This window comes from Eptesicus fuscus, chromosome 10, assembly GCF_027574615.1.
Source record: "Eptesicus fuscus isolate TK198812 chromosome 10, DD_ASM_mEF_20220401, whole genome shotgun sequence".
In the NCBI taxonomy this organism is placed as follows: domain Eukaryota; kingdom Metazoa; phylum Chordata; class Mammalia; order Chiroptera; family Vespertilionidae; genus Eptesicus; species Eptesicus fuscus.
The window spans coordinates 57,498,960-57,571,048 of NC_072482.1; the positions used below are offsets into that span (position 1 = coordinate 57,498,960).

The window sequence follows — 72,089 nt, forward strand, 5'->3', positions numbered from 1 at the left end:
GTTTGGTCATGAGTGTGGGTGCGGGCGGCATCTGGGGACGGGCGGCGGCGGTCGCTCACCCCCCCTGGGATACCTCGAGCAGCAGAGTCCCCGCAGGGAGAGAAGAGAGGAGAAGAAATGAGAACTAGAATCTCCATTTCCCCTGCAAAGTCGAACGACCCCCGCGCCCAAGTCCCGTCTGGGACAGTCGCCCGCTGCTCAGCCCGGGCAGCGAGGGGCCGGAGAGCGCGCTGCGCGCGTCTGAACCCGGCGGCGGAGGCTGGCCGTTGGGCTCACAGGGACTCAGGACACCGCCCTCGGGGACCCGCCAGGGGCCCGACCACGCCAGCCCTGCTGCTGCGGGTGCCAAGAGGGAGAGACTTTTGAGGAGACCCACTGTGTTGTTTGCAAAGGAGAGCATTTATCCGAAATGTGCATCCCCTTGGCGGTGCAGGGCCCTCTCTTTGGAAGCGAAGCTCCACCGAATAGGCCAACGTAAATTTGGCCGAGTTGGGACCTTACATTGGAAAACAAGATGTGAAAGTGCGCTCCAATCAATCTTTACTGTTTGTTAGAGGACAGCTGTGTGGGTAAGAAATGCAGGGCAAATTAATGAAAAGTTGGCATGAGGGGGAGGGCTGGATGACTAAAGAGGAAGGTGAGATGGGCATTTCACAGTTTCCACCCAAGTGTCCCATTATGGGATGGAATTTGTGCCTATTCCTAGAGTCTGGGGTCCCTCACGGGTGCCAAACGTGATCTAAATATACAAAACACTACAGTTACATGATAAAGGGAGTACCTCGGAGTGCCACGTCTCACCAGTGAAGGGGCAGTTCAGCATTCTAGATCATAGGTGGTAGTGCTAGACAGACCAGGTGTGACTCCTGCCTCTGCTACAGCCAACTGTGACCTTGGGGGAGTCACTTAGCTTTTTTGTGCCTCAGTTTCTTCTTCTGTACTATGGGGCTGGTAATGATGGTGATGATGATGATAATTGCACTTGTACCTCCTAGGATTGTTTTGAGGACTAAATAATTATATATATATATATATATATATATATATATATATATATATATATACATACATACATATATACACTGAGTGGCCAGATTATTATGATCTCTGAACGCATAATAATCTGGCCACTCAGTGTATATCCTATATAATAAAAGACTAATATGCAAATTGTCCCCTCGACCAGGAGTTCGACCAGCAGTCAGGCCGGCCAACTGCCCATGTCTCCCCCCACCCCCCAGGCCAGGCTTGCGGGACCCCACCCATGCATGAATTCATGCACCGGGCCTCTAATATATGTATATACACTGAGTGGCCAGATTATTATGTGTTCAGAGATCATAATAATCTGGCCACTCAGTATACACACACACACACACACACACACACACACAGCTTAGAGTGGTATGTGGTACATAGTTCTATGTACATGAATATATACTTATAAAGCTCCTTCTCTAACATGTTTGAAATTTGCTATAACTATATAAGATTAATTTTCAAGGCTACTTCTTCAGTCTATTTCTTTCTAGATGCTCTGCCAGCCATTTTAGTTGCTACCAATAGACACACTTTAGGATGTGGATGTAATAATAAATGTGCCCAAAGATTTTGCATGGATATTCATTGGAGGGTGACATACAATGAGTACTGGTAACAACCTAAATTCTAACCGTAGGGGACGAAGTAAATGATAGGACATCCAAACAATCTTGTTATAAGCAGCCATTTAAAATAATTTATAGTAAGATAATAAAGACATGATAATGTCTATTAATTAGATAGAAGACAGATCAGCAACTATGGCCCTAAAACCCAGCCTACTGCCCACGTTTGTACAAACTCTGAGCTAAAAGTGTTTACATTTTTTTAATGGTTGAAAAAATCAAAAGACGAATAATATTTCATGACATGTGAAAATTATATGAAATTCAAATTCAGTGACCGTAAAGTTTAATTGGAACCAGCCACCTCATTCAAAGGCATCATTGAGGGGTTGCAACAGAAACCATATGACCCTGCAAAGCCTTAACTATTTATTTGACCCTTCACGGAATAATTTTACTGACCCTGATATAGAGTGCCCGGCGCTGTTGTAAGCGATTAAGATCTGATTAAGCCATTGAACCTTCACCATGGGCCCTAAGAAGAAGCAGTTACTGTTTTGACCTCCGTTTTATAGATGGGAAACTGGAATCGCAGAGAGGTTGAGCAGCCTGCTCAGGATCACACAGCTGAGCCAGGACGTGAACCAGATAGTTTCAAAGCTTGGACTCTCCTTCACTACACAGTTTCTGCCACCTTCTAACTCCAGCTATATACTGTCTCCTGTGGAAAGATGTTAAACAGAAAAAGGAAGTTTCAAGAGTGTGTAGAATATTACAAACCATCCAGGATGGAAATATTCTCAGCACTATTTGAAAACGAATATGATGCAAGGAGGTAACTTGCACAGAAGGACAGAATGAAAAGGACAGAATATAGGGCAGCCTGTCTTCTCTGCATGACTCTGGCTAGCACATCTTAGATGGACATAAACCATTATTTCTGCCTTTATTTCTTGATGGGGCATCCTAGTGTGCTTTTACTATTTGACGAGATTTCAGAATTCAGATAGAATAAATGTGAGAATAAAACAAGACTGGGGGGGGGGGGGTCATTGACTTTAAAAGTAGGTAGCATTGTCTTTCTTATCTATATCTGCCCCTGGTTTATGTCAGTGTAGCCTTTCTTTCAATGGTTACTCCTAATTGCATGGAGACCATAGCTTCTTCTGATAGGGTCTCATGACAGACAGTTCTGATAAAACATGGACTATTAACCAAGGATTTAACTAGATTCTTTCTGTACTAAATTCCTCTTAGTAAATGTTATGTTATTGTTTTCACTGACCAGTTTGACAGCCAACCTCATTGACTATTCAATTTTTTTCTTTTTAAAAATAATTAATATACTTTGTTTTGTTGGAGCAGTTTCAGGTTTGCAGATTATTAAGCAGTTAGTGTAGAACGTTCCCTCTCTCCCCTGCTTACAGTTTCCCTTTGCATTAGTGTGACGCATTTGTCACATTGTTGAACAAATAGTCAATGCATTATTATTAACAAGAGTTTACATTAGGGTTTATCTTTGTGTTGTACAGTTCTATGGCTTTTGCCAAATATATAATGTCATATATCCACCTATCTATACTAATAAAAGGGTAATATGCTAATTAGACCGGGAGACCTTCTGGATATCCTTCCGGACAAAGCCATGGTGGTTGTGGCCGAGGCGGAGGTGGTTAGGGGTGATCAGGCTGGCAAGGGAGGGCAGTTGGGGGCGATCAGGCTGGCAAGGGAGGGCAGTTGGGGGCGATCAGGCCGGCAGGGGTGGGCAGTTGGGGGCAATCAGGCCAGCAGGGGGGCAGTTGGGGGCGACCAGGCCAGTAGAGGGTGGTAGTTGTGAGTGAGTAGGCTGGCGGGGGGGGGCAGTTGGGGCAATCAGGCCAGCAGGGCGGGGGGCAGTTTGGGGTGATCAGGCCGGCAGGCAGGTTAGCAGTTAGGAACCAGTGGTCCCAGATTGTGAGAGGGATGTCCAACTGCTGGTTTAGACCCGATCCCAGTCGGACATCCCCTGAGCGGTCCCAGATTGGAGAGGTGCAAGCCGGGCTGAGGGACACCCCCCTCCCATGCATGAAATTCATGCACCAGGCCTCTAGTAGATAATAAGTGTTTCCCTGAGTTCTCTGAGTTTTTCCATGTCAAATCTGAGGACAAGGTCATGGGAACCCTGATTGGACATTAAGTGTGAACCTGGGGACCCACTACTTGTGATTGGCATCTGAAGTGGGGGGCAGGCTTGTGGAACTGAGTCCTCAGCCTGTGGGATCTGCACTAACTCTGGGTATTATTGTCAGAATTGAATCGTGGGACACCCATTTGGTGTCTGGAGAGATGGAGAATTGGTTGGTGTGGGGAAAACACACATTTGATGTCTGAAGTATTGTGAGCAGAGGAAACAGTTTTCCTTTGGTAATGCCATGCAGCCACCATTACAGTATCATTCCAAATGGTTTCACTGCCCTAAAAATCCCCTGTGCTTTACCTACTCATCCCTCTCCTTCCTCCTCTCCTTAACCCCTGGTAACTACTGCTTTTATTTATTTACTTATTTACTACATCAATAGTTTTGTCTTCTCCAAAATCACCCAAAGTTGGCATCAGATAGAATATTGTCTTTTCAGACTGGCTTCTTTCAGTCAGCAATATGCATTTAAGGATACTCCATGTCTCTTTGTGTCTTGATAGCGCATAATATTTCATAGTATGAATGTACCACCGTTTGTTCATCCCTTCACCACTTTTAAAGAACTTATTGGTTTCTTCCAGGTTTGGGCAATTATGAATACAGCTTCTATAAACATTTATGTTCAGGTTTTTGTGTGGACATGTTCAGGTTTTTGTGTGGACATGTTTTCAACTCATTTGAGTAAATGTTCAGGTTTTTGTGTGGACATGTTTTCAACTCATTTGAGTAAATGTTCAGGTTTTTGTGTGGACATGTTTTCAACTCATTTGAGTAAATGCCAAAAAGTGCAATTGCTTGATAGTGCGGTCAAACTGTGTTAGCTTCATAGGAAACTGCCAAACTGTCTTCCAAAGTGGCTGTGCCGTTTTCCATTCCCACCAGCGATGAATCACAGTTCCTGTGGCTCCACATTCTTGCTAGCATTTGCTATTATCATTTTTTTGAATGTTAGCCATTCTAATAGGTGACTTTTGCTTTTTAAACTGACTCAGTTGGTTTGTTCAAAATAATCAAACAGGTTATTTACAGTTTGGCTAAATTAAAAACAGGGAACAGCACCTCAAAGCACATCTTAATGTGCAAGCTTTCATATTATTGTTGCATCCCAAGTCCCAGAGCCTAAAAAAAAAGGAATGCTTTAAAGAATGTCTAACTAGTTTTTTAAAAAAATATATTTGCATTGATTTTTAGAGAGGGAGGGATAGAGAGATAGAAACATCGGTGAAAGAGAAACATCGATTAGCTGCCTCCTGCATGCCCCCTGCAGGGGATCAGACCCTCAACTTGGGCATGTGCCCTGACTGGGAATCGAACCAGCAACTTATTGATTCATAGGTGGGCACTCAACTGCTGAGCCATACCGGTTGAGCATATCTACCAAGTTTTAATACTAACTTCAGGGAGAAGTGCTTTAAAAAAGTTGAATTACATTTGATTCATGGAGCTCTTACCCAAATGGTTCATTCAACAACTCTTAAGAGAAACAAAACACAACTAAAATTTTAAAAAGCGACCCAGAGCTTTAAGAGGACAGTGAATTATGAAGGCAATTGAAAAAATCCAGGCTTTAGAATTAGTATCTAGGTTTGAACCACAGTTTTACTTTTAATAAGCTCAGTGAGTTCAAATCATTTATCAAACTTTTCTGAGCCTCAATTACTTGTATGTTAAATTGGGAAAATAATTTGTAGTTGACAGGGTTATTTTAACCTTTAGCGACTATGTCATCTAAAATGCCTGGCATCCAGCTTTTGGTAGCTTAATTGCACATCTGTTCTAGCCCCCTTACAGTGCCCTGCACATGGTACACAATCAATAAAAATTGTCAGAACTTCAATCATCAGAATTCCCTAGTCTGATGAAATAGTTGAAATAGTCTATGAATACATATAATAGCTAAGATGTAGTTTCATCTTCTGTGTATTTGCTTGTTTTAAATAGGTGGAATATAATATACACATGACTGTTGTTTCAAAGAAAATTTGCACATCATAAGACTTTGGCACATGCTAAAATTTCCCGTGGTTTGGGATTTCCCTGGAGTAGCCAGAAATGAGATATTGGCTTCAAAAGCAAACTCATGAAATATGCAATAGTACAGATTCTAGAAACCGACCACTTGGCAGAGCTAAGTTACAGTAATTCATCATTTTGGGGTTGGCAGAAGTGTGTATATAGTGACTATAATGTCAAAAACTAACAGCCTGCTATTCGCTCTGTCTATTCTCCCTCATACAGCTTTTCCTCTAAAACAGAAGATTGCATTTGTGAATTGTTTTAAATACTGACAGTAACAAATGAAGGCCATAGGTGAAGCATTTAATAAACTTTCCCAGTTTTTTAGGAAGCTACTATTTGAAAGAGGAGAAATTCACTGTAAGTAACTACATACAGTAGAATCTCTGTCTTAAGTGTCAAAAGAGGATCAGAGAAGCAGCTCTGAATTCACAATCAATCCCAAAGAAGCTGCAGAGCTGGAGGCAGCTTGGGTCCGCAAAACAAACTGGATCCTGGGTCCAGGCAGGTCCCCCTGGAATAGCAGGTTCAAAAGTCTGGCACCAACCACTGTGACAACCTGCCTTGTGCTTTGCTTTTTCCATTTCTAGAAACTCACAGACGCTTGAATCCCGTCTACGAACCCCAAGATAAGCACCTCTACTCTTAGAGGCAAGAAATGCAACTCCGAGGATGGTACCTTTAAAGGTATGGTTTTCTAAGTGTGTAAATAACTTATTTATATGAAATATTTGGTGGTTAGAAAGGAGAAGTTGTTAATGATAAAAAAAAAAGTAACTTTTGGCAATTCTAAATAACGTGTGATCTGATGGTTTAAATAAGATTTTGATTGAAAGTGAAGCCATGGGCCTGACCCGTGTGGCTCAGCGGTTGTGTCAATCCAGGAATCAAGAGGTCACTGGTTGATTCCCAGTCTGGGGACATGTCCTGGTTGTGGGCTTGATCCCCAGTAGGGGGAGTGCAGGGAACAACTGATCAATGATTCTCTCTCATCATTGATGTTTCTATCTCCCTCTCCCTTCCTCTCTCTGTAAAAATCAATTTTAAAAAATTTTTAAAAAACAAAGAAAGTGAAGCCATGGAATGACTTTTACTCTATATCTGGTCAAAGCAGAACTTTCAATCAGAGTTTCCACTGAGCAATATCATTCTCTTATGTAATTAATTCTCAAAAAGGGGTGGTTTTGGAGGCAAATGTGAAACCCGATAATAGCCAGCCTGGTAATTAACATCAGCTAGAAACAAAAACCCAAAGCAACACATTATAAAGATGGAATAATAAAAAGAAGTTGGGAATAATGAGGCTGCCATCCAGCATTAATTGATGTTAAAAAGCACTCAGAGTTCCCAGGAGAAAAGAATTATTTAAATGCAAATTTTTATTATTAACATTACTTAAATTGTTGTAATGAGTTTATGAAAATAAGACACCTTGCTAGTTTCATGCATATATAAAACCTAATGAAATTTATGAGCCACATACCAGCAGTGTTATCTTTTGGCATAAAAAGTGGTAAACAAGAGGAAACTTTTTTTTTTAGTCCAAGATCAAATATATTTGGAACAATTTAAAACCACACAAACTGATTATGATGATATTGGGTTTGAAAACTACAGAAACCCTCACATACTTTCATGCAAGAAAAAAAGGTCGTGTTTTGAAGAGATGTGGATTTTATAGTCATTGAGTCTCTGTAGAGCGTGGGAAGAATGGAAGTACCTTGGGTAGCACATTTTCTGACAGAACACCATGTTGGTTTGCATGCCATATACAAAATGATTCTTTGCAGTTTTACTGCATACTACAACTTAGGGATTTCTTAATATTTTTTTACACCCACTGCACCACTTTAAGTTATCCGAAGAGAAGTGTAATGAATATATTATAAGCTTAGAAAATGGCATCTAAAAGCAACAGAGTGTTCCAATGTGAGTCAAGAAGTCTTGCAGATGATCCCGTATGACTGCTTAATGAATAAATAAAACTTCTAATACTTAGGAAATTGATGTCAAGTGGGAAAAGTTCTAGGAGAAAATATTACTATTAATGATCATTATAAGATGCCATATGATGAAATCATTAACAATGCTTTGGCATTTATTACTTACATTATTAATGACTTAACTTGCTGGCATGGGTTTTAAAGTGATATTACCGAAATATGATCCCCCAGAGCAGTAAGTTTCTATCTATATTATGGCATTTGTCACTTGCTACCTTTTATATGTTTATGTACAAGTCTTAGTTCTCCCTCTAGGCCATAATTTTTTGGAGGGTAGGCAGTGTGTTCAATTTATCTTTCATATATCCTTGGTACCCAGCATGTGATTCACATATACTTGGAGCTCAGTAAATATTAATTGATGGAATAATCGAGTGCATTTGTTTTCAAGTATAATTCTCAAATAGAATAAATAGTAAATATTTTTTAAAATTGTGTTTTACTACTTAAATTATCATGAATGGGGAAAATAACAGAAGAAATATATACCAACATGTTAATAGAAATTGTGCTAGAATAGTAGAACTCATCATTTTTTTTCCTATTCCAACTTGTTTATAATATGGTTATATTATCTAATAGAAGGAATAAATAACAACAAAATGACACTTAATATTCTACTAGATTAAAAATCACTTTATTAGAATTATGGTGACCGCTCTACCATAATAGTGACACCCTTCTTCCCGGCCCACCCTCACACTCCCCTGCACCACCTGCCTCTCCTTCCCCTTCCTGCCTAGCTGATTGATCATGGAACAGAAAAAAGATGGAAAAAATAAAATTGGAAGGAGTGGGAAGAGATGATGGTTTAACCCTGAGTGCGTTGATTCATTCATTTAGAAACACTGAGTGGTCTGACGGGTGGGAAATGCTGGGTCAGGATGCACTTGTGGGGCAGAGCCCAGAGACCCCAGTGTCAGAGGCAAAGGTGGGACCAGCCACACTCTAGGGCCATCAGCTCAGATGCCCAGAGACCAAGTGGTCAAGCAGCATTGCAGTGGACCCAGGGAGGACTCAGAGGTCAGAGAGAGGTCAACACACTTCTGCTACTCCGCCATGCATCCCCAGAGCAAGGAGAGAAGTAGAAAGCCTGAGGGGTTCATATTAAATGCTGTTTAAAATGGAAAGAAATCACTTTTCAGTTCTAGGATCTCACGTATTTTCTGCTATTATGGGGCAGAGAGTGTGAAAGCAGGATGAGATCAATGACCGGTTAAAGAAAAGTGTGTGTAGCAGGTGTCTGATCAATCTTTTCTCAATTTATACCAGCTGCCTATCTTATTCATTTAAAAAAGTAATTTAACAAACAATTGCTACATACCAGGCACTAGACCAGGGGCAATTTTTGCACAGAAAAATATAATAGAAGTGTGGAGACTGGCTTTAAATGAGGTCAGAAGAGCTCCCAAACCATACATTTTTTGAGAAAAATGAAATATAAACATCAGTCTAAGCTAAATCAGCTTGCAGATTTTCAGCTCCAAGAATGACCTTGGAACCTGAAAACTAATAACTGTGCATTCTGAGCAAGTGCTGTTCAAACTCACTTCAATAATATCAGGAAGAAAAATGTGGCTTTGAAAATCATTTAAAGAAATAATGGTCCTGCGTCATGCAGAAAAAATGACATTATTACAGGTCTTACATTTTATTTCATGATAAAACTGCTGATGGCATTGCGTCATTGAAGTCAAATCGGGAGAGGGATTCAGTGTTAAAATTCAGGTGCAGATTTAAGAACAGATGCAATTACTTTCTTTTTACTCAACAAATATTTACAAAGCAGCTACTTTTCCAAACGGCGAATAAGATGTAGACCAGTGTGGGAAGCCCTTTTCTCAGAAAAATAGATACTGTGCTGATGCACTGACTAAACTTTTATCTCAGCTGAATCAATTTATATCCCACAGCAATACCCTGTTCTTCAGAAACCCCTGCTTATATCACATTAAAAATATGTCTGTCTTGGAGATCTTACTGGCTGCTATTTGAAAAGCTTCAGTTTACAAAGTTCCACTGTACATAAAACTTTATTCTGTCCTAAAAGAGAGAGATAAACAGCACTACAAGGGGTACTGGGTTAATTTCCCTATCAGTTCGGGAGGTGCCACCCAAAGCTTGGTGACCCCAGATAAGGAAGGCTTCTCAGTAAAATTCCTGGGACAATCTCAAATGAGCCATGGGAATATCTGAAAGGAAACGGGACAGATCCAACATTTGAAGACCTTATTTAGACTGCATCAAGAAGCTTGGGCATGCTCTTTCATGATATAAGTTTATAACCATTTTTTAAAAAATATATTTTATTGATTTTCCACAGAGAGGAAGGGAGAGGGATAGAGAGCTAGAAACATCGATGAGAGAGAAACATCGACCAGCTGCCTCCTGCACACCCCCCACCGGGGATGTGCCCACAACCAATGTACATGCCCTTGACCGGAATCGAACCTGGGACCTTTCAGTCCACAGACCGACGCTCTATCCACTGAGCCAAACCGGTTTCGGCAGTTTATAACCATTTTTAATAGCTACATTTAACTTCACTTGTAAACCACATTTGAGCTTAAGCTAGTTGCTGAGGAAAGAAGTTTCATTTTTTGAACCCATACGGTCATTAACAAATCCAGCAGATGTGCAACTAGTATTTTGCTTTGAGCTTTCTTTCATTTCAAATTGGGGACATTTTAGTCCTCTTCAAGTCACGGAGGAACACCGTGGTCAGTGTAGCGTGAAAAATCCAAGGACGCTGATTTGGAAGAACTGGCTTAAGTGGAGTGTCACCATTTACTATGATTCAAACTCTCTAATCTTTATCCATAGAATGGAATTCTTCCAAGGAACAAGTAAATGAAATCATGTGTAGGCACATACTTTGTAAATGATAAAGTATTAAATAGATGTAAGATACTGTCTTGTAATTATATAACTTGGGAGATAATTTTATGTTTCATAAGAATAGTAATCTCATATTAGATGATAAAACATTTGGCATGATAGTAACTGGAGCTAAAATTTTACTGTAAAATTATGTAAAAACATTTATAAAATTATGACACTTTTGGAATCCTATAAATAAAATAAAATTACATTTATAAAGATAATCAGAGTTTGAATTAAATTAGAGTAAAGGTGCTAAGTGAAATGAGCCAGTCCGGGAAAGACAAATAACATATGGCTTCACTTAAATATGGAATCTAATGAACAAAATGAACTAACAAAATAGAAACAGACACACAGATACAGAGAACAGACTGACAGCTGTCAGAGGGGAAGGGAGTTGAGGGGCTGGGTGAAAAAGGTCAAGAGATTAAGCAAAGAAGAAAAATCTCATAGACACAGACAGCACTATGGTGATTACTAGAGGGAAAGCGGGGGGGCGGGGGGTAAGGGGGTGGCTAGGCAGAGTAGGGTAAAAGGGGGAAAAATAGTGATGGAAGGAGACTTGACTTGGGGGGGTGAACACACAATACAATATATAGATGATGTATTTATAGAATTGTACACCTGAAACCTATATAATTTTATTAACCAATGTCACCCAAATAAATTCAGTAAAAAAATAAAAAATGATAAAAATAGCCGAAACTGGTTTGGCTCAGTGGATGGAGAGTCGGTCTGCGGACTGGAAGGTCCCAGGTTCGATTCCGGTCAGGGGCATGTACATTGGTTGTGGGCACATCCCCTGGTGGGGGGTGTGCAGGAGGCAGCTGGTCGATGTCTCTCTCTCATTGATGTTTCTGGCTCTCTATCCCTCTCCCTTTCTCTCTGTGAAAAATCAATAAAATATATCTTTAAAAAATGATAAAAATAAAAGAAATAGAGTAACAGGAAAAATTATAATTCAAGATATAAATATTCAGTTCTTAAGGGGAAAGGGAAAGTTCCCTGTCAATCTTTAATAGCTAGCAGTTTTAAAAACTACTCAAATTTAGCATAACAATAAAACTTCAAATTATGTTCAAATCATGCTGATATTATATGCAAATGTACAACCCAGCATTAAATGATGGTAATATTCATGGTGAGATAACTAAGAGCTAAAACAACTATTATTTTAATCTTGCCACATCTTTTCATTATTGTAAGATTTTTGGTCTTGAAGTAACAAAGTTCTATAAAATTAAACCTGTATTTTCTTATAATTGGTCTATATGATACTTATTTGTATTTGATATTTATTTGTATCTTTTATTGATATGTGTTAAATTTTAGTAGAATGAAGAAAAATAATGGAATTAATTGGGTCCATTGATTTCTCTAGTTTGTGTAAAAACTGTCTTTTACTAAGAAAATTTTAATTTGGGACCACCATTTTTGAAGGTTAATTTCTTCTATAATCATGTGCAATGTAACAAAACATGAAACCCAGTTAGAAAGTGTACTCCAAGGCCACTTATGGTCAAACCAGGAGTCTCAAGTACATAATGTTGTATAATGTGTTGCTCTAAAATAATCCTATTTAATAAAAGTGTAATATGCAAATCGACCTAAGGCTGGAACGACCAGTTGATGGTGTGGTGGGCTGGCGAGCAGGCGGTGCCTGGAGCCAAGGCCTGTGCCAGCGGGCAGAGGGAGGGGACGGTGATAGGGAGGGGTGGTGGAGCAGGCCTAAGCCATCAGTCGGACATCCCTTGAGGGCTCCCAGACTGTGAGAGGGCACAGGCCTGGCTGAGGGATGCCCCCGAGTGCACAAATTTTCATGCACTGGGCCTCTAGTATGAACTATCTGCCTGGTATGTTTTTCTTATGGCTTTTGACAGGTTGGCTGAGGGATTTCACTTTGTAATGCTCTGCCAAGTCAATTCTGTGTAGTGTAACAATATGACACTCACCCAGAGCTTACCCAGATGAGCAGAGAGCAAATGAATTTCCTTCTGCTCCTGTGTTGAAGAGAGAAAATTCTTCACCCCATAAATGTTCAGAGAGCATCATACTGTTTTTTTATGGTAATCTCAGTACCCTGTGTTCCTAGGAGTGCAGAGTCCAGGGCAAATCATGTGGCTCCCTTCTCAGATTTAGACAAAGGTCAAATCAGGTTCAAAGGACCAGCCCCCTGTGGGGATATGAAGCCTTCAAATATCCAGGTGAAGTAAAGAATGTGCAAGAAGCCCCTGGGAACTTGCCTATGGAGGTGTTTATGGGCTCTTTTTAAGCCACTTCTTTACCCCTCAGTCTACTTCTTAGTCTTTCCTGACCATGCAATTTAGGGCAGAAAAGCACACAGCGATCACCCTAATTACTTCAAGTCCTAGGGACAAGTCTTGGCCAGGGCTGGCTTCATGGGCCTGCAACCTGTACAGTTGCAAAGAGCCTTGAGCTTACAAGAGCTCTGCCCTTGGTTTAATGCTCTATTGTCTTGGCCTTGAATCGTAATACCTTTTGAACAAGGTGCTCCATTTATTTATGCATATACAGATCTTGTGTACAAAGCCATGAAGCATTTTTTAAGGCAAGAAAACAACCAGTTCCTCATCTTACTGCATTTTTATCCAGAATAAATGAATCACAGGAATTTAGGACTGGAAAAAATAGGCTGAGATGAAAATGAGCCCAATTTTTAATAGAAATGAAAATTTAAGTACACTGTGATGTTGCACTTGAGGGGTACTTTTCCAGGATATAAGTATTTTTTTCTTTCCATCTGGGTTGATTATTTTGAGATAATGAAATGTGATTTGCTAGACATTTCAAACCAAAGATATAGAGTACATACATAGAGGTTATTACAGGGTTTTTATTTTTATTTTTTTTATAAAAACTGGGTGCAAACAGATAATAGCATATCTATACTAATAAAAGGGTAATATGCTAATTAGACTGGATGTCTTCTGGACATCCATTCGGATGTCCTTTTGGACAAAGCCACAGTGGCGGGGGTTGAGGCAGAGGTGGTTAGGGGCGACCAGGTTGGCAGGGGAAGGCAGTTAGGGGTGATCAGGCTGGCAGGCAGAGGTGGTTAGGGGCTATCAGGCAGGCAGGGGCAGAGGCGGTTAGGGGCAATCAGGCAGGCAGGCAGGTGAGCGGTTAGGAGCCAGCGGTCCCAGATTGCGAGAGGGTCCCAGATTGGAGAGGGTGCAGACTGGGCTGAGGGACCTACCCCCCTCCCCATGCACGAATTTCATGCACCGTGCCTCTATTCTGTTAATACGGAGGGATGGCGCCAGCCCCACACAGAAGTGTGAAGGTTTCACAGCATCTCTTTACTGCCTCTTCCAGCATGAATATATCCTGTCATGATAGCACTCCTCCCTCATCTTAAAAGTGGTTAGATTTCTGGAAAACTTATAAAGTCTTCACTGTCTGCCACATGAATTGAGCCAAAAACCTGCACCCCATTTCTGTATGGCTTTGTTCTCAGTTGACTTTCATGGTTAGAAAGTGATCTCATAGTTAACTCCTGTTAAACTATTAGGTGGTACTAACTTAAGGTGTGACTTCTACTTAGGGAGCTTTATTTTAATATTTAGTATCACAAAGTCTTAAAGACTCCAAGGAATGAATTCCCCCAGAGCCACTGACAAGCCAGCATGCGCTTCCTGAAGGCCTTCAATTGCACCAGGCAGACAGCTGCCCTTGATGGCCATGGTGTCCCGGAGACAGAAAACCCCTCCAATATTTCCTCTGTTCATGCCAAACCTGGGTAGCTCAGTAGCTCATCCAGACTAATGACTTAGCCCTTGTCACATTGTATGACTTATGGCAGATGCTAACATACAGAAAAAGTAATTGTACTTTGCATAATCCCAGTACTTCCCCATTGTCCTTGCTGACTTCTTTCTTAGGTCACTGAGAAAATAGAAGGGATTATGACAGAACTTTTACAAGTTTCTACAACATCTCTCACTTGCCAGCAACTGTCTTCCCATGTATTCTGCCTTCTCTCCTTACTAATAATTAATTGTCCATGTTCCTGTTTAAGGTCACGGGGTCCCATCATCACTCAACAATTCACCCCTTTCTTCTGAATCATTCCCATCAGCCATTGTTTCTCTTATCTTCAAAACAACACCAAAAACATTCTCTCCCTTGACCTTATTTCCTGTGCAGGCTGCTGTCCATTTCTATTTCTCTTCACATCAAAACTCCTTGCAAACCTTACTCATACTTGCTCTTTCAAACTCTTTCCTTTCCCCTACACCTACTTCAGTCAAGGTTTTGTCCCCAATGATTCCACTAAAACTGCTCCCACAAGTTCACCAAAGACCTCCATGCTGCTCCACCCAATGGCTTATCCCAGACCTCCTATCACTTGTCAGCCACATTTCAGATAGTCCATCACTCCCTTCTCTTTGAAACACTTTCTTCACCTGGCTTCCAGGACTCCACACTTCTGATTTTCTTCCTGCCTCACTAGCCTTCTCATGTTTTGCCTGATTTCCCCCATTTTAATAACAGGGGACCCCAAGGAAAGGTCCTTGGACCATTTTTCTTCTGAATCTGCACTCACTCCCTTGGCTATCTCGTGGCTTTAAATATCATCTCTATCTGAAATACTCCCAAGCTTTTCTCTCTAGCCCAGATCTTTCTCTTGAACTGTAGACTCATCTATGTACTTCAGGGTCTAGTGGCGTATCACACCGTGACGTATTAGACCCCACCCAGTCACTCTTTGCCTTCTCTCCCTAGCACTGGTTCTGCTCTAGCCATGTTGGCCTTCCAGCTGCTCCTGCTCAGACCTAACGGCCTTCTCAGGGGCTCCCCTCTCTGCCCAGATTGCTCTTTCCCCAGATATCTGCAGGGATTGTTCCTTTGCCTCTTCCAGGTTTTGTTCAAACATTACTGTCTCACTCAGGCCTTCCTTGACCACCCTATTAAATTGCACTGTACTTTCCTATCCACCTTCCCTGATTTACCTTTCAATGGCACTCTCTCTTTCTAACTCCAGTGTTTTGTTTTTTTTTAAATTATTACTAATTTTATTATCTGTCTTCCATGCCCAGAATGTAAACTCTGTGAGGAATGGGACCTTTGTTAGTTACCTGATGTATTCCCACTGCCCAGTTCAGCACCTGGAGCCACGGTCGGTGCTCAATACACATTTATTAAATTTATGATGATATATCTTTCCCCCAAAGGACATCGCTTGCATGTGATGTTAAAAAAACAACAACTGTTGCCGAAACCGGTTTGGCTCAGTGGATAGAGCGTCGGCCTGCGGACTCAAGCGTTCCAGGTTCGATTCCGGTCAAGGGCATGTACCTTGGTTGTGGGCACATCCCCAGTAGGGGGTGTGCAGGAGGCACCTGATTGATGTTTCTCTCTCATCGATGTTTCTAACTCTCTATCCCTCTCTCTTCCTCTCTGTAAAAAATCAATAAAATATATATTAAAAAAAAAACAAAAAAACAACTGTTTTCTAAAAATTGGGATCGGATTTGTGACTGAGGACCTGTCCTTCCTTAAGCTCTTCTTTATCAAGCCGGCTCCCTTATTTGTTTGGTGGGTGGAGCATTCACTATGAGTCCCTCAGGGTCCCATCAAAACACTCACACTTGCCCTTTCAGCTGAATGTATGACATAAAAGTGCGGTGCAACATTTTTACTATTTGTTCACGGGTATTCTTTTTACTCAGTAATTACTATGCATTTTTGTTTTCCATGAAATGCCTCGTTTAAACTGTTATTGTAAAGATTAAGATGATGAATGATGTGTAGCAACAGAATAGCCTTCAAGATGGGAATATTATCCTCTCTCACATTTGTTCTACTTCCTTGGCATATTAAATAGTTTCCCATTTAAAAGAAATAATTGCTGCCTACCACAATGATGCATCTTGCTTTCATCAGGGGTTGTAGCAAAAAGTGAATTCCGGGAACACTCATATGTTTCCACTTGAACCCTCCTCCTGCTGAGACTACTTACCGACTGCTCCTAGAGAAGCAACGCTGAACTCCATAGGCAAGGCCACTGATTTGAATCGATCGGAGGAAATATTGGAGAAAGCAGGATTTCATTCTCCCAGTTCTGATGCAGGAAAGGACAAACTTCCCATATTCATCTCCCCCCCCCCCCCCCATTTGTTCAAATAAGAAATACAGAAAAACTGGTAAAATTTATTCACAATGCAGAAGTTGAGATGAATAAAGCAGCTGGCAATGGCATCTTGCCTCTGAGTTTGATTTATAAAAAATATTAATGATCTCAATTTTCTGTATTTTGCTATTTCATTTGGGGAATGATGAAGAGAGTCTTTTTTTTTAAATGTAATTATAAAACTTTAGACTTCAATGTCATTTATCACAGTGTTGTCTGGAATTTCGAAAATGTCCTATCAGGGGTGATCTGGGCTTTTCAGGACCTGCAAGTTGATAGAAGTTAGGTAACCGTATATCGTAGTGGTATCTTCTTCCTATATATACCCTGTCATTCAAGGCATAGAGTTTATCTGCAATGTCACTGCCAATTAAAACTGAAAACAGGCGGGAGATGTAACGATACTGAGCGAAGAGCAAATATAATTTCTTTCTCCTCCATGACACATACCGACAATCAGTTTCTGCTGTGAGGGTTACCTAAAAACAATAAAACCATGTAGAAACAAAGATTAGGGAGCAAGAAAAGTTCTGTCACATTTTTTGTGCCCCACATTTTAAATGAATGTCCATTCTGGTTTTTTTAGGTTAAAAAAGCCCACCAACCCAAAACATACTGTAAAAATAGAAGAAGAGATCAGAAAATGTATTACTATATATAATTTATAACACGAATAGTCACAATATTGTGCCCATCTCCAATTTATCTGTTTTCTAAGTTCAGATATCTATGTTTTGCTTTTTATTGAAGCGAGAGCTACTTATACTAAAAATTAATAAAGTCGGCTAATGTTAGGGAAGTATCTCCAGTCAGTCCTGAAGACTGTGGACATTTAACCCTAATCCAGTTTCAATAGTACAAAGTAGAATTTATTTACCTATCCTGCATATGCATATGGATTTGTATTTGTAGACACACATGTGTGTTACCTGTATTAATTATAGGAAAACAGTATATACTATGATAGATAGAACCTCCTGAACCGATTATCTTTCAAAACTCCCAGACCTGGCAGCAGAGCAGGGACAGGAAGTTTAGCACTTTGTTGCTAGAAACAACTGCAATCCATCAGCATCTTAAATTTCAAAAATAACTTATTTTGTAATAAGGGCAGATTTTTTTTGTTCTTGGTGTTTTTCTAAATGGTCACAGTGGCAGTGTGTAGTGTACTGTCAAATCTCAAATAATTTTCATTCCCATATATGCAGTTCAGCAAAGAAAAATGTAAGACTAATTCTCACAGACTCCTTTCTGCCATATGAAATACTCATTGTTCTCCTTGTTGCTGGACCCCTATAAAGTGACATTAATCGTCAAGAGTCAAACAGCTTTAGAAAGTCATGCATGCTGCATAGTACGTTCCAAAGTGACATATAAATTATTCCTCTGCCACCTGCTGTTGTGTTTATCTGTGTGTGGAAGAGGCCGTGTTCACTGCGTGCGCTCGTTATCCCTTACCTGAAAAGTGCCTTCCTCGGTGGGCCTCAGTGAGTCCCATTCAGGAGAATCCAGGAACTGGAAGGGGAAAATGTAATGCAGAAATTCGCCATCAACTGTCACTCTGATCCTACCCAGACACAAAGAACAGCATTTATGAGGAAGGAGAAAGCCAGTACATAATTGGGGTGAGGGGAGGGTTCAGGTCTCTGAGGACCTTTTTGGCTATTAAAATTTTGAAGGGCAAAGATTAAATTCCTGCAATACAATACGTGGCAAGTCTCCTGTAAGATTCATGTACTGATGTTCCTCACTCACACAGTTAGGATTCTGGAATATTGAGCAAAATTCATCAAACAACTCATGAAACTGTACATTTATGATATGTGCCCATCTCTGCATGAATATTATACTTCCATAAAAAGTTTCAGTGCACTCAGTCAGATTTTAAATGAAATAGAACACTGAAGAACATGAAGGGGTACCACTGTAAATGCCTCTGAAAATTACTTAACCTTTAAAGAAAACATAATCATACTGTTTCCTCCCCCAAACTTTCTGTTTTCAAAGTATATATTGACCCTTGAACAATATGAGTTTGAACTATGCAGATCCACTTACATGTGATTTTTTTCAATAAATACTGTTAAATGTGTTTTCTCTTTCTTATAGCTTTCTTAATAGCATTTTCTTTTCTCTAGCTTACTTTATGGTAAGAATACAATATATAATATGCAAAATATGTATTAACTGACTGTTTAGGACTCAAGGGTGGGGAACCCTTTTTCTGCCAAGGGCTATTTGGATATTTATATCATCATTCATGGGCCATACAAAAGTATCAACTTAAAAATTAGCCTTCTATATTTGGTCAAACATTTAATTAACTCACTCCTTATGCCTTGGCAGGGCCAGACCAAATGATTTCGAGGGCCTTATATGGCCCGGGGGCCGGACGTTCCCCACCCCTGGTTTAAGAGATGGGTAAGGCTTCTGGTCAAACAGTAGGCTATTAATAATGCTTCATGGGAATCAAAAGTTATATGTGGATTTTGACTCTGTTGGGATCAGCATCCCTACCCCTGTGTTGTTCAAAGGTCAACAGTGTGTGTGTGTGTCTGTGTGTGTATATGTATATGTATATGTATATGTATATGTATATGTATATGTATATGTATATGTATATGTATATGTATATGTATATGTATATACTAGAGCCCCGGTGCACGAAATTCATGCACAGGTAGAGTCCCTAGGCCTGGTCGGTGATCAGGGCCTATCAGGGCCTTCCTCCCCCAAGCTGCCAGCTGCTGGCTGGGGCCTTCCTTTGTTCTGCACTGCCCCCTAGTGGTCAGCGCACATCATAGCGAGCAGTGAACTCCTGGTCGGCTTAACTCCGGAGGGGATAATTTGCATATTAGCTTTTTATTATATAGGATATGTGTATATATACATATATGTATATATAATGAGGTATGCCCACCTCACTTTTAGCAAATGGGCAATTGCTAGAAATTACTGAAAGAGTTGATCATTATAAAACTGATTATTATAAAATTTAATGATCTCTATTATTTAAAAGAATGCCCTATGAGAGTCTATTTAAAATACTTTGCATGACAGCAGAAGTATTGTATTAATTCAGTACTCATCTTGACTTTCAGTAATTATCTTGGAAATACATAGCATATCCGGATAACTCAATTCATACATTTGATTTCTAAGAAGAACAATTAAGGCTTTAGATTATTTCTTGCTCCAGGTAAATAATACCATGTACTCTAAATGCCTATGGCCTATGGCCATGACTCATGTGTCAGGGGCTTTCTCATGCCTCCGGGTGTTAAATGCCACCCCGGACTATGCTATGCTGAGATAGAAGATGTAGCAGAAAGGAAGACAAGCTAGTAACGATGGTAGAAGAAAGACATTCAAGCACCAAGAGTACAGACCTTCCTGAAACAAGCAGAGAGAGCTTGTCGATGGAGGTTTTCCCCTGCATGGCATAGCAGTGCTCCTTTTCCAAAGTAACCACTTCAGAGCTCAGAGCAATCGTTCTGAAGACGGGCATAGGGGTCCCCAGAGGCTGGAAAATGGAGCTGTACATCAGCTGGAATTCTCGGGCAAAGGTTATGCTGCGCACTTGATATGCAATGTGAACAAACTGCATGAAGCAGATGACGAAGAGCACAAAATGCCAGGAGAAGATGTCGGCGGCACAGACGTCGACCCAAGCCCAGACAGCAGTGCAGAGAAAACCCAACCCCAGCAAACTGAAGACATAAAGGAGTCCGAAGAAACCACTGCCACCCATAAAACCTACTACAAATAGAATACTGGCAAGATGATAGATGGCTCCCTCGGCCTCTTGCTTCCAGCTTGTGCAGACGGGGTGTTCATCTATTAGGTTCTTCCACACAGTTGAATTTCTCTCCATGGCTGTACCGCCGCCTGGTTCACTTTCCCGTTGATGTTAGATGATATCGAAATGAGTAATCAAGTCCTTTGCTTTTCCATCATCTGAGTTTCGCTAAATCCTCACAGAACCGGAGAAAGCCTGGTCACTGGAGTTGTGGTGATTAAGGGTTTGGTGTGTATGGATCTTGAAAAACGAAGCATCCCATGCTGGCTCCGTTAAGTTCATCTGGGCTCCTGATTTAGATCTAGACCATGAGTATTGTGTGGTTTCCTATGTAAGAAAAAAAAAAGGATCTAGTTAAACAAGGAGAACTGAGACACGTATTTAATAAATCACCAATATTACTTATTCAAGATGAGCTCCTATTTTCCATAAAGTTGGAGTATGTTAAGCACCAATGCTGTCAAGTGTTAAATTTCTAGGAGATGCAAATTAGTTTTCAGAGTTATGCTTATTAATAATAAAAAAAAACTATTAACAGGCACTTTGGTATTTGTTAGGATTAGCTAGCTACATATTTTTCAAGGGAGCTAAGTGCTATAGTCAGCCAGTTTCCATAACAGTAGTTCCGTGTACCTCAGAGTCCCTTGGGAAAGTGACTAAAAGTGCAGATTCATAGACTGTTTCCAAGACATGCTGACTCAGAATCTTCTCTGGAGGGAGGGCTACAAAGTTGGTTATTTAGAACAAGCTTCCTACATGATTTTGATGCCTCAGTGCCTGGCCCTCGATGGCCCACCCTCTGAGAGACGCTGTTTGACAATGTTATTCATGCCTTACAGATGAAGAATTTGAGACTCAGAGAGGCCAAGCAATTTATCCCAGACCACACAGAGGTCGGTGGCAGAGCAGAACATCAGCACTCGAGCCCGTATGCTGGACCCCATCCTGTGGCCTCCTCCGAAAGATGTTTTACATTAGGCACTTTAAGGAGCCCTAATACATACATAAACCACCATCTGGTAATTGAAGTCAGATATTAAGAGCTGTAAAATAGGCTGTAAAATGTGCAGTGACTTAGATCAAAATTATTTGAGAAATATAAATTCAGTTCTACTTTACTGTATTAGAGGTTATTTCAGAGTAAAGGTTGCCTCCATATAACTAAATAAATATGACAGTTCCTGCTACTGGCATATTTATTTACCAGATGGCCAAAATGTTACCGACTTGTTCCCCTACACATACATTCTCTGCCCTTTCAGCCATATGGTAAAAATGCTAATATGTGATCTGAGTCACATATTTAAACCACGACGACAGAGCTGTAGGATATGTGTCCTTTATCACCAGGTTTCTTAACAATAAATGGCTTCGATGTTCTGAAGCATTAGATGGATGCTTTAAAGTCATAATTAACATTCAAAACCCTTGAACTTGTGTGCTATATTTAGGGTTATTTTTGAGACAGATTATTCCCAGAACACCTGTTAATAAAGTATCAGGTATCACAGATTTTGTTTCATAGAAGAAATATGCACACGAGGTGAAAATGACTTGGCTGAAGTTTGAAAACAGGAACAGAACTAGACATGGCAAGAAAGCTGCTGCTTTATTGAAGTTCCTGATTTGCCATCTTGGATAGGGATTCTTTTGTCAGCAAGTAATGACTTCAAGAATGCTTACCAGGTGAATCATTAAAATAAGCAAAATAACAATAACAGTAACTAGACCTATAACTTACAGTGATATTTTTGTTTTGACTCAACTTCCTTTCCAATACATTTCAAGCATTCTGCGTCCCCCTTATTATCACCTCCCCCCACCAACACTCTGAGGCTCAAGGGAGACCAGCACCCTGAACATGTTTAATTTCTCCTCTTTTAAATAAAACACAAAACTATCTACTAGTGGATATTCAAAGAAAATTTTTAAAAATACAGGGAGGGGTGAGAACTGTGAAATACCAAACTGCAAATGTCAATCCCCCTGCTGTTTTGCTTTTAACAGTAGGGTATTTTCACTTAATCACTTCCTCGGGATGCCCAACAGCCACCACTGCCAGTACTAAAGAGCACTGCTCGTGGAGCTCTGAGCTTTGGTTTGAGCTTCCTTAAAAATTTATAATCCTTGACAAAATGTTAAAGTGATTCTAGTGGGGAAAGGCCATGTAAACCGTTTGTGGCAGTTCAGAAGGGAGCTTATGGATATCTTGCCCCCTTAAAATGCTGACTTGGGGGATGTATTTGGGCCACGTATATTCCAGGAGCGTGACCCTCTATGATTGTAAGAGGAACTGTGCTTCGGGTCCTTTCCAGTTGGCTTCGGTTTCAATAAGCTGCTACCAAGCCATCTTCTATCCTTGATACTGTATCACCGCCCTGATTACATTACTCCACACCCAGCCTTTCTCCACTTGGTGTGTTTTTACTCAGTCATCAAAACAGATGCACTTTATTAGAAGAGGAAGAACTGACAGGGGCAGGTGCTGAGCATGAGTGTTCCTTTGCTATGTGCCAGCAGTGCTGCGTGAACGCTGAACATGATTCATCAGCCAGCTGCTAAAGGCCTGCAGGCCTTAAGTCATGTTTTTGGGTAAATAAACGCTGGAATGCTAAAGTGGCACAATGGATACATTAGGCAACAAAATCTATCTTCCCTACAAAAGAAGTTAGCACACGGAGATGCAAATGATGGGAGACAAACCTGAATGCAAATGAATGCAGTAATTCCAAGCACCCCCCCCCCCCTCTTTTCTTTATAAAATTTAAGACCTTGAGTAGTTATATAAAGGAAGGTATGAAATGTGATATAAACTTGGTGGCAAACTAATGAAGATTAGCTCGGAAATGGCATTGATCTGTTCAGAACTTGTACATTTATTATCTCATGGCACCACGCTGATTGTCACGAGGGAGGCAGGATCTAAATCATCATGCCAGCTCACAAATGAGAAAAGCCGGGCACGAGATTGGTAAAGTCGCTTGCTTCAGGTGAAAGAGGCAGTAAGTCACCCCAGCGGGTGGAAGTGCAAGTCCCCCTCCGCTCAGCTTCTTGCCTCTCCAGCAGCCACTGCCACCTTTCAAGGACATCGACCTGATATATTAATGTGTTGGGAGACCTAAGTGGGATATTCTGCCAGTACTGGTTTGCCGGGAAAATAATAATCCCAACAGTGCATATTTAAGACCTGCTATATCCGCATGCACTGCTCAATCCATAATGCTTAGACTACTACAAGGGACAAAGGCATAGAAAGCCACTCATGGAATGATTTGCTTTATTACTATTCAACATCGACTAATTTCCTCTCCTAGATTCTGAAATTCTTAAGGGACAAAGAGAAATGTTTTCGCAGTTCTAACCCCTGGCACTCAATGACTGTTAATTGAATGCATTGGTGCAGAGCAGTGACTTTTAACCTTTTTCATCTCATGGCATACATAAAGTAATTGCTAAAATTCTACAGCACACCAAAAAATATATATATATTTTGCCAATCTGACGAAAAAATAGGTATAATTTTAATTCATTCACACCGGATGGCTATTGTTGTGTTGGGCGTTGTCATTTTTTAATTTGACAATCTAAGGGAAAAGAGGCCAGTGCCCTGACTAAATAGTCAAGTATTGTATGTTTTAAAAATTCTTGGGCCACACTGGGTTGAAAATCGTTGGGGTAGAGGTGCAAACACTCTGCCTTCTGGATTCCAAGTCTCCATCCAATTTAATAGATGGTCTAACTTCTGTCACCTAGGGGAACAGATGTGGGGAAGATCCCAACATCCAAGATAGTTCAGTACAAAGACATTATGGAATTGGGACATCACTTATTTAAAACTAGAGGCCCGGTGCACGAAATTCGTGCACTCAGGGGTGGTCCCTCAGCCTGGCCTGTGCCCTCTCACAGTCTGGGACCCCTCAGGGGATGTTCAACTGACGGCTCAGTACCGCTCAGTTGGACATCCTTAGTGCTGCTGCAGAGGCAGGAGAGGCTCCCGCCACTGCCTTTGCACTCACCAGCCATGAGCCCGGCTTCTGGCTGAGCGGTGCTCCCCCTGTGGGAGCACACTGACCACCAGGGACAGCTCCTGCATTGAGCATCTGCCCCCTGGTGGTCAGTGCGTGTCATAGACACCAGTTGTTCTGCTGTTCATTTGATTTGCATATTTGCCTTTTATTATATAGGATGTCTGGCATAACTCCAAATTCACAGGGGGAATCCTTTTGTCTTCTTACAACCTTGAGCTCCTTAAAGAAAGCAATTGAATTACTGATATGATTCAAAACAACTTTGGCCCTGACTGGTGTGGCTCAGTTGTTTGGGCATTGCCCCCTGCACCAAAAGGCTGCGGTTTGATTCCCAGTCAGGGCACATCAATGTTTCTTTTTCTCTCGCTCCCTTCCTCTCTCTCTCAAATCAATAATAAAAAAATATATATCCCTGGCTGAAGATTTTTTAAAAATGACCCTTCCCTGGCTCCACCCCAGAACTACTAAGCCAGGAAGATGAATCTCTAAGAAGCTCCCAGTTTATCCCTATGCACACTCATGTTTGAGAGGCATTGTTTTATGTTGTTCTTGAATGGCCTCTGAATTATCGCTGCTTGTTTTCAGGGCCTCAGCGTTGTCCGTTCCTGTTGACCACTAGCCTGTCTTTCTCTGCTGATTACTTGGTGCGTTGCTCTTTGATCCCTACTTGTCCTGCTGTGGCTGTAGTACTGGTGTTAGCATACCATTCTGTTATGTAGTTGGTCCATTTCGCATTACTACTTAACAGAATGGATCTAGTCTTAGCTGTATCCCTAAACAACTATGAGATTTTTTTTATTTTTTTTTTTACTATTTCTAGACGTGTTTCCTCAGTGGTAAGATGAAAAAGTTGAACAAAATAATATGAGGTCCTTTTAGTTCTAAAATAACATGACTCTTATGTGGAATATAAGATTGATTACTCCAAATGTGGGTCAAAATATAGAGTGGAGTGGCAAAACTGAATTAAGACTGCAGGTCTTAACAGCAGGTTTATGTTTGGGGCCCAAATCTAGAGGTGTTTCAATGAATTACTTAAGGCCTGTGTTGGGAGCACAGACACTGGCATTTTCTCCCATAAATTTATTAGGGATTTTGATGTACAACCAAAAGAACTACTGAACTAAAGACAGGAAAGGGGGTCAGGGTCAAGAGACATCAGAACATTCTGTAGGCTCTGAGTTTTCTTTGTCTGTTTATTTTTAGAGAGAGAGGAAGGAAAAGAGTGGGGAAGAGAGAAACATCAATGTGAGAGAAACAATTGGTTGCCTATTATATGCACCTCAACTAGGGAAGGAACCTGCAACCTAGGTATGTGCCCTGATGGGGAATCGAACCCACAGCCTTTTGGTGTATAGGATGACATTTCAACCAACTGAGCCATCCAGCCAGAGAGAGACCCTGAGTTTTTATGGCCTTTATTACCTGTTTGTAGGCTTCCATCATATATTATATTACATTATAATGATGGATATAATATCCTAATATATAAAAACCCTGGGTTGCAACGACCAGTAATGACTGGAGGATGAGCAATCAGAAGTCAGTGCTGGCCTCGTCCCCAAGCCAGCGGTAAGGGGCAATCAGGCAGGCAGGCAGAGGGGTTAGGGGTGATCAGGTAGGCAGACTAGTGGTTAGGGTAGATCAGGTAGGCAGATGGCCCCTCACAGGGCTGGCCCCACCCCCAAGCAAGCGGTTAGGAGCAATCAGGCAGGCAGGCAGAGTGATTAGGGGTGATCAGGTAGGCAGACCAGTGGTTAGGGGTGATCAGGTAGGTTTACCAGTGGTTAGGGGTGATCAGGTAGGTAGGTGAGCGGTTAGGGGCGATCAGGCAGATGGCCCCTCGCAGGGCTGGCCCCACCCCCCAGCAAAGAAAGAGGGAGCTCAGGGAGGCCAAGCCATTGCACCCCAGCCTGTCGCCTGCAGAGGGAGGCCACTGGTGGCAGGGGAGGGGGGGCAGCGCTGCACAGATGGCAAGTAGTGGCAGCAGTGGGGGTGGGGCCAGCTGCCTGCAGCCCAGGGGAGGAAAGCCCCAATAGGCCCTGATCTCAGTCCAGGCCTAGGGATCCTACCCGAGGGGTCCCGGACTGTGAGAGGGTGCAGGCCAGGCTGAGGGACCACCCTGAGTGCACGAATTTTTGTGCACTGGGCCTCTAGTACTAGTATAATGTACTAGGGGCCCAGTGCACAAATTTGTGCACCTTGAAAGGAACTGTGGGCCACAAGGCTGTGGTGGGCACAGGGGCAGGTCTCAGCCCATCCTCCACACCCCCGCCTGGCCCCTCCCGCCATGGCCCTGCCCAGTCTCCTGTCTGCCAGCAGCCCCGCTCCCACTGCTGTCGCTCCCACACGCTGACAGCACCAGTCCTGCTCGTACCCACTGACAGCGCAGAGTGATTGGCGCCGGCGCCAGCTGTGGGTGCGAGGAGGACCGGTGCTGACAGTGGGTGTGGTGGGGCTGTTGCCTGCAGTGGGTGCGAGTGGCTGCTGGCCCCGATTGCCCCTCAGGAGCAGGGGGAGGTGGACAAGCCCTGAGGGGCAGTCGGGGCCGGCAGCCACCATTTGCACCCACTAACGGCGCCAAGTGATCGGGGCTGGCACCAGGCGCTGACAGCAGGTGCAAGTGGCAGCTGCGGTGCTGGCAGCAGGTGCGAGCGCCCGGCAGGACCATGGCATACAGGAGCAAAGAATTTTCAGTAACCACCAGAGGCTTGCCCTGACGACAGCGACTGGCGTCCTGCCTTGGTCTAGCGCCCCTGCTCACCTGCTCCACCATCCCACTGTGGCTGATGCCCGCCATGTCCCGCGCTCTGCCACCTGCTACCGACGCTCGCCATGTTCTGTGCGCACCCCCTGGTGGTCAGTGCACGTCATAGTGACCAGTTGTTTGGTTGTTCTGCTGTTTGGTCTATTTGCATATTAGGGTTTTATATATATACTAGAGGCCAATGCACGAAATTCATGCAAGGGGCTCAATCCTTGCAGCTGCCATGGCTTGCCTCAGCCCTCACAGCCTCAGCTTCATCTGGAAGGTCGAGTGGAAGGATGTCCGTAAGGTCGTTCGGCTGGTCTAATTAGCATATTACACTTTTATATTATAGAATATACATATAGATGTTATATTTACATTACATTATTATATACATATTTAAATAATATGTCATAATATGTTTATTCTCTCATATTTAAATTTAAAAAGAAATTAACATAGTATGTGTATTTTTAAGATATAAGCTTTATCGATTGGCATGTGTGTGGATATACAGGGTGGGGCAAAAGTAGGTTTACAGTTGTGAGTATGTAAAACACAGAGTTTATTATTTATTACTATTTATTAGTTATTGTATTATTTTCCATATGAACAACTTAAATCTACTTTCCTCCCACCCTGTATATACTTGGAATTCCCCTCGTCTAAAACAGAGTAAGTCTTCAATAAATGTTCACTGACTGATAAGGCTAACATTGTCAGGTAGAAAAGTAGTGTTTGGGATAGTTTTGGAACAAGCATGTTAATAAGTCAAAAAGCCTAAATGAGAGATGCCCAATACCTGGATCAATGGATCAGGTGTTCGACTAAAAATAAATAAAAGTACTTATTAGACTATGAGGAAGAAGTCAAAAGAAGAAGTGTCTCTACTGACAGAGGAACAGAGAAGGTTTGTGAGTTTTGGGAATGGTAGGAGATCTAAAAGTTCAGAAAGAAATCAGAAGAAAGAGGGACTCAGCTTTAGCTATGTTTAATGTGATGCTCTTGGGTCTTGAATTCACAACAAAAAATGATAAGCTGGAAGGACACATATTTAATAGTTACTATTACACAGGACAACAATGACTGAAGACTGGAGTTGGCAAGATTATTTAGAAAGTGTGTACAGAGAAAACTGAGAATCAAAGTTAAATGCCCATGATCATGGCCTTTGATAAAACTCTAGAGCTGTGCTGTCCAACACGGTAGCCATTAGCCACAGATGGCTGTTAAGAACCTGAAATGTAGCTGGTCTGAGCTGAGATGTGTTGTACACAATGGCTTTTGAAGACTTAAGACAAAGATAAAGAATATTTCATTAATAATTTTTATATTGATTACATGTTGAAACAATAATGTTTGGGGAAATATTAGATTAAAGAAAATATTAAAGTTAATTTTTCCCGTTACTTCTTATTATTAATGTTCCTACTAGGAAATTTAAAATTGCATATGTGGCTCGCATTATATTTCTCTTGGACAGTGTTGGTCTAGAATCTTTCAAGTAACAGAGAGAGGAAATGAAGACTTGGCATGATGCTGTGCAGACAGTGCATATGTATAATGTATAAGTGTATAAATATGGAAGAATTATCTAAGATTAAGAACAGAGTTGATATGAATGTAAATGATATTGGCTACAATATTCATTTGTTACAGTCAGTAGATGTTATCCAAAGCATAGATGTCACCATCTGTGTCTGCCTACATAGATGGCCAACCCTACTATAGCTCTTGGCATTTATCCTACTTTATTTATTTATTTTTTTAATCTTCACCCAAGAATATTTTCCCATTGATTTTTAGATAGAGAAGAGAAAGGGAAAGACAGAGAGAAACATCAATGTGAGCGAAACACATCCATTGATTGGCTCCTGCACAAGCCCTAACCAGGGCCCGGGCTGGGGAGGTATGTGCCCTTGACTGGAAATGAACCCAGGACCCTTCGGTCCACTGGCCGACGCTCTATCCACTGAGCCAAAACGGCTAGGGTGCTTTACAGTACTTTATCTTTCTGCCTTAGAATTCCATTTTTCCAAGCAATTATATGACATGGTTTCACTTTCTCATTTTATTTTTTCATGATACCTTTTGGAAATCCTAGACAGACAATCTCCTAAATTTTGTACTGGAGATTGGATTGTGGCCTTCTGGATTCCATAGGGTCCACACCAGCCTTTGTTTTTACAGAATGCATGACTCTTTTCATGCACAGTAGGCTCCTAAGCTGGACTGTGCCTTTGACCTTCATAGAGAGCTTGGCTTCTCTTGAGACTTGAGGATATTAGAGAACTTGCCTACAGGCTATGCTGGACTTCTCTGATTCTCACATCTCAACCAAAGTCACATTTGATTATCTCCAGCCAGGTTCGATTTTTCACTTTACCACATACTGTGGTAAGCAGAATTCTAAGATGGTCCACAAGATTCCTGCTCCACTGGTGCCCAGGCCCTGTAATCCCCTCCCCTTGAGTGTGGGCTGAACCTGTGAATGGGATGGGACAGATGCTCCCGTGATTAGGTGACATTATATGGCAAATGGTGCTGGAATAGTTACTCTGATGATTATCCTATCTAATAATAGACAAATATGCAAATTGACCATACCTCCGACACGCCCACAGCCACGCCCACCTTCCAATCAAAGCGAGTATGCAAATTAACCCAAACCAAGATGGCTACAGCCACAGAGAGCAAGGTTTCCTAGGTAACAGAGGAAGCCAAGCTTTCCGCCAGCCGTTGCAGGCCTAAGCCTCCACTCAAGCTACAAAGTTTCAATTATAGAAGGTAAACAAATTCAAACAAATGGTGGCAGAATGGAGCTTGAGAGAGCAGGCCAGGGAGAGGGCAGTTGGGAGGCAACTGGCCTGCAAGGGAGGGCAGTTGAGAAGGACCAGGCCTGCAAGGTAGGGCAGTTGGAGATGATCAACCCTGCAGGAGAGGGCAGTTAGGGGTAACCAGGCCAGCAGAGGAGGGAAGTTGGGGGCAAACAGGCTGGCAGTAGAGTGGTTAGGGGGTGATCAGGCTGGCAGGCAGAAGCGGTTAGGGGCAATCAGGAAGGCAGGCAGGCAAGCAGTTGGGAGCCAGCAGTCCTGGATTGTGAGAGGGATGTCCGACTGCCCGTTTAGGCCCGATCCCGATCGGGCCTAAACGGGCAGTCGGACATCCCTTGAGGGGTCCCAGATTGGAGAGGGTACAGGCTGGGCTGAGGGACAAATTTCGTGCACCAGGCCTCTAGTGTTATATAAGACTCCCCTGTAGGACTAGTGAGGAACTGGAAATTAGAGAGACATATTCCTATTTAACTATAAGAAAGTAAATACCATGTTGTGATCTGCCTATAGGGGCCACAAGGCAAGAAATTGCAGTGGTCTCTGTGAGCTAAAAGAAGTCCCCAAACCAACACTTACCAAGATAATAGGGAACCTCAGTCCTACAACCAAAGGAGCTGAATTCTGCCAACCACCTCAAAGCTTGGAAGAAGACCCTGAACTGCAAATGAGAAGAGTAGCAGTGTGGCTGACACCTGGATTGGAGGCTTGCGAGGCCCTGAGCAGAGGATCCACTTCAGCCTGGACTCCTGACTCACAAAAACGATGAGATAATAAATTTGTGGGATTTTTTCATGAGCAAAATTTTCTTATTAAGAAGAAGATGCTCAGGTCAGAATGCAAACATGCTCCAGACATCAATTCTCACAGTTGAAAAGAAAGTGCATATCACCTACTGCCCTTTAAAAGAGAGGGTTTATTTGCTTCTAAAACTGCATTTTTCCTCTTTCAAAGGAGATTTTAAGGCCAAGGAAATTTGTGTTTTAATTGACTAAGTTTGTGTCAATTTGTTACAAAGCAATGGAAAATGAATACACACATAATGATGAATACTCACTATACATGAGGCTTTTTATTTATCTAAAAATCTACATTTTATGATGGACTTGGGATACAGATGTATGAAACAAAAGACACTCAATGCTTGCTAGATTTATGTCAGGAAAATTAGGTGCAAATTGTTCTTCAATGGTATCTGGAAAACAAGACCGATGAGAGCCCCTGAAAATTACAATTAAATTCACTGTAGTTCCCAGCACCACTTTTTAGGTTTTCCTTTCATGGAGTCAGGTGGCCCCAACTCTGCTAAGCATTTATACACACCGGCAACTTCCAGAATATTTATGTCATTCATAACTAGGTTTGCAGTAATTTGTTACAAAGTATTTGTTCTTTTCTCACCACAAACTTAGACACTTAAAACAACACAAATTTATTATCTCCAAAATTCCTGGAATACCGTGTTTCCTTGGTGAACGTTCAGCTTAGTCAGTTCTTTGTAAAATTGAACTATTATGTACTGGGCAAATACTTGACATTTCAGACACATCCAGAGACTCACACACAAAAGACAGCCCACAGAAAGTCAAAACAAATAGCTCTGTAATTGTTGAATTGTGTGACTCCACCAAAATCAGTTGAGTTGAGCAAAGGGAAATGCAATATCTAGTTTGCCATGTTTTTAATCCTCATATACCATGATTACTACTACAACCATGGCTACCACTACCAGCATCTAACATGTAGTAAGCGCTTAGTTACTAAGTGCCAGACATGTTTCTGTGTGCCAGACATGTTTCTAAGAACCTTAAAATATTACAAGTTTTTGAACTAGGTAGTTTTATTGCGCCAATTTTACAGATGAGAAAAACTGAGGTATAGGGGCGTTAGTAGCTTGCCTAAGGACACACAAATGATAGAGCCCAGATGCACTGCCAGGCAGACAGATGCAGGCACCTCTTCTCTTCACCACCACAACTTACTGCTTCACGTACAGCTTGAATCTAAATATGGATGTACTAGGGCACGTCAAAAGCATTCTTGTTTCCTCTCCCTTCAGTTCTAGATTCAACGAATTTAAGTGTCCTCTTACAAAATTACAATTTTTCGAGCAACACAGGGATAAAAGGGTGGGTCCTATGTTGAATCACCAATGCTCTGTAAATCCTGATTTGAAGAAACAGCAAGAAACCTCTCCTTGTCAAGCTTGTCATTTGATTGCTGTAGGGAAACAATCCACATGCTCTACCTCAAGCTCTCCTGGCTTCTCCATATCCTGGGAATGGCTAAAGGGACAAGCAGGAAGGGACTTACTTTGGATAAGCTGCTGTTATGTCATGCAGTAAGTGCACCAGAAGTTCCGGATGAAAGATACCAAGAGAAGGGGATTCATGTACACATTCAACAGTTTTCTTGTTTTTTAATTCTCACCCAAAGACGTGTGTGTGTGTGTGTGTTTTTTAAATTGATTTTAAAGAGAGGAAGCGGGGAGAGAGAAACATTTGCCACCCGTACGCGACCCGGCAGGGGATCGAACCCGAAACCTAGGTATGTGCCCTGACTGGGAATCGAACCCACAACCTCTGTGGGTCAACACTCCAACCAACTGAGCCACCTGGCCAGGGCTAAACAGTCTTTTCTTGATATGAGTCAAAGGGAGACACCTTCATTTCCTTCTCAAGTGACCTATATTCAGCAAATGAACTCACTTTTTCTGTGCTCATTATAGTTAAGGTTCTCATGTACTTTCCTGGCAAACACACCTAGAAAGTTTGTGTGCTACTTGTCTATAATCTTTTGTAGTTTTTTTTTTTTTTCCTCGCTAAATAACTGGGTGGCCCAGACACCAGGGTCAGCGATGTTGGAATCCATCAAACCAGCTAAAACGCGCACTTCTGCAAGGTGTGGCGAGTTCTCTCCAGGAAATGGTATAGAGATAGGTTGTTCTGGGAGAAAGGTTGCTCACTGTTTGGTGCTCAGTCCACATGCTCCTTAAGCTTTTCATGTCTTCTAGTTCTTTCAGCCTTGTTTTTATTGACTTCACACAGAAGTTATTCCAGCTACAGATATTTCTTGTATTTTTTTTGCGGCATTGCCTGTCATGCATGACCCACAATGTGGATTATTCCCTTATGTCTGCTGTTCAGAAAATAATGCCACATATTCTCATGATTCTTTTAAAATGTTTGATTATCTCAAGCTTCTCTTCAGTATTGAAGCTTTCCTTTGTCATGCACTATTTGGCATTTTTGAATCAAAATGCTTAGACATTCTTTGGATGCTGAATGGCTCTCTCTCTCTCTCTCTCTCTCTCTCTCTCTCTCTCTCTGTGTGTGTGTGTTTTAATTGATTTTAGAGAGGAGTAAGGAGGGGGAGAAGAGAAGCATCGATGTGAGGGAGATGCATGGATCGGTTGCCTCTCTAGACCTTCCAGTGCACCAGAGGACACTCCAACCAGCTGAGCCGCACGGGCTGGGCAATGACTGTGTTTTTATATAGAAAAGTTCACAGGTGCGAAAGAACAGCAAAACACCATCTTTCAGGATAACACAGAATGAACCATGGTAGCTGCTAGACATTTGAAGTCTGTGCATGTTTGCTTATTGTGTATTCCCACATGGTTCAGGTCGGCTGGTTGCAGTTTAATGTGTGTGTACCTGGTGTTTCTGCTGAGTAAATCATGCATAACCAAGTGCAAAATTCACGTTATGCTCAAATTGTTCTAGAACATTTCTATCGTATTGGAATGATAACTGACTATATCATTAACTTCCAAATGTCCAGGAAAATGTTATTAATATATGTAATAATTCAATAATAAATCCCTGCCCTCATGGAGCTTGCATTTTGGTGAAATTCAAATGGTGACACTAAGCCCAGTTTCAAATTATGAGGTCTGTTTTAAATAGCTAAAAATACTTCTTATGTACAAATAAACATCAGCTACTTAAAACTCATTTAAAGTCAGTTGTTGCATAGTAAGTTTTAAAATAAATGTTACATATATTTTTTAAAATATATTTTTGTTGATTTCAGAGAGAAGAAGGGAGATGGAGAGAGAGAGATAGAAACATCAATTATGAGAGAGAATCATTGATCGGTTGCTTCCTGCATGCCCCACAATGGAAATTGAGCCCGTAACCTGGGCATGTGCCCTGACAGGCAATCGAACCATGACCTCCTGGTTCATAGTTTGGCACTCAACCATTGAGCCACACTGGCCAGGCTAAATGCTATATTTTAAAATACAGTTTAAAGTCTTAAAAATACAAATACAAATAAGCTTGTTATTTAGAACTCCTATCCAAGAACAAAATCAAAGAAACCAAAAACATCTTATGTGACTCTGGGGTAGCACATTACGTATTAAATGTGTCTGTATCCTTCTATTTGTATAAGTGCAAAGAAAGACACACAAAACGATCTTCACTTAATGTTAAGGATGGCTATTTTTGGATGCTGGGATACTATTACTTTGTGTACATATCTATATTATTTGCATTCTTTATAATTTAACAATAAAATGATTTTATATTAACTTGAAAATTATAAAATACAAGAATTTCAAAGAATATAATAAAAATTCATGAGCCCAACAACCAGAGTTCACAAAAATATGACATCAACGTTGTCATATTTTGGGGTCTTTTTATAATAAAAAAATTCCTGCCCAACTGGTGTGGCTCAGTGGATTGAGCATTGTCCCATGCATCAAAAGGTCACTGGTTCGATTCCCGTCAAGGCACATGCCCAGGTTTGATCTATTTAATATATACTTTTATAAATTCTTATTTACTCTCTATAAATCGTAATCGCAGCTGACCAACAACCATATTTACCAAAACAAAACAAAACAAAAACAACAACAACCGATTTTAGTTACAATTTTCAGGCTTGCAAATCTGTCTTGGATATTTTCCAAAGCAGTTTAGAAACTTCTTGACTGCTGTGTTGCTTACGTGTTATGCTCATGTACTACAGCAAATCCCTACTTGGGGGCATGAAGGAGAGCCAATCGATGTTTCTCTCTCATCGGTGTTTCTGTCTCTCACTTCCTCTCTAAAAATCAATAAAAACATATTGATTTTAAATATACATATATTCATATATATTGACATATTGATTTTAAATAAAAAAATATATATATATTTAAAATTCCACACAAAAAATTGAAGATCACCATGGATTGTTCTCTAGTTCCATTCCCCACCCAAAGCTCCCTCTATATAATTGTATTTATCCTTCCAGTCTACATAGAATAATTTTTAAAATTGCATTTAAAATGAAATGCAAGATTAGAAATGTATCTTATAATGTGGGTGTTTTTTTTCAGATTCACACTTAATTTTTTTTCTGATGAATGATTTTAAACATATACAAAAACAGAAAGTACTGTGTGGTAAACCCCCACATACCCATTACCCAGATTCAACAATTATCAAGACTTTGCCACATAGTTTTTTGAAATTAAAAGTAAACACTGGAACCTGTTCATCCTCCAGTTTGTTTGGTCAATAAACAAGCACCTACTAAGCAAGACAGGGTCAACTAAGATGAGCCTGTGCTCTTCCCACATGCCAGGGACGGGCCTCCACACTGACCTCTTTAGGAGTCACAACTCGGCAGCCTAATTGGTATCTTCACTGTTCAGAGTGGAAAATGAGGCTCAGAGAGATGAAGATTCTTCCATAGGTACAGCCAGTTGCTTGTCTTTCTAGAGCTTAAATCTGCCCCGTCACCTCCTTCAATTTCAGAGAGTGTGAGAGTCACTCGGGGTTATTACTCTGAGGTCTCACCCTGGGTCTCTGAGAATTACTCCATGAATTCTCTGGGTTTGAGGAGGATCCAACATTACTACAGGGACTTTACGTCAGCAACTTTTGGTTATTTATTTAATTTGGAAAATACTTGTAACTTTCACTTTAAAACATTTTCCTTAGATAAAAGAAACATTTCTCCTTTTCCTTTAAAAGATCTATTTAATATATACTTTTATAAATTCTTATTTACTCTCTATAAATCGTAATCGCAGCTGACCAACAACCATATTTACCAAAACAAAACAAAACAAAAACAACAACAACCGATTTTAGTTACAATTTTCAGGCTTGCAAATCTGTCTTGGATATTTTCCAAAGCAGTTTAGAAACTTCTTGACTGCTGTGTTGCTTACGTGTTATGCTCATGTACTACAGCAAATGCTTCATAACCATCCTTGATCGTTCCTGCAGACTATTACAAAATAGGCAGACAGGAATGCTTCAGTGTGTCACCCCTATGAGTCAGTCTTGTGTAAAAGCATGGGATTTTGGTTTCCCATGACACATTTTTATTTAATAGCACATAATGTCGCCATTTAGAAGCCTAGGATGCACAATGATTCAGCGTTTTTGAGAGACTGATTCGATGAAAGAAACTCAACTATGTCTCCTAGCATAACATTTTAGGATGAATAATGTCTTACTCTAGACTTCAATTAATATTAGTATCCCAAATTCTTCAAAAGACAAACATGGTCTCTCAGGGAAGAAAAGAGACTTGAGGTTCATCTGAGATCAGCCAGACCTCATTTTGCAAATGTGGAAAGAGGTCCAACTTTTGTTTTGTTTATATTTTGTTTTGACATAGCCCTTGTTTGGTTTTCTGTTGCCACAAAGAACAAGGCCAAGTAACTGTACTGTCACACCAGGGATATGTACATGCAACAGTTTCTGATATTAAAAATAACAGCAAAGAAAATAGCCACCGAACCTTAGTATGAGCAGAGAGCAATAATTTTTAAGGGTGCCATAAAACTTAACTGCAGTGTGCAGGCTTGCAAATTCAAAATACTTAACTACGAGAGTTACAGTAAAAAGCCGGGAAGGAAGATCGTCACATTCTAAAAGTTCAGTTCATCAAATTAAATTATGTTCAAAAGCAAGCTTCCAATTCGACTTTTCCATGCATTATTTAAAATGGAAAATTTTCAGTTTTTGCAAATGTTTTCTGGCTAAAACAACTTCTTTCTTTTTTTCCATAGCCCAATGACTGCATTTTGATTATGTGCCTTGAATCTTTTCCTAAACTACAGACTGTCAGAATGTATTATACCTCTGTAACTGACCTTGGTATGAGGTAATTTAGTGGTTTTCAAATTTCTTTTCTCTTTCCTTCCTTCCCTTATTTATTTTGGCAGGGCGATCCCCAAATAGAGAAAACAGGTCAGGGTGACCTTCGATGAGGCAGCTTTCTCTTGCCCCAAACCAGTGTCCCCCGCCCTGGCCAGGCCCATTACAGACAAGGGACAGGCATCTCCCAGTCACACTGCACGGACTTCCCCAAGGTGAAGTTTAAGGCTGTCAGGTCCTCCAGGACTGGCTTTTCTCCCTTGAAAAGCCCGTCTTTTTCTTTGCTCTCCAACGGTGGCTGGGGCGAGAGTCGAACCCACAGATCTGAGGGGACGATCGGCCTCTAAGGACGGCTCCCCAGGGGCCGGCGCGGGAGGAGCCCGCAGCAGCGGACCCTCGGCGGCGAGTGGCGCCGCCCGCACCCCAAGGCTCGCAGTTGGCCCGAGCGGGGCCGGGCGCCCAGCGCCTCGCGAGCAGCGCGGAACAGTGGGCGGCGAAGCACGGGCGCTCCGGGAGGTCGGTGGCCTCGCAGCCCCCCTCCCGGGGCGGGGCCGGGGCATTGGCCGCGCCGGCAAAGTTGCCCCGACGCCAGGAGGTGCCAGGGTGCGGACGGCTCCAGGAAAGCTGCGGCCGCTGCGGCCCCGCGGCCCCTGCTTACCTCTCCTCCTCCGGTCCGGCGCCGAGCTCCGGCTCCGAGCCCGCAGAAGTTTGCCCCCAGCCCAGCGCGCCGGCCCGCGCTGGAGCCCCTCGCGCCCGGCTCCCGCGCTCCTCGCCGGCCACCCCGCTGGCCCCCGCCCCGCGCGTGGGCGCCGGGTGACAGCAGGCAGCTCCGGAGCGGCGCAGCGGCGCGGACAGGCGCCGGGGACGGACGCGCGCCCCAGTGCGCTTCGGGGAGGGCGGGGGTAGCGGCGGCCGCGGCGGCCGGGGCGGCCCAGGCCTCCAGGGAGCAGGCACTGTGGCCAACGCCTTGCAGGACTCCTATAAACCTAGAGGCCACGGCGGATAAAGTTTGCAAAGACCGTTTTTTTGGAAGTGGACACTGGTCACGGTTATAACATAAACCAGATATTTGCTATTATAATAGGCCGAGAGCGATGGAGATGACTACTGGAATGAAAAGCTACTGTGAATTCGCCCTCTCACTCTCCACTCTTAAATCCCCCCCCCAACCCCACCCCCCACACATACACCATACACTAAATGAGATATGGCCAGAAGCGAATGGGAATATTGGATGCATATGACAGAGAAAGGTTGATACCGTGATTCAAATCAGTAAGCATCTCAAGCAATTGGATAAAAATCATAGACAATCACAGAAAAACAGTATCAAAGTGCAAATGATCAAAACAAAGTTCAAATCAGTAATAAGCCAAATGCATGCAATTTAAGGCAACCATCAAATGCATTTTTTCATCCTATGAACTTGGTGAAGTTTTGTTTTGTTTGGGGGATGAAACCATATCATGGTTGATGAGGGATCAGTGAAACACACAACTTCCTCAAGGATTTCCATCTCCTCCCTTCTCTCAGTATCCTTACTTTCACTTCATATAAACATTGGTGATAGTGATGCTGGGAACAAACATTTATTGAATATTCAATGTCTCTTTTGGCTCCCAGAATAACTGCAAAAGTAATGAATACAAATGGTGAAATTATCCTCCTTTAATTAATGCTGGAACTGAGAACAAAAAACCATATTCCTACATATCATATGTGGCAAGAAACCACTTGACTCCCAGGCCTTTGCTCTTACTCTTCATTCCAGGGATTTATTCAGAAATGTTGAAAATACAGTTTAAAGTGAATCTAATTCATGGTGTGTGTGTGTGTGTTTAAAATTTGAAGTGAGAAGGTCACAAGCATTGATGTTAGGTATATTCTGAGTTTAAATTTCACTTACTTAGTGTTTCACATTACAATTTTAAAGAATAATATTCATGGTTATTTTTAATTTAAAAATTCAGAAACAACAAAGATAGGCATGTGTGACAGACAGACTCTAAGGTAACCCATGATTCCCACCGCCTCCTGGTATTCACACCCTTGTAGGATCCCCTCCCCTTGAGTGCAGTTGGGACCTGTAACTTGCTTGTAAACAATAAATATAGCACAGGTGATGGATGGCAATTCTGTGACAGCAATGCATTGCAAAAGACTCTGTCTTGCTAGCAGACTCTAGAGATGTCCTTTCTGGCTTGACGAAGTAGGTGGCCATGTTGGGGAAGTCCACCTGGCAAGGAACTGTAGGTGGCCTCTAGGAGCCGAAAGCAGCCTCTGTACAACAGCCAGCAAGAAGCCAAGGTCCTCAGCCCTACAAACACATGGAGATGAGTTCTGTCAACCATCTAAATGACCTTGGAAATGGATTCTTCCCCAGTCAAGCCTCCAGATGAGAATGCAGACCAGAGGACACCTTATTTGGCTTGTGAAATGCTAAGGAGAGGACCCAGTGAAGCTGTGCCTGGACTCCTGACCCACTAAAATTGTGAGATAATAAATGTGTGTGTTTTTAAGCCATTAAGTGCAGCGGGCTGGCACGGCCATGGCATACTCAGCCCCACAATGGGCGTCTTACGTGCCGCACCAGCTCAGCCAGGTTCAGTGAGCCCGAGTGGGGCTGGTGAAGGATTGAGAAAAGACAGAGAAGAGAATGAAAGCTGGGTCTCAGCGGGATGCTGCCCTCTCTGATGGAGAGAGACAGCGTCACGGACTACAAGCTGTGTCTTTATTTTATAGCCAGATGCCACGGGGTAAAGTAAGGGCGTGGTCAAGATGTTTACAACATTCTCGTGAGTTTTGTTCCTACACAATTACATGCACCTGAACTCTATCCAGCCCACATCACTCAGGCACGTGGGGCCAGTGTTCGGACCATAGGTTCAAGCTTACAACTACAGCTGTTGGCTATCATTGTGCTGGCAGGGCTCTGCCCTCCAAGCTGGGACTTGCATGTGGCCATGAGAGGACTGTGCCCTCTCTTTAGTCCGAGGCTTGAACCTGTCCAAACACTGTAGCCGCTCTCCACAATTAAGTTGGTGGGAACTAATACAGCGTGTATGTGCTGTTTAGATAGCATATTAGTGCACACAGTGTAGTTCCTTCTTTGGTAAATTTTGTGTTAAGTGTGACTGCCCTGTTGCATTCTGATTTTTTTCTTCCTTATTTCTTCATATACATGTCCCTGCCTCGATCTTCACTGCAGAGTCTCCATGAGACAGAAACCTAATGAAATGGTGCCCCACAGATCAGCCACAGGTCTAGGGCTCCCTGGGACTCCCAGCTGCATTTCTGCTCCTGCTCCTGAGTCCGAGATCATAGACTTCATCCCTTCAGGTCTTTTGGGATATTCTCTTAACTAACTCTGGAAAAAACAGTCAACTCAGCTTGCACAATTCAAGTTGCAACTGCAATGTGAGGAACACTTTTGGTGAAGACTAGGCGCAGGTTAAGTACTAAACAAAGTCCCATCTAATCCACTTACCTTGGGGAAGCTTTAATCTGAGGCTTCTAGAGTCTTCCTTTCTCTTTCCCCTTGACATCAACTTGCTCCTCTAGCCTCAACCTTTGAGGTTTGGGTCCTTGCTTGCTAATTGCCCCTACTTCCAGATACAAATACAGCTTGGATTGCTCATCACCCCTCCCTCTTCCTTCCTCCTTTCTTCCCTTCCTCCCAACTTTCTTTTTCTTTCCTTCCTTCTTCTGTCCTTTCATTTTTTTAGTTCCTGTGTAATTCTCCAAAATTCTCTTTCTCTATATCCCTTTTTTATTTTTCTTATAATAATTTTTTATCTTGTTGACTTTAAACAATTTTTAAAATTTTCAATTATAATTGGCAGACAGTATTATATTAGTTTCAGGTGTACAATCCAGTGATTAAGCATTATATGACTTACTAAGCGATCACCCTGATAAATCCAGTACCCATCTGACACCATGCATAATTATTGCGATATTGTTGAATATATTCCCTATGCTGTATTTTACATCCCATGACTATTTTTTAACTACCAATTTGTACTTCCTTATCCCTTCACCTTTTTCACCCAGCCTCCAACTCCTCCCTAGTTGGCACCCATCAAATATTCTCTGTATCTATGAGTCTTTTTCTGTTCTGCTCATTCATTTATTTTGTTTTTTAGATTCCACAAATAAATGAAATCCTATGGCATTTGTCTTCCTCTGTTTGAACTATTTAATTCAGCACAATATTCTCTAGGTCCATCCATGTTATTGTAGATGTCAAGATTCCATTCTTTTTTATGGCCGGGTCATATTTTATTGTAGATATGCACCACTTCTTTATCCATTCATCTATTGATGTACACTTAAGCTGCATCCATATCTTGGTTATTGTAAATAATGCTGCAATGGACATATGAATGTACATGTCTTTTCAATTTAGTTTTGGGTTCCTTTGGATAAATACCCAAAAGTGGAATTTCTGGGTCCTTCTTTGTCCCTTGTCATATAACCTTTGTTTAAAATCTATTTTATCTGGAATAAGTATTGCTACCCTAGCTTTCGTTTTTTTTGTTTGTTTCCATTTTCATGATATATCTTTTTCTTCCGTTTTCTTTCTGTGTATGTCTTTCAAGCTGAAGGGAGTCTCTTGAAGACAACATATATAAGGGTCTTGTTTTGTTATCTACTCAGCCTCCCTGTGTCTTTTGATTGGAACATTTACTGGTAATCCATTTCCATTTAAAGTAATTGTTGTTGTTTTTTACACTTTTCCAACAAGTATTTATTATTAGTTAAGCCATGATTCAGGATCCTAGGGTGGGATGTCCCCAGATCCCCCTTCACCTCCCTGAGAGAAGGATGGAGGATGGAGGATAGGTGGGGTGCAGCCAGTTCAGATCTTCCCAGGAAATGTGCCTTCTGCCCTGTGCTCATCCCAGGCTGACACCCAGAATATGGGGCAAAAGGATACCATTCCCACATGGAGACATCACCCCCTCTAGCAATCATTGCCTTCTCACAGCAATGGAAGTCCAGATAGTTCTGCCAACAGTTCCTGGTCTGGTTTTGGTTCGGGAAGCGGCTGCTGAAGGAGCCGTCTGGTAGTTCTTGATTTTGGTCTGGATGTTGTCTGCCATGTTACTGACTCCTAAAGATTCCCCTGAAGCTGCTCACAGCTCAGTGTCTTAAAGTAATTGTTGATAGATACAAATTTATTGCCAATTTATTATTCATATTTTTTATCTTTTTTTCTTTTTTTTTTTTTAAAGAAGACCCTTTAATAGTTGTTGTAATACTGGATTGGTGGTGATGAACTCCTTACTTTTTTCTTGTCTGAAAAGCTCATTATCTGTCATTCAATTCTTTCAATTCTAAACAATAGCTTTGGTGGATAGAGTAATATTGGTTGTAGGTCCTTGACTTTCATCATTTTGAATATTTCTTGCCAATCCCTTCTGTTGAGAAATCAGCTGACAGCCTTATGGGAGCTTCCTAGTAGGTAACTAACTGCTTTTCTTTTGCTGCTTTTAAGATTCTCTTTGTCTTTAAAATTTTTTATTTTGATTTTTTTTTCAATTAAAAAAAATTAAGTTTACATTCAGTATTATTTTGTGTTAGTTTCAGGTGTACAGCATAGTGGTTAGACCACCATATACTTTACAGAGTGCTCCTTCTGATATTTCCAGTGCCAACTGGCACCATATCTAGTTATTTCTATAATAGAGGCCCGAAATTCATGCAGGGGGGTGTCCCTCAGTCCGACTTGCACCCTCTCCAATCTGGGAGCCCTCTCCAAACTGGCAGTTGGACATCCCTCTCACAATCCAAGACCTCTGGCTCCTAACCGCTCACCTGCCTGCCTGCCCTAACCACTCTGCATGCCTGCCTGATCCCCCTAACTTCCCTCCCCTGCTGCCTGATCACCCTAACTTCCCTCCCCTGCTGCCTGATCACCCCTAACTTCCCTCCCCTGCTGCCTGATCACCCTAACTTCCCTCACCTGCCAGCCTGGTCGCCCCTATTAATTTTTTTTTTTAATCTTATCCCCTTCACACACAATTGTATTTGACTTCCTTATTGGCTTCTCCCTCTCACACAATTTTTCTCCTTTATGTAATACTTTTTCCTTCTGATTCATCATTTGTAAACTTTTCTTTCCTCCTTATTTCCTACTTCTGTTCCATTATCCTTCTTCCCATCTTTCTCCTACCCTCCCTCCCTCCCCACATTCCTTCTTTCCTTTACCTTTACTCCTGCCCTCCCTCCCTTTTCCTTCCTTCCCACCTTAATTTTTTTCTTCACTTCCTCCCTTGGATCTGCTTTGCTCCCTCCCCCATTTCTTCCTTCTTCCCATTCTCCTTTTAAGCTCTACCAGCTCCCATTAAAACTTTTCTTCCCTCCCTCTTTCTCTCTCATCCTACCTTTCCCATACATTATTCTCTACTTACTTCCACTGTTTTAATATCTATCTACCTGGATAATTATTCACTATCATTTATCTTTTTTCTTTTCTGACTCCTACTTTTAAAATCTGTCCCCAGTACACAACTATACTTGATTTTCATTATAGCTCTTACTGTTCACTCATACATCCTCTTTCTTTCTTTAACTCTGCTTTCTACTGACTCCTTTATAAAGTTCTTCCCTCCCTCCTTCCCTTCTTAAAGCTCCCATTGTGGGGGGGTGTTAACCCCCAGCCCAAGGCTCAGCCCCAGCCAGGTGTTCGCCATCCCCCCTTCCCTGTCCTCCCCTCTGCTGTCCTGCTCCCATTCCCTGTGGCCCAGTGAGGGTGGCCGAGGCCCATGCGGCCTGGGTGCTGCTGCCACGAAGCAGGAGCACCTCTGCCCAGAAGGCCTTGGACCATCCTCCACTCCGTCCCGGACCCGTGGGCACCTCCCCGCCAATGACCGCCACCACCCTCCTCCCGCGTCTGGGCAGGGCTCCCCTCTCTGCACCACCTGCGCCCCGCCCCTCACCAGGTGCACCTGCTCTGTCCCCTCCCGTCCCCCCGCAGTGGGCACCCCCTCCCGTGGGCAGCCCCACGTTTCCTTCCCTTTTTCATTCCTGCATCTTTTTCTTGTTCCCTTTCTGTATTTCTGTTTCTCCTTTCGGCCTGTCTGCATGCAGGCCTGCCTTCCTCTCCCTCTCCTTTCTTATCCCCTCCTATCATATCCTATCCTACCCCAGGCCTTGCAGCTGCCTGAGCAGAGGATGGGGACACAGCCTGCTGATCCAGTCGTGATGTAATGCTGTAATGGACAATTTGCATATTTCTCTATTTATATATATATATATATATATATATATATATATATGACTATATTGCACTTACATCCCTATGGCTATTTTATAACAACTAATCTGTACTTCTCAATCTCTTCACCTTTTTCATTCAGTCCCCTCATTCCCCTCACTTCTGCCAACCATCAATTTGTTCTCTGTGGTGATTAGTCTGTTTCTGTTTTGTTTGTTTGTTTATATTGTTCTTTAGATTCCACATATAAGTGAAATCATATGGTATCTGTCTTTCTCTGACTGACTTATTTCACTTAGCATAATACCCTCTAGGTCCATCCATGCTGTTGCAAATGGTAAGATGTTCATTTTTATGGCTGACTAATATTCTATTGCATATGTGTACCACAACATATTTTATCCACTGGTTTATTGATGAGCACTTGGGTTGCTTCCATAGCTTGGCTATTGTAAATAATGCTGCAGTGAACATAGCGGTGCATATATACTTTTGAATCAGTGTTTTGGGTTTCTTTGGATATTTACTCAAAAGTGGAATCACTGGGTCTTAGGCGGTTCCATTTTTAATTTTTTGAGGCACTTCCATACTGTTTTCCATACTGGCTACACTAGTCTGCATTCCCACTGACAGTGTAAGAGGGTTCCTTTTCTCCACTTCCTCGCCAACACTTACTAGTATCGTTTGTTGATTTCTTGATGATAGTCATTCTGACAGGTGTTAGATGATATCTCATTGTGGTTTTACTAGTAATTTGCATTTCTCTAATGATTAGTGATGTAGATCATCTTTTCATATGTCTATTGGCCATCTTTATGTCCTATTTGTAGAATTGTCTATTTAGGTTCTTTGCCCATTTTTTAAATTGGATTGTTTGTTTTTTTGGGTGTTGAGTTGTGTGAGTTGAGTTCTTTATAAATTTTGGATATTAATCCCTTGGCAAATATATTCTTCCATTCAATGTATTGTCTTTTCATTTTGTTGATGGTTTCCATTGCAGTGCAAAAGCTTTTTAGTTTGATATAATCCAATTTTTATTTTTTTTCTTTGTTTCCCTTGCCTGAGGAGATATATCAGGAAACCTTCTGAGATGCAGTCCAGTAGAGTAAGCTGGCTTGACTAGATCTCCATCAGCACCCAGGAAAAACCTCAGACATTTCTATTGCTGTCTGAAACAGGTCATCAAAATAAAGTTTGGCTAAAGCACAAACTTGAAACGGTTCTGCAACTAGACTAATAATTTTACCATTGGTCTGATAGGGAAGGGTGATGGGCCACTATTGACTTTTCAGATTAGCAAAGCCCAGAGGAGATTTAGAGGCTTATCATCCATGTTAATTTTTATTAGTTCTTTTAGGTTTTAATGCTAACAATACCTCTTACTGGTTTTTGGGGTTTTTGTTTTTGTTTTTTTTTAATCTTAACCCAAGGATATTTTTTTCCACTGATTTCTTAGGGAGAGTGAAGAGAGAGGGAAAGACAGAGTGAAACATTGATGTGAAAGAAACACATCCATTGGTTGCCTCCTGCATGAGCCCTGACCAGGGCCTGGGCTGGGGAGGAACCTGCAACCAAAGTATGGGCTCTTGATGGGAATCGAACCTGGGACCCTTTGGTCCACAGGCTGGCGCTCTATCCACTGAGCCAAACCGACTAGGGTTAGCTATACATCTGAGGCTATAATTAAGATGATAAGATGACCTCACTGATTTTGATGTTTGCTAGCATTAGATTTTTTTTTAAAAGGGTAAACATCTGACTCCTTAAAAGTGCCAGACTGGATTGGACCTGGAGGAAAAGTCCAATATCTCCTGTCCAGGATTGATTTCATTAGCAAGATGATGCAAATTAAGCCCTCAGAACAGCATTTGGCACATAAGCTATCTCATCATTATTATTGTCACTACTAGAGGCCCGGTGCACGAATTTGTGCACCGGGGGGGGGTGGGGAGCAGCACAGCGGGAGGTTGGCTGACTGGGGGAGGGACCATGGCAGGAGGTTAGCCACCAGCCCTGAGGAGGGAGCCGGCCCTCGGCCCCCTGGGAAAGGGGCCACGTCCACCACCAGCCATCCCGTTCCCATCCTAGCCCAGGCCTGAAGGCTCCAGTGGGGCTGGGAGAGGAGGCAATGGTAGCCGGGCTGGGTGTGGAAGGAATGGATACCAGACACAGATGCCACCATCGGCGCCCTGCCACTGCGTGGTTCCCCGCCTCCCTCCCCCCCACCCCCATCCTTCCCTCGCCACCATGCTGCCACTGTGGCCGGTGGGCGGCCACTGGGGAAGGGAGAGGATGAGAGCAAGACAAACCCTTGTGTCGAGGGCTGACTTTCTTTCTTTTATATATATATATATATATATATTATTGATTTTTCACAGAGAGGAAGGGAGAGGGATAGAGAGCCAGAAACATCGATGAGAGAGAGACATCGACCAGCTGCCTCCTGCACATCCCCCACCGGGAGATGTGCCCGCAACCAATGTACATGCCCTTGACCGGAATCGAACCTGGGACCTTCCAGTCCGCAGACCGACGCTCTATCCATTGAGCCAAACCGGTTTCGGCCGAGGGCTGACTTTCAATAGATTGCAGTGAGGGAGCTGCTCTGTTACGTACGAAACCCCAAACCAGAAGCAGGTTGTCTACGAATGGTTTAGCACAAGAGGCCGATGGGGGCTGGCCAGCCATGGGGAGGGGCTGCGGGAGGTTGGCTGGGGGAGCGCACTGATCACCAGGGGGCAGCTCCTGCATTGAGCATCTGCCCCCTGGTGGTCAGTGTGCATCATAGCGACTGGTCGACTGGTCGTTCCGGTTGTTCCAGTCATTCTGGTCGTTCTGATCATTTGTCATAACGGTCACTTAGGCTTTTATATATATAGAATTATCCATACCACAGACTATTATATATCTGAGTTTTATAAGGAAAAAAATAGTATTTATGTTACTTTGTATACTTTTCTGTTTTTTCCCTTTTTAAATACTATGTTGTATGTATAATCAGCAATAAAGCAATTAAAAAGAGTCCTTAAGAAAGAGCAAGGACATAAGGAAGGATCCTGACTTTATTGTGGACCAGAAATTTGAGTAAATTGGTTTCTTTCACTGGTCTGTTGTACTGAAGCAATGGGCTGCTCTTGTGGCCACAGGTGGGCAGTACCCGTCATCAGGGACATTACCCTGACCATACCTGGATACTCTCTTCGGAGGATGGGAGGGCACTAAGTGCATGCTGGGTAGGAGGGTAGGTAGAAGGCAGGTGTGGACACTCTCACTGATGTGCTTGGAGCTCTGCATGTGAAACTAATACGTAAAGCCAGCATCTTTGGGGCCACCTGTCCAGCAAAAGTGCCTGTTGCTGCTGGGTTTTAGAGCCATAAGGAAGTTATGCAGGGCAGCCAGGAAGAATCTGCCCTGTGGTTGTGTGGCTTGCCTGCAGCCCTCCTTTTCCTGTGAATGGAGTATCGGGGCCTCATTGCCCCATCATTAAATGAGAGGAAGTCAGTAATGTCTGGTCCCCCTTTAGAGAGTTATTCCAGGAATTGGCTGAGTGGTATCGCTAGACTCAGGCAAAATCTCCCTGGCTTTGCTATGTTTCTTAGCGATGTCCTGGGTGAATTCCTAGAACTGTGAGGTGGAAAGGACTCTGGGAGGCCCCCACCCAGCCTGTCTTCAAGGAAGGCTGCAACCAAGCCACACAACCCAGGCTGCTTCGTCCTAGCTGCCCTGCATAACTTACTGATGGCTCTAAACCCCAGGGGCGTCAGTAATGTCCTTTCTGTCCCTCTCTAAATCTTTCTGCCCTTCAACCAACTCTCTCCTGGGACTTCTTTCAAATGGGTTCTTAGTCTGCTTAGGACTTCCTCCAGCTTCTCTGCACTCCGTTCAAATGCAGGAGCCCTAAACCCAGTGTGTCCTCTAATAGAGGCTGGGCCATCTCAAGAGGAGTCAAGGACAATCTGCATCCTTCACTGCCGCACAGAAGTGATTCTAGGCAGAGGGAACATGTTGTGGGGGGGGAAATAGGGGCTTCTGTGGCCAAGAGAACGGAGATCAAAATTCTGCTCCATAGGCCACCTGCTGGTGAACACCGGTGAGTCATTTGCTTTGCATTGCCTCCGTCCTTCACAGGTAACGGAAGAAATGTGAGTATGTCATAAGGTCACTGTGAGGAATAAATGAGATAGTATAAATATAAAGTGCTTAGTCTGTGCTGTACATGTTTTTCATACAAAACTGGCTTAAATACATGCCAATTACTTCATCTGGTATTCAACGGAAGCAATGTGATCCGTTCCAAAGCTAGAGAAAAAAGTGACGATAGTGGATTTACTGGAAAACAGAACTGTTCTGTACTCTAAGAGATGTTCAAGAGTAAATTTAACCATCTTTGCTTTTTGCCTTAAATGCTGACTCCTTAGCTGAAACCGGTTTGGCTCAGTGGATAGAGCGTCGGTCTGCGGACTGAAGGGTCCCAGGTTCGATTCCGGTCAAGGGCATGTGCATTGGTTGCGGGCACATCCCCAGTAGGGGGTGTGCAGGAGGCAGCTGATCGATGTTTCTCTCTCATCGATGTTTCTAGCTTTCTATCCCTCTCCCTTCCTCTCTGTAAAAAATCAATAAAATATTTTTAAAAAAAAGAGAGAGAAAGATAATTAAATGCTGACTCCTTAAATTCAACTTCCTGGGTTAGAGTTTACCTTACAATTTTATATTTCTCAGCAGTTTACAAAGCAGTTTCAATAACCCATTTTTTAAAAAGCTTAGTGACTTTGGAACCATTGCCCCAAAGATAAATTACGTAACACTTACAGTCTTCAATGAGATATAACTTGACTTAGAAGTATCTCCTTCAATCCCCAGAAATCCCTATGAAATAGGAAGGGGAAAAAGCCCATCCATGAGCAGTGTTTGAAGTGGTGAGTGCATAAGAGATGAAAGATACATCCCCAGGTCCTTAAGGACAAAGTAAAGAATGTGTTGCAAATGAAACAATGTCCCTCAGACCTAACAACCAATCAATGAAGAAAACACAAAACCTTAGACTGTTTCCCATATGCCCAAGCAGGTAACCACTGCTTGTAATTGGTCAGGCACTGTTCTAAGCAGATTGCATGTATTGAGGTATTTAGTCCTCCCACAAATGTATAGGCAAGTATTGTTTCCATCCTCACTTTCTACATAAAGGAGCTCAGGCACAAAGAGAACAAGTAATTTCCCCAAGATTTGATAGCACAAGTGGCAGAACTGGGTTCAAACTCAGGCAGTGGGTTCCAAGAGCCCACACTTTCTGCCCCTGTGCCACATTGCTTCTCTAGTTTTACCCCTAACTTGGGAAGCAGTAGAGTCTAGTAGTTAAATGCACATATTTTGTTGTCTAAAAGATTCATATTTTAATCCCGGGTTCACCACTTAATGGAGAAGCTGGAAAGGACACGTGGTAGCCCTCCCTTCTCCCTGCTTCCTCCATCTCCAATCCTGGCTGATAAAGAAACTGAGGTCTAAAAAATTAAGATACTTAAAATAGAAATCATGTTCTGTACCCAAACACTAAGTTGTTTGCTACCTTCTGAGTCAGCTTGCCGTAATGAAATCATCGTGCATTCAGAAAGCTTCCTAGACCTCAGCTGTCTCTGATGTACTAAGTGGTGGGGATTTTTTCAAAAATAATGCCTAAGTATACATGAACAAAGCAGTGTGAATTATGCAGAAAATGAGTGTATTAACACTTTGAGTTAACGTTCTTTCAAATAAGATAAATCTTCCTATTTCCTCCAATTTGACATCCTTCATTATCACCTACAGCATCATTTTTATATCCATCGAATAGTTAAGCAGCTAGTACAAATAGCTACCTCTTGTGGAGTGCTTAAGTGATCTCATTCGCTTTTTCAGTGAGGTTGATAGGTATCTTTATCCCTCTTTGTTGATGTTAAATTAAGGCATACAGAGGCCTCCAACAAACAGCTTCAGTTCCCACGAAATCTAAAGTGATGGAGGCGTTCAAACGGAACCATTCTGATGCCTACCTGAACATATTTACCGCACTTCTCTACCGCTTCCCACGGAACAGATAAAGGCAAGGTTATGCTTATAGCTTCTGAGCTGCCACACACCAGCTTTAAAGGTCAGTCGCTAACATCTACCCAATAACTGTTTTGTTACAAAATTTGCATAGTTGTTGTTGCCCCGCTATCCCCCAAATTAATCTCTAATCTGGCAGATTCCAGAATCTGATCTTCACTAAAAATCTTCAAACTGAAAATACAAGAGGCTTATTTATTCTCTCAAAAACTATTATGCAGAAGGGAAGGAGAATCAACTGACACCTTTCTTCAAATGTGGAAGAAAAAGATTAGCTTTGACGAACTCAACCTCTGGCTCGGAGTTATTTCACGGTAGCAAAGGCAAAAATGATTGGCTGTGTTAATCACATTTGGATGAAACATCCAGTTTTATAGAAATCATCTCCAGATTGTTCTGTTTCTGGCACGTTAACACAACGAATTCATCGGCAGAGTGAGCAAGCTTTCTTGCAGCGGAGCCAGGCCTCCTTTGATGAAACAGAGCCTCCACAAGCTGTTCTGCGGAATCGGGGAAGGGGCTGTGTTAGTCTGTTTTATGCATGTTTTACTTTTTAATTCAGTTGGCCACCAACAAGTATGTGATTGTAATAGATGTTTAATGCAACAGAAAACCTAGTTACGGGGCATTAGCTCTGGGTTGTTGCTGATTTATCTTTCAAATATTTTTTTTTTCTAAACTACCTAAAACACACACACACACACACACACACACACACACACACACACACACACATGCACAGGATTTTAGGCCACAGGATTTTCTTCACTGCATGGCCTGTTCATTAACCAAAATGAGTGATTGAGGGAAGAATATACAAATGAACCAACCCATGGTGGGAATGGCAGCCAAAGCAACTGGTCTGAGCTTGAGTAGCACCTATTTCCCCTGCGTCTAAGAGGCACATGCACAAGTGGGTCAGATCTGGTTGCCATGCATGTAGACGGCTAGTAGCAATTCTCCAGCAGCCAAAAATGGCAAAGGAGACCTAGAGAGAGAAGGTGGTTGGCAAAGGGAGGTAAGAGAGATTGTCCCTGCCTCCAATTTTTCAAGAAATATCGATTTCCTATTGAGTAAAAGACAACAGAACTTGTCAACATGTATATGCTCCTGGACTGGTTCCCTGCTGGGGGCTGGCCCTGCCCCAGCACAGTCTGGGACCTCTAGGCTCTTGTCTTGCGCAGGAAAGAATTCAAGAACGAGTCAGGGTGAGAGTGAATGGTAGTTTTGTTTTTGGTAGAGAAACAAGGAGGCCAGGATGCAGGATCCCTGGTGGCAAGTCTCACAGGGCCGCTGAGAAAGAAGGGAAAGTACACATCAGAGTGGACCAAGGGTGAACTCCGAGTGAGTTGCCCATGGTTAGTCAGTTTGTGGGGTTTTGTGTTTCCAAGAGTGGGTTGTTTCTGAACTTTGTAGCGCCAAATTCTGTCTCTACCTTCTAGTTGGCAGGGGGGTACTTGTTCCTAATATGCTCCATTTCATATTAGGAACAAGAAGAAGGGCTTCTATTTGTGGTGTCAGTTTTCATTATAATGATGCTCTAACGAGCTTTAGGGTGGTTCTCTGTCAATTTTTTCCTCCATCTTGGATTGATTGGATCTTAGCCAGTCCTTGTTGTTGACTTTTGCAACCACCAACCACACAGGATTCTCCTCCCATAAACTGTTTCCCTTTGGTCATGGGTGGAGGTGGGGCTCTAGTGAGAGGACCTAGCAGTTTACTGGCCTGCGATGTTCATTCCTGCTTCCTCATTCCACTTGTGGGCAGTTTTCCCTAACTTCTTTCTATCTTGCCTCGTCTATAGCCCTGTAACACATTCCCTGTAGAACACCTCCTACCACTAGGTAAATTTTATAACCTTCTCCTGATGAATTGGGATTATTGGTTTAAAGAATAAATTGATCTTTGGGACTAGAATGGGGAGGTCCTCTCTAGAAGCTATAATGACATTTCTGAGCTACAAGGCTGTACTGTTTGTTCCTGTGCACCAGGGTTGACTAAACTGTACACTTGTGTTCTGGACGGGGCAGGAGAACTTTTCCAGAGTCAGGACAGGGGGGATGAGAGGGGGAGCTGTCCGTTGCAGGAAGGAAGACAGGGATCTAAGGACTGAAACGTATTAAAATGGTCCTGAGTGTGAAACTCCTGAATAAATCCTACTGAAACCATGGAGAAAAACAAAGGACTACCAGACAAAGGCAAAGTCATGAAAATTCATCCGAACAGCTAAAAATCAGCATATGTAGATCACCTCTCAATGTGGCTTTTTAAAATCCACCTGTGACCAGTTATTCAGCTCCTTTGGGATTCATTCTGAAACCTCTTTTGTGTCTTGATGTGCACAGAGAAATGAATTAAAAATGACAAACGGACTTGTTAAAACACCAGTCTCAAACTTAACTGCAATTATTCCATGTTCCTGTGAAGCACAATGATCCATTACTTTTTCTTTTTTTTTTTTTTGACGATGGAAGGGCAAAAGAGGCAAACTTTTTTTTTTTTTAAGCTCTCAAACTCCCTTTACCTTGCCAAGAGCAAAGGGAAGAGGGAGGTTGATTTGTAGTATTTCCAGCTAGTGTTTGAGTACTTAGGAAAGTACCTTACATTGGGTGAGGCCTCAAACAAAACAAAATCCCCATCATGCTGTGCGCCCTTTAGACATGATGCAGCTCCCTCTCAGGAGCCCACACGAAGCCCCTTTGGAATTAACTGAAATGGCTGAGTATATGCCAAAATATGCTCTGAGCAATGTGTCCTCTCGGAGACACATGGGTGTGACTTTGCCTTCCTTGTCTAGCCTCTTCACTCCATGCTGCAGAGTCGCAACTCGTGAGTGAAGAAACAAAGAAACGCTCCGTTTGCTTGTGGTAGTGGAGAGAGTGAGGGAACGAACCCCCACCCTCCACCCAGAGACCTCTTTCCAAAGATGAGAACTGCCTGCTTCCTACTTGAGGCAGAGGCTCAGTTGTAAGACATGGAATTTACAAGGCTTTTACTTTCATCTCCTTTAAGCCTCACCATAAGCCAGTGAGGGAGACAGGAGCTGGCGAAATGCTATTTATTGAACACAAATCATGGGCCAGTACTCTGCTAGGACCATGCACACAGCATAAACATAATGAAGTTCCTGCTCTCCAGTGAGTGACATGCATTCTCGTGGGTACATAGCAGAGAAATTGAGACAGGAAATGGCATATGAAATTGCTGTTAGTGTTGGTACCCTAGGAAGAGACTGAATTTGGATTTAAGGATTCAGTCTTGGCAAGAAGATGGGGGATGGGAGAGGTGGGCTGGGGGTGTTTCATACCAGTAAAATGATTTGCTATACAATGTTTTAGGAACCAGTGTACACAATTGTTCCTTTGTACCGACTTCATTTAAAAATGTATTTGAAATGTCTTCAAAAATAAAACTACTATGTATTTTGGATAAATAAGCTGTGCTATATTTATACAATGGAATACTATGCAGTTGTAAAAAAGAAGGATCTCCTACCCTCTGCAACAGCAGGGATAGACCTGGAGATTATTATGCTGAGCGAAATAAGCCAGTCAGAGAAAGACAAATATCATGTAATCTCACTTATATGTAGAATCTAATGAACAAAATAAACTGATGAACAAACTGAGGAACAGAGCATGGATGCATGGAACAGAATTACAGATCTCAGAGGGGAGGGAGAGGAGAGGATGGGAAGAGATTAACCAAAAACTTATATGCATAGTATATGCATAGCCCATGAACACAGACATAGTGTGGTGAAAGCTTGGGGTGGGCAGGGGTTGGGTAGACGGGGGGAAAAAGGGAGGAAAATGGGGGACATCTATAATATTGTCAACAATAAAATTAAAATTATATTAAAAACTCAGAAAAAAAGAAGTATGTAAAAAAAAAAAGCCTACCATGTATTTCCCATAAAATATAGATATGAGAATTATCCAAATTATCTAAGAAATTCTATCAAATTTATGTTGGCAATGTTAAATTCACTTTTAATTCTTTAAATGAACTATTGAAAAAAATTAATTATTGATAGGTCAGCAGAATGTTTAATATATGTAAGTCATGGTTCTCATCCCTGGAAACTTAAAAACATTCTGTTATAAAAAATTTCAAACAAACACAAAAAATGAAAAGAGTGAGGAAGACAGGGGTGGGTGGGTGGGTCAGAAGAGATCAACCAAAGTACTTTATGCATATATGCATAACCCATGGACACAGACCACACAGTGTGGGAGGCCTGGGGTGGGGGTGGGGCATAAGGGGTCAATGTGAGAAAAAAGGGACATATGAAATACTTTAAACAATAAAGATAAAAAAGTTAAGAATCATGAAAAAAAATAATTATATAATGAACCCCTATGCTGACCACCCAGCTCCATCAATAATCAAGCATGGCCAGTCATATGTCATGTGACCCATACCTACTTCATTATTTTAAAAGAAATTCCAGACTTTATATCATTTCATCCACAAATATTTAAAAATGTGCCTCTAAAAGATAAGGAATTGTTTTAAACATGATATCAGAATCATCTCTAAACCTAATAATAAGTCCTTAATATCAGTAAGTATCGAGTCTGTGTTCAGATTTACCTGGAGAACCTTATAACAAGTGTAGATAGATACTGTTGTGGTTTTCTATTGCTGTGTGAGATTTTAAAGAACCTATTATTGTCTCTCATGTAGGAAAATTATTGTTTTTTTAATCCTCACATGAGGAAATGTTTAGAGAGAGGAAGGGAAAGTGAGAGATAGAGAGAGGAACATCCATGTGAGAGAAGAAACATTGATCTGTTGCCTCCATATGCACCCTGATCTACCGGAAATGGAACCTGCAACCTAGGTATGTGGCCTGACCCAGAATAGAAGCACAACCTTTTGGTGTACAGGACGACATTCCAACCAACTGAGCCACCTGGCTAGGGCTCATGTAGGAAGATTTTAAATCATTAAGTCAATTTCTTTAGAAGGGTTTAGATATTTCTTTTCTTCTTGAGTCAGTTTTTGGTAAGTTATAATTTTCTAGGAATTCTTTAATTTTATCTAAGTTTTAAAATTTATTAGCATGAAGTCATACATAATATCCTTTTATAATGACTATAGTTCTATAGTTATGTTTTCTTTTTCCTTCCCAATATTGTTTACTTGTACCTCTTTCTTTTTTTCTTTATCAGTCTTATCAGGGGTTTGTCAATTTAATTAATCTCAAAGAACCACCTTTTGGATTTAATTTTCATTATTGTAAGTTTTCTGATTTTTGATTTCTGCTTTTGTCTTTATTATTTCTTACTTTCATCTTTACTTGGATTTATTTTGCTGTTCTTTTACTAATTCCTTAAGTTGAATTCTTTGTTCACTAATATGTAGCCTTTTTTTTTTTAATTCCAAATAAATACAACAAAGGTTCTATATCTTTCTAATTACTGTGTTAGCTGCACACCCAAAGTTTTGACATTTGGAATTTTCATTATGGTTTAGTTCTAAATAATGTCTAATTTCTCTTATAACATCTTCTTTAAAGAACTGATTATTTAGAAGTATAGTTTTTTATTTCTTAATATGGGATATACCTGGTTATTATTTTATTGTTGGTTTCTAAGCTATGTGATCCCTGATATCATTCCTTAGAAACTAGTTGAGCCTTGCTTTATGGACTAGTATGAGGATATATTTTGTGGCAACTTGGTTGTTGTTTTTTCTTTTTCTTCTTCTTCCACTCATTAGCAATTATATTTGCAATTCCCTGACAAATAAGGGACATTTCTACTTCATCCATTAATTGGGGGTATACCCTTTGGGTTCTAGCTTTACTCTCTGTTCAGGCCCGGGGTTGTTTGTTTGTGTGGTTTATTATTATTATTATTATTGTTGATTTCAGAGAAGAAGGGAGAGATAGAAACATCAATGATGAGAGTGAATCATTGATCAGCTGCCTCCAGCACACCCCCTACTAGGGATTGAGCCCTTAACCAAGGCATGCGCTCTGACCGGAAACAAAACCATGCCCTCGTGGTTCATAGGTTGGCATAAAACCAATGAGGAAATGTTTAGAAAGAGGAAGGGTGAGAGATAGCGATGGAGAGAGGAACATCCATGTGAGAGAGAAACACTGACCTGGAACAGTGCAGGCCCTGGGTTTTATCCCTTTTCCCCAGACCAGAAGGCTGTGCATATCAAAGCTCTTGTTCACCCGGCTCAGTAAACGCCCTCAAGTTGAAAGTAACATCAGTGTTCTCTTTTTTCTACATGCTCCCCTTTCGTTTCTGACCCGAGTTTTCCTTACAGTCTATTCTGGCCAGTTTGACAGTGCATTTAGGATGATTTCTGAAAGATAAATATTATTCAGTACTTTTCACTGATTGTGAACCTAGTCTGCCATGCATCCATCAGAAGAAGTCTATATCCTCATATTATTTGAATATTATTGAATTCCTGTAACATGCAGTAAGTAACATGTTCAAGGAATTTAAAGGCTTTGCCATTTCTTAAGGAAATCACCTATTAGGGAAAAATGTAACATAAAATATGTAAAGTCGATATTCACAGATATTAACCAAACATCTAATAAAAGAATACACACTGAAAAGGGAGAAATGATATATTTTTAGTTATATTCCAAGCAAAAAATATAGCCAATGCATCTGAATAATTCCAAAAGGACCCCTACATGTTCACCAAAAAGATACATAGAAATATTCATAGTATCATTTATTCTGTCAAAATTTGAAAAAAAAATAAAAAAGAACCAATAAATACCCATCAGTGGTAGGATAGACAAATAAATTGTGGAATACTACATATCAAAGAGAATGAACAAACTGTAACCACATGCAGCTATATAAATGAATTTCATACATATATTGTGGAATGAGAGAAGCTCAATACAGTAATATGTAAATGTGTGTGATTCCATTTATATGAAGTTCAAAAACAGACAAAACTAATTTATGGGTTACAATTCAAGGCGACTGTTACCCTGGAGAGAAGGTTGGTGACAGGGATGGCACAAGAGGATTTCTGGGGAGCTGGCCATGTTCTACTCTTTACCTGAAAAGTTGTTACATAGATGTGCTCATTTTGTGGAAATCAATTGAACTGTACACTTTTGTGTGTACAGTTTCTGTAATTATACTTCAATAAAATTATATATTGCAAAAAATCCCAAATGAAATAAAAACACACATCAATTTATTTAAGAAATTAAATATCTACCTGATGTTTGTTTCAAAACAAATAAAAAAGGCTCATGCTAACACAGTGTTAACATAATGTTAACATAATGACATTGTAGCTGTTTGTTGACTTCTTTCAAGCATTCAGGCCTTGATCCTGAGAAGTGGGGACAGGAAAAATGGAGATAGTTTGTCTTCCAAGTGTAGGCACACATGACATGCCCCCAGCTAAGCTGCACTGTGGAATTTGGAAGCACGCCCCTCATCAGGCACCGGAGGCCTGAGCCGTTGCTTGTCTTGTCCCCTTTCACGCTAAGCCTGTCTCTTCATCTGCAGAGAGGGAACACATCCCTACCATCCTGTCTGGCACCTGGTAAGTGATCTTTTCTTATGATTATTAATAGTATTAGTAGAATATTGTTAAATAGCAAGTTTGTCTTTATTTAATTTCCACACTGACTTCTCTGCATGCAACTGCTTCCCTGGGAAACCTAAATTATTCTTCTTATGGTCTACCACTCCCCTCCCTCCGCCCCCAAAATCTAAGTGGCTTCCCTGCCTTTGCCCTTTTGGTAACTTTTTTTTTTTTTTTTTTTTTGCTACCATTAAAGGAGCATCTCCTTCCTACAAAATGCAGTGGGTCATTTCATTCGAAATCTATGGTTTGTCTTGGGCTAGAGAAAAATCCCAAGTTCCAACTCAGTTGACTTGTCCGCACTTGTCGGTAAATTCCTGGATTCTTTACAAGAAGAATGTTGGTTCTTCATTTTAATTTATGACCTTATTTTAAACGTAGATTATCTCGTATTCTGATGTTTGTCAGGATTCCTACACTTTTCATTTTAACCTCATTTTCTGCGTCGTAGGTTTGCAGTCTGAGATGGAGATAAATCATGCTGTCCCAACCCGTTTGTAGTGTATTAATCACCCACTTCTCTTCAATGGGCTTTTCATATGGTTGCCCCCTTTACATCTGTTCATTCTTTTCTCATCCAAGATGCACGGCCTACTACTATTTTCCATTTCTTTTTAAAATCTGCTGTACAATACAGTGTGTTTTTCTCCATGTCATTTCCATTGGTTGAAGACTTGTCAGAAATTATTTGAATTAGGGGGACTCCATAATTTCTATTTACATTATTTCTTTGCATTTCATGGTATTTCATTTCCTCCCAAACCCCTCAAGGAAACCTGTAATGAGCTCTTTAGCAAATTCTCTCAAGCCTTCCTTCTCAGAGAGTAGGCAGGTCCCACATTTCTTCAGGGCAGAGATTACCTGATTCATTTATCAGCTAATCCACAGGTAAACCTTGTGACTCTTTTGTTCTGGCAGGATATAGAGCAGAATTGATTTGCAAGGAAATTTTGTAAAAACTGAACAAACTTTTATACTCTTAAGACGAGATGTTGAGGGAAACTTATTCTTCAAAAAAATATATCTTTCCTAAAGACTCAGTTATTCCTAAAGTGAATTTAAATTGTGATTTTTTAAACTTTAAAATTAGAGTTAAGATAGAAAGTATAAAGTCTTGTATAGACACTAGAGGCCCGTTGCACGAAGATTGGTGCAATAGGCCTTCCTTCCCCTGGCTTTCGCCACTGGTTTTCCTCCAGCACCCGGGACCCAGGCCTTCGCTCTGGCTGCCGCCTGCCGCCTGCCGCCTTCGCTTCGGCCGGAGTCTGCCATCTTCGTCTTTGCTGCAGACTCTGGCCCGAGTCTGCCGTCTTCGTCTTCGCTGCGGTCGGAGTGCCGCTCCTATAGGTCCCTTCACCCCCCCTCCACCCTCCCTCTCATAGCAGGCATCCTTCCCCGCCTGGCTGCTCTGCACCTGGAGTGGCTGGGTGGCATTTGCATATTCCCTCCTGATTGGCTGGTGGGCATCGTGGAGGTATGGTCAATTTGCATCTTTATCTTTTCTTAACAGCCAGTTACATTACTTTAGTCATATCATAATAACCATGACATCACTGATCTAACCTAATATTCCTTTGCATTTTGGGTTATGTTTTGACAGTGGCCTTTATCTGTGTTTTTGAAAAGATAAGCGATTGCTGTGTTTCCCCTGCTAGGCAAGCATTTGAAGGCCATTATTGGTACATTTCAAGACTAAGTTTTCTGTTGTCATTGAAGTAGGCCATGAAATTACAAAATGCACTTGCAAGTACTCCCAAAGAGTATATCTGCAACTCATATGGCTGGGATTCTGTAGCGAGTTGCTTTTCTCTGATCTTTCTCTTTCCCTGATTCTCCAGGGTTTTTTAATTTCCTCTTAATTGTCAGTGTTGCCAGGGTTCCATATTTGGTCCTTTTTCTTCTCATGGTATTCTCCTTATGCCTATAATCATCACCATCACCACCACCCCACCCTCGCCCTCCTCCCAGATCTCCATCTCCATCATAGGCCTCACTTCTAAGCCTCCTATTTTCTATCTCCAACTGCTGCTTAGTCCTCGGAAATGTTCCCCTCGGATCTCAGTACCCACCCTGCTTTCCACGGAGGGTCTCAATGAAACATGTATTTGATTGTGTTTCCCTCTGCTTTGCTGTTAGGAACTGTGGTTGTGGTTTAGGGTCTGCCTTTTGCCTTTTGTGTATTAACCTCACCTCTGTCTTAATTCTTTCCCCCTCAACCTTTCATCTATTTATTTTAATGCTGATATAATGTATGTATTTATATAGCCTTGTTTGGAATAGTCAGGATATGAAATTAAGTAATATGATGTTATATAATATACTAGCGTTCCCGTTGCAGGAAAAACCCTGCAGTAGGGTTTCCTGCTGCACTCTAGCCCGCCCTGCCTGCTCTCCTCCCATGTCCCCCGCCTTGCCTTCTCCGCCAGCCCCCCTGCTTTTCTCCCTTCTCCGCCAGCCCCCCTGCTTTTCTCCCTTCTCCGCCAGCCCCCCTGCTTTTCTACCTTCTCTGCCAGCCTGCCTGCTCTTCTTCCTTCTCCCCTGGCCCCGCCTCTGCTCCTCCCTTCTCCCCCGGCCCCGCCTCTGCTCCTCCCTTCTCCCGCAGCTCCGCCTTCTCCACCAGCCCGCCTGCTTTTCTCCCTTCTCCTCCCCCCAGCTTGTTTGCTTCTCCACAGCTTTGCTCCCTTCTGCAGCTCTTGGCTGCTTTCTACGCTGTCTTGATATGCAAATTAGTCGCCATCTTTGTTGGGGTAATTGGCATACTCGTCCTGATTGGTTGGTGGGCGTGGCTTGGCTGGTGGGTGTGGCTTAAGCATAGCGAAGGTGTGGTCAATTTGCATATTTGTCTATTATTAGGTAGGATATATCACATATGTGTGTATTTATATATATCTTCTGAATATCTCTACTTTGATGGCCCATGTGATATACCTTAATTTCAACATGTTAGAAATGTATTCACCTCCTAAAATTCTCTGCCAAGAACTAATCTAACTAGTATCCCAAACTCATAGTAATCTTAACTTAATCTTTGATTCTTCTTTCTCTCTTTTCCACCATCACATCTAATTCATCATCAAATCCTGGGCTTTCCTATCCATCCCCAGTGTCACTCACAACAGTCTCTTGCCACTCCAGTTCATTCTGTGTTCTGCTTCCAGAACAACCTTCCTAAAATACATATCATGTCTTGTTAGTGCCCTACTTAAACCCCCTCCTGTCTCTCCATTGCCTACAAGAGAAATTCCAAACAACTTTGTGTAATGGACAAGGCTCACAGTGATTTCTTTTCTCTCCGTAATGGGAGCTTATTCTCCCTTTAGGGGTCTGGTCTCCCACTCTCTTGAGTTTCAGGGTGGGTTCCCTTGGAAGCAGTTTCTGAGACAGAGATTGGAGTGCAGGAGTTTGATCAGGACATGGTTTGGGAATTGCCACCTGTAGATAAGAAGGTAATAAAGCAGAAAGGGGTTGAGAGAGATGTCGAGCTGTGATAAACGGTAAGTTGGTGCTAGCTTGCATGGGAATTGGCCAATGGTATACAAAAGGGCTTTCCCCGCCCTCGGAGCCCACATACTAACTCATCTTTGACTGCAGTGCAATCTCTATTAAGGGCTCAGTTGAATCCACAAAGTATTTGGAAGCTGGGATGGCCCTTCAGAGTTGTAGAATTTGATGTGAGGGAGCTGGGCACCTGTACCCCTGAAAGGGAGCAAGACCTTGGGCAAACTCTGAGACGATTACTAAAGAGGCTGACAGCTGAAGGCTGTCTGTTGGCACCGCCCAGCCCCTGGAGTGGTAAGTCCTTCAAGAGAAGTTTGCCACGCGTTTTATCTGGCCTCCGCATTTAAAGCTCTCAGCACGAACGGACACTGCTGGGTTGGGAGCCAGTGGTGGGGCAAAGCTCAAGTCTCAGGTTTGTGACTGGGCTTTGGTTCTGATAGCCTGGCAGCTATAGCAGGTAAAGGAGGCTTTGGGCAAAGTCAGACAAATTCCCTGGTTTTCTCTCCATCTCTTGAATTATGGATTGTCATTCTCTTTTATGAAGCTACCCACCCCCAAAGTTCTTTAATTCATCAGCTTCTTCATGCTCCATTATGGCAGTGCTTCTCAACAGGGGACAGTGTTGCTCCTGAGGGTACATTTGGCAATGTCTGGAGACATTTTTGGTTGCCGTGACTGTGGGAGACGGTATTACTGGCGTTTAGTGAGCAGAGGTCAGGGATACTGCTGAACATCCTACAGCGAACACCCCTCCCAGCAAAGAAAGATCCAGCCCAAAATGTCAATAGTGCTAGAGTTGAGAAGCCCTGATCTATGGCAACAACCATTCGTGGACACTTACTTCATCCCCGATGCCCAGGGGGAAATAATGAAATGAACTGTCACCTGTGCAGGTTCTGAGTTCATCTGTGTGTCCCTCACCCACGCCCACCCCAAATCCTTCAATCCTAACTAAATTTTTATTGCCTTTTACCCTGACAAGGCCAAGTAATCGATCTCAGTTCCACCTTATTTCTCTAGAGTCTATTGCCTGCAGCCATCCCCTTCTCAGTTAGGATGCTGCTGCAAAAATAACCCAACTCACTTTGACTTAGAAAAGAAATTTGTTAAGAGAATGTGGGTTAATTCACATAAATACCAAGAGGGCTGAATTCTGCTATCCTCACTGATATCAGGTAGCCCAATTCACCTTGATCCTAGCCATCCAAAGCCACACCACAAAGTTGGTCCAGCGAGGACACCGTCACGGGCAGCCGAACATTGAATCGCACAGCCTGTGCCCTGCACGGGGATGCCCCGTGCCTGGCGCTGGGCCGCTGCGGCCCCTCAGCACCCGGTGCTGCTGGAGAAAATCCCCTGCCATTCTTGCTCCTCTGCATCCCCTGCTTCAGTCTGGAGCAGGTGTATCCAACCTGTGAGGCCTAAGATGTTAACTGCAAATCATGCTGTGAGAGTGAGAATCTGAGAGCTTGGATGGCGGGAGGTGGCCTTTTTCAGGAGGGGAATTCCTCAGACACAGAAAGTATTTAGATGCTGGAGAGAAATATAGTGACAACTTTTAGGTGAGAGGTGTTAGTTCCTCTGACATTTGCATGCATTTCAGGCCATTTTATTGTAAACATCCCCAACAGCAAAAGCTTGGATGTGTATATAGCTCTGTATTGTGTTATATCAGGTTAATTCATAGGTCTCTGACCCTGTCATAATTACACACACACACACACACACACACACACACACACACACACACACTCATATAATGATGTGATAGCCTGGTTGCTGTATTTATTTCCTCAGTATAAAAATAGGAGTATGTCCCCTCAAGATCTTACCCTTATTACTCAAATTCATTTCAATGTGTGTTAGCAGTGCTAAAATAAACAATGCTGGAAATAGTTTCCTAATGAAATAAACCTAGACAGCACAGCCTTTGATTTCTGTCTTTGATTAATTGTATGCTTGTTTTATCTTTCATGAAAGATAAATCCACATGCAAAGCTGTATCAAGGCAGAAAAACAAAGAACCCTCCTTTTTTGAAGAGTTCTTTGTCCTAGTGTGGCATTTCTCTCTCTCTCTCTTTTTCTTTTTGTCACTTGATGGATCTTCTTATTCACCTGTTCTGACAACATCCTAGATTAAAAGTTCTGTGCTTCGTAGCTGAGCTGATGATACCCTGACCAGGCTCTGCAGGAGTTCCTGGTTGCCTGTCTCAGACTAAGCTAGCATTGTCTGCAGACTCAGTACAGTAGGAGAATTATTATTATTTTTAAAGTGAATTTAATGAGACATCCTGGAAGGAAGGATCCAGAGGTAGGTCCATTTTTACTTTCATATGAGGACTAGGGGCAGCCAATTTGCCTATCATTGTTGGAGATGTTTTAGTAAGAACTCAATTTTATAGATTACACAGCCAAACATAGGATTGCTTTTTCACTATTGCTCAAGGTGTCCTCCCATACCACCATTTAATCCAGTTTTATAGACAGAGAAACTGACTTGTAGGAAAAGGAGATCACAGACTGAGAATGACAAGACAAATATTAAAAAAGAAATAGTAATAATAATAATAATAATAATAATAATAATAAAACAATGCTTTCCCATTTATAAAGACCAGTGAAGGAAAAAAGCAGGGGAATTCTTACCAGTCTGAGGCTGGTGGTCACAATCCCCGTTTTTTTAGCTCATCAGAATTGCAGACTTTCTTTCATACTCTTTTTAAATAAGATTTTTATTTTAGAACTAGAGACCTGGTGCAAGAAATTCGTGCATGGGGGTGTGTGTCCCTCAGCTCAGCCTGCACCCTCTCCAATCTGGGACCCCTCGAGGGATGTCCGACTGCCCATTTAGGCCCGATCCTACTGGGACATCCCTCTCACAATCCAGGACTGCTGGCCCCCAACTGCTCACCTGCCTGCCTTCCTGATTGCCCCTAACCACTTCTGCCTGCCAGCCTGATCACCCCCTAACCACTCCCCTGCCAGCCTGATTGATGCCTAACTGCTCTTCTGCCAGTCCGATTGCCCCTAACTGCCCTCCCCTGCAGGCCTGGTCCCCCCAAACTGCCCTCCCCTGCCAACCCGGTCACCCCTAACTGCCCTCCCCTGCAGGCCTGGGCCCCCCACAACTGCCCTCCCCTGCAGGCCTGGTTGCCCCCAACTTCCCTCCTCTGCCAGCCTGGTCACCCCTAACTGTCCTCCCCTGCAGGCTTGATCGCCCCCAACTTCCCTCCCTTACAGGCCTGGTCCCCTCAACTGCTTTCCCCTGCAGGCCTGGGTCCCCCCCAACTGCCCTTCCCTGCAGGCCTGGTCGCCCCCAACTTTCCTCCCCTGCAGGCCTGGTCACCCCCAACTTCCCTCTCCTGCAGGCCTGGTCCCCCCCAACTGCCCTCCCCTGCAGGCCTGGTCCCCCCCAACTGCCCTTCCCTGCAGGCCCAGTCGCCCCCAACTTCCCTCCTCTGCCGGCCTGGTCACCCCTAACTGCCCTCCCTTGCAGGCCTGGTTCCTCCCAACTGCCCTACCCTGCTGCCATCTTGTGGCAGCCATCTTGTGTCCACATGAGGGCAGCCATCTTGTGTGTTGGTGTGACAGTCAATTTGCATATTACTCGTTTATTAGATAGGATAGTTTTAGATTTAGAGAAACGTTGCAAAGATAGTTCAGAGAGTTCCTATATACCCCACACCTAATTTCCCCATTGTTTACGTCTTATATTAGTACATTTGTCACAATTAATGATACAATATTGATATATTACTATTAATTAGAGTCCATATAGTTTATTCAGATTTTCTTCATTTTTATTAAAATACTAAGGGCCCGGTGCACAAAATTTGTGCATGGGGGAGGGGGATCCCTCAGCCCAACCTACACCCTCTCCAATCTGGGAGCCCTCAAGGGATGTCCTACTGACAGCTTAGGCCTACTCCCTGTGGTTCTCTGCTCTCTGCGGACCTGCCTACTTGACGCCACTGCAGGCCCTGGTGTCTGCTTTCTGTGGGGGCCTGCTTGCCCCTTGCTGCCATGGCCAGGGGCAAGCAGGGCCCTGCTGTCTTCTCCCTCGCAGTGGGGGGACATTCTCGCCCCACCCCTGGCCACTTGTGTGTGTGATGGCTTGGAGCACCTGGGTCCTGGGGATGTTCCTGCCCTGCCCCCAGCCGCTCAGTGCCTGCGAGCGTAGGCCCGGAGTGGCAGGGGTGTTCTGGGACCCTGGCCGCTCCTGGCCTACGCGCGGGCCTACAGGCTCAGAGCAGCCTGGCTCCTGAGGACGCCTGTCCCTGGGACGCAGGCCACTTGGCGCCAGTGTGTGCACAAGTGGCCGTGGGGCGGGAACATCCGCCGCGTTGCCATGGTGATGCGGCAGATGTTCCCGCCCCGCCCCCGGCTGCCCGGCACATGCATATGCAAATTAACCTGCCATGTTTGTCAGGTTAATTTGCATAGTCACTCCTGATTAGCTGGTGGGCGTCATGAAGTGACAGTCAATTTGCATCTTTCTCTTTTATTAGTGTAGATAATTGGCATATACTATTATATTAGTTTTAGGTCTATAATATAATGATTCAATATTTGTATATATTGTGAAAGGATCACTACAATAAGTCTAGTTACCACTCATCACCACACATAGGTACAAATTTTCTTTTCTTGTGTAAGAACTTTTAAGATCTACTATCTTAGCAACTTTCAAATATGCAATGCCACATTATTAACTATAGCCATGTGCTGTACATTACATCCCCATAACATATTTATTTTATAATTAGAATTTTGTACCTTTAGACCACCTTCACCCATTTCACCCATCCCCCACTTCTTGACTCTGCCACCACCAATCTGTTCTCTGTATATATCTATGAGTTCGGTTTTTTGTTTGTTTGTTTGTTTTTGCTTGTCTGTTTTTGTTTTTTTATTGTTGAGTTTGGTTTGCTAATATTTTGTTGAGGATTTTTTTATCTATGTTTATAAGGGATATTGACATGTAATTTTCTTCTTTTGTAGTTTTTTTTCTTTCTGGTTTTGCTATGAGGGTAATGCTGGCCTGCTATAATGAGTTTGGAAATGTTCCTCCCTCTTCTATTTTTTGCTAGAGTTGGAAAAGGATTGATATTGGTTCTTCTTTAAATGTTTGGTAGAATTCACCCTTAAAGCCATCTGGTCCTGACTTTTGCTTGTTCTGAGGATTTTATTAATGATTCAGTTTCCTTACTAATAACCAATCTGTTCAGATTGCCTTAGTTTTTAATCTAAGTGGTGTGTGTGTGTGTGTGTGTGTGTGTGTGTGTGTGTGTGTGTGTGTTTCCGGTTCCAGGACCCCATCCAGGTCACCATATTACCTTTAGTCATCTTGTCTTCTTAGCTTCTCCTGACTATAACTGTTTCTCAGATTTTTCTTGTTTTTGATGTTCTTGACAGCTTTGAGAAGTACTAATTAGGTATTTTACAGAATAGTCCTCAATTGGGATTTGTCTGGGTTTTTCTCCTGAGTACAACCTAAGATCTTCAAAAATTGACTGGAGTCAGCAGGGAGGAGGGGGGCTTCTGATGCTCAGGGGAGAGGCTATCTCCCAGTCTGATTCCCTAGCGGGGGAGGAGAAGTACTAAGTTAACCAACTTCAAAAAGACCATTTGAAAGGAAGATAACCAACTATGAGAGTTCACAGTGTTCATAGACATTCATTATCTATAGGATTTACGTACTCATCTTGGGGAAGACATAATATTAGACATCTCATTTTGGTTAAGATTTAAAATTTTAGAGCACATGATGTGAACTTCTGTTGATTTAGGAAGGGTGTAGAGGCCCGATTCCCTGGTCAGTTGAGACTCAGAACCAAGTAGTGACTTGCTGTGGTTGTACTCTAATATTGAAGCAAAGATTTAACTTGTGACATTCAAGTAAAATTTAATTAGATACATAGAATTGCAGATCTATAAAATGAGGTCAATATTCAGGAAGCATGAAACACACAAAGAAAATGCACAGGGATTTTCCTTTTTGGTGGAAAAAAAAAAAGAAGCAACTATCAGGTACTTATTCAACTACTAGCAAGGTGAGGTCTAGCAATACAAAGAACAAATGTAAAAAGGAAAAGGGGTTCATATAAAAATTATACTTACCACGTTCAGAAATAAACCACCTCTGCCCTTGCTCTTCCCTCTGCATGGTGTTTTCTCTCCCAGATCTTCAAGTAGCTATCACCTCACTTCCTCAGAGAGCCCTTTCTTCATCACCTTATCTAAAATGACCTGACCCTGCTTTATTTTCTAATTAATTAATTAATTAATATTTTTATGCTCATCCTAGGACATGTTTTCATTGATTTTTGTTTTAAGAGACAAAGGAAGGGAGAGAGAGAGTGAAAAACATCCATGTGAGAGAAAAACATCGATCCTTTGCTTCCCCTACATTCCCCGACCAGGATGAAACCCACTGCAACCTTTTGGTGTACTGAGCGATGATGCTACAATTGACTGAGCCACCCAGCCAGGACCCCCAACTCTGCTTTATATTTCTTCATATCACTTATTCATTTCTCACATTATCAAATACATGGACTTTTTAAAAACATTGAGTAGCCTGCTGTCTCCCCAATTCATATAGTAGAATGTGAGCCCAGAGGGAGCCAGGAATCTGTCTGCTTTGCTCACCATGTTATCATGGGGTCCCTGCTTACTCAATAAAATATTTTGCCCCATTTTCTGCAGAATGTAGCCTGAGCGATTTAGTAGCACAAATTACTTTTCCATTTTCTTTTCATGAGAAGAAATTCAAGACATCTTGCTCATGACTTTGTACTAATTTTTCGGTTGAGAATTCTTTTCTTATTTAAGTAGATTTTAAATATTGTGCTTATTGCACAAACTTGATGATATAAAAAATGAGTAAATCTTTCACAATTGCATTTTTAACTAGTTACCTGTTTTATTTTTACCTACTGGGATCTGATTCTTGTCTATATGGATGAGCTCAGATTTTTAAGCCAATGGCAGAGGTCTGATTGACAAACAGAGATGACACATACCAGAGTCTCAGAGCTAGACATTTGGGCTACTTTTTTCTTCATACTTTTGTTTTATTCTTTTGTTTTAAATATTTAAGCTTTTAAACATTGTAAGTGGTAAAAATATTTACTAATTTAACTTTAAAATGAGTCTATCAAAAATCCAGTATACCTAGGGAACATGAAAGGATCATGCCTACTTGCAAAGGGCAGGGAATAAAAAGCCAGAAGGTAATGTAAGATGGTTTCTTACCATATTCAATGGAAATTGCTTACATGTAAAAGAAAGCTTATCTGGTACGGGAAATAAAGAATGACTTCCAAAAAGGACACATCTTTATGCCATACATACATACCGTAAGGATTGGAGACGTAATACTAACCCTAATAATCATATCATGTTCTTTCTTCACTTAATTTTTTTAGCTTTTAAATGTCATTTTCTTGTATCAGTTTAACCATAATAATGGCTAGGCCAACCAACTGGGCATTTTCATAGTGATGACACTAAGATGCATCTAGTCAAAGTTCAGCAGCTAACTGTTAATAAAGTAGAAAATACCTAGTTCACTACTATTGTGTCACAAGTAAAAAACAGCTGGCCAAATAAATAAACTATGCCCAATGGATAGCAAGTTGGCAATGAAATTTACTTTTTCATGCAAAAACATGTATGAATCTCAAAACCAAAAGAAGGGAGTCATGTATTGTATTTATGTATTATACTATTTATATGAACTTCTAGAAAAGGCAAATATAATCTATAGAGGCAGCAATTAGATTACTGGTTACCTGAGGCCAGGTAGAAGGGGGACTAAAAGCAAAAGAGCAAAAGAAATTTGGGGGGGGGGGGTGATGGAAATGTTTTATATTTTATTGTGGTGATGGTCACATGGTTGTATACATTTGTCAAACTCATCAAAATTTACACCTAAATGGATGCATTTTGTTGTATTTAAATTATACCATAACAAAGTTGATTTGAAAAATAAATTTAAGTCTTTCTTCTCAACACTTTCACTCCAAAGTACTTTTTTCATCAAAACAAGTCCAAGACTCATTCAATGTAATGATTATTGCATTATCTGTTTTAAATGTGTTCTTCTTGCCCAACCGGCGTGACTCAGTGATTGAGCGTCGACCTATAAAACTAGGAGGTCAGGGTTCGATTACTGGTCAGGGCACATCCCGGGGTTGTGGGCTCGATCCCCAGTGTGGGGAGTGCAGGAGGCAGGCGATCGATGATTCTCTCTCATCATTGACGTTTCTCTCTCCCTCTCCCTTCTGACTCTGAAATCAATAACACTTTTTTAAAATGTGTCTTATATACTGTGTATGTGAACACTCCCAGTAATGATAATAATAGTATTGGCCATGCTTTATTAAGCTGGTATTCACGTTATTTAGTGAGTATCCTCTTGAGGATCTGCCTGATAAGAGCATCCACACCTAAACACCTGCTCCTGAAAACCTTCCAATAAAACTTTCTCGTTGGTTTATTCTTATCTGCTCAGAAAAAATTGAGAGCTGTGACAAGTGTCATAATTCTAATACATTATAAAATAGACAAATTTATATTTAAATGTGCATTAAAGGAGTAGGACAGAATGGTGAATGCTGATTTCCATAGTAGTCTCTTTGGTTAGTTATTTTTACAAATGATAGCTTATTGGACATACCTTACTTTCTTATTACAGCTAGGAACTGGAATTATGTTAACGAAATAAGACTAACAAGGGGGAAAAAATAGAAAAAGCCCAAATAAAAGTATTTATATTGTGAATCTCATAGTAAAAAATAAAGAATAAAATAAACTTGGCATTTCTGAGAAGTCTTGGGAATCACAATTCATGTTAGTTGGTTCTGTTGCTGCCTGTTAATGAGCCAGTCACTCTGCACTCAGACTGAGAAAGCCATTCCTTCTCTTTGTTGGTTGTGATTCTACTGATGCTGGTGCTCTGATTACAGCAACCCTGCAACTCGGTTGGCTGGGATTGATTTGTTGACTCTAGGTCTTTATTGATAACCTTTACTGACCTTGTAAGATTCACAGATCCTCGTTATGGCATAAGTCCAAAGTGCTTCAGAAAACAAAATGTTTGGGCACAAACATGTGTGATGCTGTGAACACTGGACCAAAGAGGTTGCCCTGCAATGCGAGACCATAATACCTAAACCAACCATGTTCCTTGGAAGCCCAGTGTAAAATACGCACTTGTATGTGTTTGTTTATTCTCTAGCAGGTAGCTCCCTCTTCCTGCGCCCTTTGTATTCCAAGGACATTAAGGCTTGTCTTGAATTCTGATAAAAGCCTGCAGCAACACAAAAACCTCTGCGTCTTACACATATCAGTGTTGACACAGAGTTCCCTTCCAGCTCTCACAGCAAAATTGAATTCCTGCATAAGAGAATTGCTTCATGCCGTAAGATGTAATCTCTTACATCTTTTACTATTGGTTTCTTATCATTAAATTTGAAGAATTATGTTTGGGGCATGCGAATGCGTTAGTAGTGAAGAAAATAATGTTATGAAACCCAAAGAAGCAGCTTTTTATTGGTATTCATAAAAAAACAAATCCATACTTTCTGGAAGAGCAAAGCAAATGATGACATTTTCTGCAGTAACCTCATCAGTTAGTTCATAAATTTCCTTGCGTGTCCACCCACACTATACAGAAGCCTGTTTTACATGCTCAGCGCACTAGGAGAAGAAACACTGGAGGAGGCATTTGGCCCCAAGGAATGTAAATTTAATTAGTATTAGATGAGTAACATGTAAGAACCCTAAACATATACACATATAGCTACATCTATCCATCTATGCTCACCATATTCTAAATTCTACAGCTAAATACAAAGATTAACTATGAGTGCTGGGTGTTGTTGTTTTTTCTTCACACTTAGAGAGAAATCTTCTATTTGCACAGCCACTCCTTTCCTTGTTGAATTAACAGGATAAAGCAGTGATTTTTATTTATTTATTTATTTTTTAAAAATATATTTTATTTATTTTTACAGAGAGGAAGGGAGATGGATAGAGAATTAGAAACATCAATGAGAGAGAATCATTGATCAGATGCCTCCTGCACACCCGCTACTGGGGATGTGCCCGCAACCAAGGTACATGCCCTTGACCGGAATCGAACCTGGGACCCTTCAGTCTGCAGGTCGACACTCTATCCACTGAGCCAAACCAGTCAGGGCATGATTTTTATTTTTTAAGTTTTCTTTTTTTATATTGAATTTATTGGTGTTACATTGGTTAATAAAATTATATATTAAGTGTACAATTTTATAACACATCATCTGTATGTTGTATTGTGTGCTCACCATCTA

At 41.9% G+C, this 72,089-nt stretch overlaps 1 protein-coding gene, 1 long non-coding RNA gene and 1 pseudogene across 3 annotated transcripts; 1 reads left to right on the forward strand and 2 right to left on the reverse strand.

Annotated features, from left to right (window-relative positions):
* Nucleotides 1–440: 440 nt before the first annotated feature.
* On the forward strand, nt 441–31,268 carry LOC114230029 (uncharacterized). The gene is made up of 3 exons (XR_003615880.2): nt 441–569; nt 6,393–6,489; nt 30,763–31,268. It is a non-coding gene; the product is annotated as an uncharacterized LOC114230029 (long non-coding RNA).
* Nucleotides 16,857–38,229, reverse strand: POPDC3 (popeye domain containing 3). 2 transcript variants are annotated; one of them, XM_008154301.3, is made up of 4 exons: nt 38,017–38,229; nt 20,232–20,968; nt 18,301–18,409; nt 16,857–17,321 (listed from the first exon to the last, which is right to left on the reverse strand). In XM_008154301.3, the coding sequence occupies exons 2-4, from the start codon at nt 20,714–20,716 to the stop codon at nt 17,040–17,042; spliced, it is 876 nt and encodes a 291-aa protein (XP_008152523.1). In that variant the 5' UTR covers nt 20,717–20,968; nt 38,017–38,229; the 3' UTR covers nt 16,857–17,039. The 2 variants fall into 2 exon arrangements, with proteins under 2 accessions (XP_008152523.1, XP_054578158.1); XM_054722183.1 differs by lacking the exon at nt 38,017–38,229 and adding an exon at nt 37,355–37,390.
* A 3,990-nt stretch (nt 38,230–42,219) lies between these two features.
* On the reverse strand, nt 42,220–42,463 carry LOC103297645 (cytochrome c oxidase subunit 6B1-like; annotated as a pseudogene).
* Between the last annotated feature and the right edge of the window lie 29,626 nt (nt 42,464–72,089).

Excerpts from the sequence above, each read along its gene's own strand:
- POPDC3 (XM_008154301.3), bottom strand. The coding sequence starts at position 20,716 with ATGGAGAGAAATTCAACTGTGTGGAAGAACCTAATAGATGAACACCCC. Across the intron at positions 18,410-20,231 it reads TCTCTGCTTGTTTCAGGAAG|GATCAGAGTGACAGTTGATG; the intron begins GTCTGTACTCTT and ends GTGTCTGGGTAG. Across the intron at positions 17,322-18,300 it reads CCGAGGAAGGCACTTTTCAG|GTAACCCTCACAGCAGAAAC; the intron begins GTAAGGGATAAC and ends TATTGTTTTTAG.